General features: G+C 44.1%; 1 protein-coding gene and 1 long non-coding RNA gene across 2 annotated transcripts; both read left to right on the top strand.

Annotated features, from left to right (window-relative positions):
• The first annotated feature begins 10,050 nt into the window (after positions 1-10,050).
• Positions 10,051-38,629, top strand: LOC135570267 (CD5 antigen-like). Its single transcript, XM_065016385.1, has 6 exons — positions 10,051-10,381; positions 36,108-36,137; positions 36,373-36,684; positions 37,113-37,418; positions 37,544-37,816; positions 38,272-38,629. Exons 1-6 carry the CDS (start codon positions 10,114-10,116, stop codon positions 38,598-38,600), a joined length of 1,518 nt encoding a protein of 505 aa, XP_064872457.1. The 5' UTR covers positions 10,051-10,113; the 3' UTR covers positions 38,601-38,629.
• A 14,761-nt stretch (positions 38,630-53,390) lies between these two features.
• On the top strand, positions 53,391-57,563 carry LOC135570268 (uncharacterized). Its single transcript, XR_010463494.1, has 2 exons — positions 53,391-53,975; positions 54,779-57,563. It is a non-coding gene; the product is annotated as an uncharacterized LOC135570268 (long non-coding RNA).
• The last annotated feature ends 14,526 nt before the right edge of the window (positions 57,564-72,089 follow it).

The raw sequence follows: 72,089 nt of genomic DNA on the forward strand, positions 1-72,089 counted from the left end.
AATGCTTTTTGCTCATCCCCGTGATATCAGACATGTTCGTGGTAAGGACAACTTGGTTCATGATCGTCTTTCAAGGGTGGGCCGTCATGTGTTGGCCAGTGTGTGGCCCTGGCACACATTTTGTTTTAACTGCGTGTTTTTCCGTATTGAAGATGAGGTTTCTTTTTGTTGGGCTCGTCCCAAGAGGATGAGAGTTACAGAAATGTACAAAGATTTTTCAATTTACCTTGTTTTTTTCCAAAACTTCAGCGTTTTAGGTAACTATAAGAAAGAAAAGATAAGAAAACTTTTATTAAGAGAATACACATATATATATATATATAAACAAAAACAGTTGTTTTTCTTCTGAGAGACCGCAAGTCTCCCAACATTACTGGACCAAAAAGTGGAAGGGTTCAATTGAGTTCAACTCCATAACTGCCGGTAAACCTGTCATGGCTCTGATCCAACCAGTTCCCATCACCATGACTGTCTGGGTGCGTCCCCAATGGAGCCCTATTCCTTATATAAGTCACTGTTTCTAGAAGTAGTGGACTATGTAGGGAATAGAGTGCCATTTTGGACACTGCCTCGGTTTACTTAACTTGACCCTGTTCCTGCTCCCCACTCACTCCTCCCTCTCAGTTAAACAAATAGAGACGTTCACTATCAGTTCGTTGGCCAACACCACCATGAGTGTCCTCAGCTACGTGTCCAGAAATACATATTGAGGACATTTTAATTCCTCCTCCTCAGACTCCTCACCTTATTCTGGACCATCCTTGGTCTGAACTGGTTTTGATCATGTGTGTCGTCCCAGTGATTGAGAAGTGAACAGGAGTTTTTTTTACCCAAGGATTCTGATGAAATGTGGGATGATTCATTAAATGGGAAGCAACCAAGTGGTGAGGAGGAGGAGTCAGGATTGACTAGGTTAGTGTTGTAACATGACTAGGGGATGGGTGAGGAGGAGGAGTCAGGCTTTACTAGGTTAGTGTTGTAACACGACTAGGGGGATGGGTGAGGAGGAGGAGTCAGGCTTGACTAGGTTAGTGTTGTAACGTGACTAGGGGGATGGGTGAGGAGGAGGAGTCAGGCTTGACTAGGTTAGTGTTGTAACGTGACTAGGGGGATGGGTGAGGAGGAGGAGTCAGGAGGAGGAGTCAGGATTGACTAGGTTAGTGTTGTAACATGACTAGGGGGATGGGTGAGGAGGAGGAGTCAGGCTTGACTAGGTTAGTGTTGTAACGTGACTAGGGGTGGGTGAGGAGGAGGAGTCAGGAGGAGGAGTCAGGTTTGACTAGGTTAGTGTTGTAACATGACAAGGGGGATGGGTGAGGAGGAGGAGTCAGGCTTGACTAGGTTAGTGTTGTAACGTGACTAGGGGGATGGGTGAGGAGGAGGAGTCAGGCTTGACTAGGTTAGTGTTGTAACATGACTAGGGGGAGGAGTCAGGCTTGACCAGGTTAGTGTTGTAACATGACAAGGGGGATGGGTGAGGAGGAGGAGTCAGGCTTGACTAGGTTAGTGTTGTAACATGACAAGGGGGATGGGTGAGGAGGAGGAGTCAGGCTTGACTAGGTTAGTGTTGTACAATGACTAGGGGGATGGGTGAGGAGGAGGAGTCAGGCTTGACTAGGTTAGTGTTGTAACGTGACTAGGGGGAGGAGTCAGGCTTGACTAGGTTAGTGTTGTAACATGACTAGGGGGATGGGTGAGGAGGAGGAGTCAGGAGGAGGAGTCAGGCTAGAAAACGTAATGACTTGTTTTGAGTCAGTCTCACTTTCCCAGAAAACGTATTGACTTGTTTTTAGTTCATAGAACAACAATCTAAGATAACCCTTCTAGCCGACCATCTTTACAACCACAATCTTATATGACCTATGACCCTTCTAGCCATCTCTATATAGAACAACAATCTAATATGACCCATGACCATTCTAGATGTCTCTATATAGAACAACACTCTAATATGACCTATATCTGTTATAGCCCCACTACTGTTATAGCCCCACTACTGTTATAGCCCCACTACTGTTATTGCCCCACTACTGTATATAGCCCCACTACTGTATATAGCCCTACTACTGTTATAGCCGCACTACTGTTATAGCCCCACTACTGTATATAGCCCCGCTACTGTATATAGCCCCACTACTGTTATAGCCCCACTACTGTTATAGCCCCACTACTGTTATAGCCCCACTACTGTTACAGCCTCACTACTGTAATAGAATCACTGCTGTTTTTAGCCTCACTACTGTTATAGTCCCACTACTATTATAGCCTCACTACTATTATAGCCTCACTACTATTATAGCCTCACTACTGTTATATTCTCACTACTGTTATAGCCTCACATACCTTAAGGGAACATTTTGACACTCGCCATATGGTTAGTGAGAAAGTCCATATTGCAAATGTATGGTCCCTTACTAGACGTCCGAAAACGTTTCTAAAATTCGCGGACGGCGTCGGGCCGTGCGGCAGGGCCAGATCTTCCAGGAAGTCATCAAACGAACTCTCTCTGACATTCGGTTTCCGTTTTATTAAATTTTCCAATTTTGGTCATTTATCCGCTGTCCCGGTAAATCCCACAAGAGGGCGAATGGAATCATATTGCAAATGTACAAAACATCACCAATCACAGAGTGGCCTTATCTCCTAAATGGAAAATATTTTGAAGACGAAACTTGGTGAGCATAGGTTTGGCATAATGGGCAGTTGGCCCCGAACAAGATGGCGTCGAGGCCTCAACGGTTTTTGAGTTATGGCCATTTTTCTGGGATTAAAGGTCAAAAATGAAAATAGAAAAATAATTTGACCGCTTCAAGTCAAAGTAAGTGAACCTATGGTGTCAATAAAAAAAGAACCAGCCATTTATCTATCTAAGAGAAATTGTACAATGTCAAATTGGTGATGTTTTTTTTGTTGAAAAGTTACAGATCCAGTTGCAGAGTGTTCATACGAATCTTTTTAAATTGTGCTTCGGAGCTCTGCAAGATTTGTGATTTTCTGTGATTTTCTGAGATAACACACTCATTCAACCCTCTGCAAATAAGTCAGTTCTTAACATAAAGACTTAAAACTCAATATTCCATAAGTGCCTACCCCAAGGAGGATATGTGTTCACTTTCAGCTTCCTGTGTAAACTGGAAGTGCCTTAAAATGGTGTCATAGATGTTGTTTCGAAGGGTTAAAATGGTCAGATCTTTTTAAAACTTCATGTGTGTGATTAGGCAACCCTCATGATGTAACGGCGTTCTTCGTTTGTTGAAAGAGAGGACCGAAATGCAGCGTGGTGGTTACTCATGATCTTTAATGAAGGATCGCGATACATGAAATAACTGATACAAAATAACAAACGGAACGTGAAACCTAATTACAGCCTATCTGGTGAACACTACACAAAGACAGGAACAATCACCCACGAAATACAAAGTGAACTCAGGCTACCTAAATACGGTTCCCAATCCGAGACAACGAGAATCACCTGACTCTGATTGAGAACCGCCTCAGGCAGCCAAGCCTAACTAGACACACCCCTAATCATTCACAATCCCAATGCTATAAAACCCCAATACGAACACAACACATAACCCATGTCACACCCTGGCCTGACCAAAATATATAACGAAAAACACAAAACATTATGACCAAGGCGTGACACATGAACTGTAAATCAGTCATTTATCCCAACAGATGTCAAAGAAAAGCTCTCTCTCACACACACACACACACACACACACACACACACACACACACACACACACACACACACACACACACACACACACACCCGCAGCAAGGATGCCATGATTGGTGTCACAGGGGCTGTTTCGAAGGGTTAAAAAGGTCATATCTTTTCAAAACTTCATATTTGTGATTAAGCAACCCCCATGAACTGTAAATCAGTCATGTCTCCCATAAAATATCTAAGAAAAAAATCACACACAGCTAGGACAGAGGGACTCATTGAGGTACGTAGAGTCAGACAGTGCCTGCAATAATTACCTTTGTTCGAACTAAAAAATAACCGTCATACGAGAGTTCTGAAACATTAGAAACCTGTTCTAGAGCTCAGGTCGATGGTGCGTGGTGAGTTACATGGCTCTAGAAGGTTCTCGGACTGAGAAACAGCCTCATACATTTGCAATGACTTCAATTCATTTTGACCATTACGAAAATGCAGACATTTAGAAAAGTCCCAGAGTCACAAGACTAGGTGCATTGAAACCGGATCGGCCCATAGAGACGGCCCCCAACGTTTCTGTCCGATAGCTCATTCAAGGGCCCGTAGCAAGGCATGGAAAAAAGTGGATTTTCAGCACAAATTAGGGTCTTGCTCGGGCACCAAATGACCAACCGAGCCGAAACTTGGGATTCGGGGTCGCCTCAGCTAGGCCTACACATAATGTCAGAACTGGACCCACAGCTAGAACGTAACTACGTGTTTAATGGTTTTATTATGGTTTCAACAGAAGACGCTGTGAATTTTGGGCCAGCTCTGAAGTATGTGACAGTTGGCTTCTAAACGAGTTGGAAAAAGTGGGTGTGGTGTCAGTTTGTATCAGTTTGTGTCAGAATGATATCTAATTGACTGATGGACGGTGACTTGCTGGCTGACTTTTGTCCATTTGCAATATGTGAGGTACAGTGAGGTACCATCACCAAAATGTCATTCTGAAATCAACACCAACGAGCGATGGAGAGGAACCAGAAACACTGCCCGGCCATCCCGAGTTCATCAGGCCAGTCAATTTTGCATTTCTGCAGTATTTTTGAGCATGACAAATTCATGATGGTAAATGCCCATTGCAACATACTGCAAATGCACTGTCGTGCACCTGGTGATTGGAACGGGTTACCAGGAGCACATTTTTTAAATGTTTTTAAAAATTCCATTACAGGGTAGCAAGGGCTCCACAGTTTGGTAGGGAGCACCCCCACCCGTGCCCATCCAATAGGGGATCGTACATGGCAAATGGACATAACATCCTGATTTGGCACTTTCAAATCTTGCATATTGCATTTGGACATTTCTTATGGCATGTGGCCTAAAAAAAGTGACTTGACATTGACTTTTGACTTCCTATGAAATCATATTGCAAATGGACAAAACATATGCCTTATGCACAAGTTTAAAAATCATAATAATTATGATAATAAAATTTGACAAAAAAAGAACCATACCAGGCAGTAATGCAACCGGTCAGGATGCTCTCGATGGTGCAGCTGTATAACTTTTTGAGGATCTGGGGACCCATGCCAAATCCTGTCTCCTGAGGTGGGAAATGGGTTGTCGTGCCATCTTCAAAACTTTCTTGGTGTGTTTGGACCATGATAGTTTGTTGGTGATGGTGTTGGACTTGTACTTGGCTACGCAGTTGTGTGTGAACAGGGAATACAGGAGGGGACTAAACACGCACTCTTGAGGGGCCCCAGTGTTGAGGATCAGCGTGCGGATGTGTTTTCCTTTCGGAAAAGTTGACCACGACTCCATTTTGTTGATCCCTGCCTACAGACAGAAACTAAAACAAGAAGCTCCCCGCTGAGGTCTGTTCAATGACCAATCTGATTCCACACTCCAAGACTGCTTCCATCACGTGGACTGGGATATGTTTCGTATTGAGTCAGACAACAACATTGACCAATACGCTGATTCGGTGAGCGAGTTGATTAGAACGTGCGTTCCCATAGCAACGATTAAAACAACGATTAAAACATTCCCAAACCAGAAACCGTGGATTGATGGCAGCATTCGCGTGAAACTGAAAGCCCGAACCACTGCTTTTAATCAGGGCAAGGTGACCGAAACATGACCGAATAAAAACAGTGTAACTATTCCCTCCGCAAGGCAATCAAACAAGCTAAGCATCAGTATAGAGACAAAGTAGAATCTCAATTCAACGGCTCAGACACAAGAGGTATGTGGTAGGGTCTACAGTCAATCACGGATTACAAAAAGAAAACCAGCCCCGTCACGGACCAGGATGTCTTGCTCCCAGGCAGACTAAATAACTTTTTTGCCCGCTTTGAGGACAATACAGTGCCACTGACACGGCCCGCAACTAAAACATGCGGACTCTCCTTCACTGCAGCCGACGTGAGGAAAACATTTAAACGTGTCAACCCTCGCAAGGCTGCAGGCCCAGACGGCATCCCCAGCCGCGCCCTCAGAGCATGCGCAGACCAGCTGGCTGGTGTGTTTACAGACATATTCAATCAATCCCTATCCCAGTCTGTTGTTCCCACATGCTTCAAGAGGGCCACCATTGTTCCTGTTCCCAAGAAAGCTAAGGTAACTGAGCTAAACGACTGCCGCCCCGTAGCACTCACTTCCTTCATCATGAAGTGCTTTGAGAGACTAGTCAAGGACCATATCACCTCCACCCTACCTGACATCCTAGACCCACTCCAATTTGCTTACCGCCCAAATAGGTCCACAGACGATGCAATCTCAACCACACTGCACACTGCCCTAACCCATCTGGACAAGAGGAATACCTATGTGAGAATGCTGTTCATCGACTACAGCTCGGCATTTAACACCATAGTGCCCTCCAAGCTCGTCATCAAGCTCGAGACCCTGGGTCTCGACCCCGCCCCTGTGCAACTGGGTACTGGACTTCCTGACAGGCCGCCCCCAGGTGGTGAGGGTAGGCAACAACATTTCCACCCCGCTGATCCTCAACACTGGGGCCCCACAAGGGTGCGTTCTGAGCCATCTCCTGTACTCCTTGTTCACCCACGACTGCGTGGCCACGCACGCCTCCAGCTCAATCATCAAGTTTGCGGACGACACAACAGTGGTAGGCTTGATTACCAACAACGACGAGACAGCCTACAGGGAGGAGGTGAGGGCCCTCGGAGTGTGGTGTCAGGAAAATAACCTCACACTCAACGTCAACAAAACTAAGGAGATGATTGTGGACTTCAGGAAACAGCAGAGGGAACACCCCTATTCACATCGATGGAACAGTAGTGGAGAGGGTAGTAAGTTTTAAGTTCCTCGGCATACACATCACAGACAAACTGAATTGGTCCACCCACACAGACAGCATCGTGAAGAAGGCACAGCAGCGCCTCTTCAACCTCAGGAGGCTGAAGAAATTTGGCTTGTCACCAAAAGCACTTAAACTTCTACAGATGCACAATCGAGAGCATCCTGGCGGGCTGTATCACCGCCTGGTACGGCAACTGCTCCGCCCACAACCGTAAGGCTCTCCAGAGGGTAGTGAGGTCTGCACAACGCATCACTGGGGGCAAACTGCCTGCCCTCCAGGACACCTACACCACCCGATGTCACAGGAAGGCCATAAAGATCATCAAGGACAACAACCACCTGAGCCACTGCCTGTTCACCCCGCTATCATCCAGAAGGCGAAGTCAGTACAGGTGCATCAAAGCTGGGACCGAGAGACTGAATAACAGCTTCTATCTCAAGGCCATCAGACTGTTAAACAGCCACCACTAACATTGAGTGGCTGCTGCCAACACACTGTCATTGACACTGACCCAACTCCAGCCACTTTAATAATGGGAATTGATGGGAAATGATGTAAAATATATCACTAGCCACTTTAAACAATGCTACCTAATATAATGTTTACATACCCTACATTATTCATCTCATATGTATATGTATATACTGTACTCTATATCATCTACTGCATCTTTATGTAATACATGTATCACTAGCCACTTTAACTATGCCACTTTGTTTACGTACTCATCTCATATGTATATACTGCACTCAATACCATCTACTGTATCTTGCCTATGCTGCTCTGTACCATCACTCATTCATATATCTTTATGTACATATTCTTTATCCCCTTACACTTGTGTCTATAAGGTAGTGGTTTTGGAATTGTTAGCTAGAATACTTGTTGGTTATTACTGCATTGTCGGAACTAGAAGCACAAGCATTTCGCTACACTCGCATTAACATCTGCTAACCATGTGTATGTGACAAATAAAATTTGATTTGATTTGATACGTACCCTTACCACCTGGTAGCTGCCTGTCAGGAAGTCCAGGATCCAGTTGCAGAGGGGGGTGTTTAGTCTCAGGGTTCTTAGCTTAGTGACGAGCTTTGAGGGCACTATGGTGTTGAATGCTGAGCTGTTGTCAATGAACAGCATTCTCACATAGGTGTTAATTTTGTCCATGTGGGAAAGGGCTGTGTGGCGTGCGATTGAGATTGTGTCATCTTTAGATCTGTTGGGGCGGTATGTGATTTGGAGTATGTCTCGGATTTCTGGCATGATGGTGTTGATGTGAGACATGATCAGCCTTTCAAAGCACTTCATAGCTACCGACGTGAGTGCTACAGGGTGGTAATCACTTAGGCAGGTTACCTTTCCTTTCTTGGGCACAGGGACTATGGTGGTGTGTTTGAAACATGTAGGTATTACACACTCGGCCAGGGAGAGGTAAAAATGTCAGTGAAGACACTTGCCAGTTGGTCAGAGCGTGCTTTGAGTTCATGTCCTGTTAATCCCGATGCTTTGTGAATGTTGACATGTTTAAAGGTCTTGCTCACATCGACTATGGAGAGCGGGATCCCACAGTCGTCTGGAACAGCTGGTGACGTCATGCAGGCTTCGGTGTTGCCTGCCTCAAAGCGAGCATGAAAGGCCGTCATGTGGGTGCGCCGTCATGTGTTGGCCAGTGTGTGGCCCTGGCACACATTTTGTTTTAACTGCGTGTTTTTCCGTATTGAAGATGAGGTTTCTTTTTGTTGGGCTCGTCCCAAGAAGATGAGAGTTACAGAAATGTACAAAGATTTTTCAATTCACCTTGCTTTTTTCCAAAACTTCAGAGTTTTAGGTAACTATAAGAAAGAAAAGATAAGAAAACTTTTATTAAGAGAATACACATATATATAAACAAAAACAGTTGTTTTTTCTTCTGAGAGACCGCAAGTCTCCCAACATTACTGGACAAAAAAAAAGTGGAAGGGTTCAATTGAGTTCAACTCCATAACTGCCGGTAAACCTGTCATGGCTCTGATCCAACCAGTTCCCATCACCATGACTGTCTGGTAAACCTGTCATGGCCATGATCCAACCAGTTCACATCACCATGACTGTCTGGTAAACCTGTCATGGCCCTGATCCAACCAGTTTCCATCACCATGACTGTCTGGTAAACCTGTCATGGCCCTGATCCAACCAGTTCCCATCACCATGACTGTCTGGTAAACCTGTCATGGCCCTGATCCAACCAGTTCCCATCACCATGACTGTCTGATAAACCTGTCATGGCCCTGATCCAACCAGTTCCCATCACCATGACTGTCCCCAATGGAGCCCTATTCCTTATATAAGTCACTGTTTCTAGAAGTAGTGCACTATGTAGGGAATAGAGTTCCTTATATAAGTCACTGTTTCTAGAAGTAGTGCACTATGTAGAGAATAGAGTTCCTTATACAAGTCACTGTTTCTAGAAGTAGTGCACTATGTAGGGAATAGAGTGCAATTTTGGACACTGCCTCGGTTTACTTAACTTGACCCTGTTCCTGCTCCCCACTCACTCCTCCCTCTCAGTTAAACAAATAGACGTTCACTATCAGTTCATTGGTAAACACCACCATGAGTGTCCTTAGCTACGTGTCCAGATATACATATTCAGGACTTTGTACTTCCTCCTCCTCAGACTCCTCCCCTTATTCTGGACCAATCCTTGGTCTGAACTGGTTTTGATCATGTGTGTTGTCCCAGTGATTGAGAAGTGAACAGGAGTTTTTTTTACCCAAGGATTCTGATGAAATGTGGGATGATTCATTAAGTGGGAAGCAACCAAGTGGTGAGGAGGAGGAGTCAGGCTTGACTAGGTTAGTGTGGTACCATGACTAGGGGGATGGGTGAGGAGGAGGAGTCAGGTTTGACTAGGTTAGTGTTGTAACATGACTAGGGGATGGGTGAGGAGGAGGAGTCAGGTTTGACTAGGTTAGTGTTGTAACATGACTAGGGGATGGGTGAGGAGGAGGAGTCAGGAGGAGGAGTCAGGCTTGACTAGGTTAGTGTTGTAACATGACTAGGGGGATGGGTGAATTCTGAATCCGTGTGTATATAACGGTAAGCAATTTTCAGACCTCCAGTTCCATTAGCAAGCTGTGATTGTGATATGAAGATGCAGAAGTCTGTCTCTGTCGTTCCTCTACTGTTGCTCCTCTGCCTGTGTGGACTAGGAGTCACCAAAGGTCAAGGGGTAGAGGTCACTAAAGCTGTAGATTTCAAGACAGAATTCGAGGTCAAAACACCAGCAGACGGAAAGGCAGATGGACAGACTGACCTCTGGGCTGAGCTGAGAGACATGGTGGTGGAACAGAGAGTGGAAAAGAGAGAGGCTGTCACTCAAAGTCAACTGGAGGACTCAAAGACTCAGAATTCAGGTAAGAATCTTACCTGGAGTTACAATAAAGTTAAAAGGACTTGTTTTGAGTCAGTCTCACTTTCCCAGAAAATGTATTGACTTGTTTTTAGTTCATTTATCTTACCCAGAAAATCAAGTTGATTTGTTTTAAGATATTCTGACCTGTTTCAAGCCTGTTTTATGTTAAAGTCAGCAACATGATCTGCCATTATTTGCCAGTGCACTAGACAATGTCTTGGTTAGACATCTTACTATTTTATCTTACCTCACTTGTATCGAGAATTTAGGCTAAAATAAGCAAAATTATCTGCAAAATGATCACACATGAATCATATCATGTTTGCAGGTCAGGTGTTGTTTTGATCCAGCAGAAAAAACACACTGACAGGGTAGTTCCTCTTATGGCCACTAGGTGGTAAACTTGTGTCACAGACGCATGACCAGAACAAGGATTCCCAAACCTGGTCCTCGGGACCCCAAGGGGTGCACTAGCCTATGGCTCGACCAAGGGGAGCAACTTTGGTTTTTACATAACCTTAGAATGTTTTCGGGAATTGAAAGCTAATTTCCTACATTTCCAAACAATCTAATATGACCTATGACCCTTCTAGCCATCTCTATTTACAACAACAATCTAATATGACCCTTCTAGCCGTCTCTATTTACAACAATCTAATATGACCTATGACCCTTCTAGCCGTCTCTTTACAGGACAACAATCTAATGACCCATGACCCTTCTAGCCGTCTCTTTACAGAACAAAAAATAATCTAAAATGCCCCCAGTCATCAAGCTATGTAAGAGATCATTATTACATGCTGTATGTTTAAGTGATTGATAAGACTGAACTAGATCAAAGAGTAATTCAATTATCAATATTGTGTTGCATCTTCAACCAGTAGTCTAACAAATGAACAACTCTTACACATATAGGACAAAGACTTACAGGAATACTTATAGGACAAAGACTTACGGGAATACTTATAGGACAAAGACTTACAGGAATACTTATAGGACAAAGACTTACAGGAATGCTGATAGGACAAAGACTTACAGGAATACTGATAGGACAAAGACTTACAGGAATACTGATAGGACAAAGACTTACAGGAATACTGATAGGACAAAGACTTACAGGAATACTGATAGGACAAAGACTTACAGGAATACTGATAGTACAAAGACTTACAGGAATACTGATAGGACAAAGACTTACATGAATGCTGATAGGACAAAGACTTACAGGAATACTTATAGGACAAAGACTTACATGAATACTTATAGGACAAAGACTTACATGAATACTTATAGGACAAAGACTTACATGAATACTTATAGGACAAAGACTTACAGGAATACTGATAGGACAAAGACTTACAGGAATGCTGATAGGACAAAGACTTACAGGAATACTTCAGGATGTTGGCAATGAGGCCCTTTATGTGAACTACCTCTAAATGCCTTGATACTGGACACGGGGACATAAACATGATATCCACAAGCTGATCTGGGAAGTAGCTAAAGGGCCTTATCACCAAAATCCACAAGTCTCCCTTGAACTTCCGATTGTCTTTATTCAGACCTCCTCTGTATGAAGTTTAATCCAGAACGCCCAGCAGTGGCTTGTATTCCTGGATGCAGAGGAAAGATTTGTGTTTATTTTATATTTGGTCTCTCTGTGTTTCAAAAATGTCCTTCAATTCTCAAGATGCTGAATGTATCACACCAGAAAAATCATCTGAGCGAACAAAACAGTGCCAGTCAGTCTCAGTTTGTGTAGCGTATCTATCTGATGCTGTCTGGTCAGAAAGAGTTTGACATTGTTTTTGACCATAGCATTGAATGCAAGAGAAGCCAACGAGCATTTGGCCTACCTTGATAAAATGAAATGAATAAATTAATAGCCAATCAGCATTGAGCTAAACTGAGTGAGCTCAGCTGTGATTGGTCCTGGCTAAACCACAAAAAAAGTGTAAAGGGAAGCCAGTTTGGATTTGGCTTCAGACCAATCACATCACAAGCCAAAACGTCATCACACACACACACACACAGAGAAATCAATACCATGGACAGCCACATCATATTCAGAGGACGTTGATTGGACATAATCATTTTCAGACATGTTTAGTTGTCACTGTATTAGTCTAAGCAGAGGTGATTTGATGATGTTGAAATGTTGAAGTGGAAATGGTGCTGGAATAGTGGAGGCAGCTCCTGTTATCTCTGTGACTTGCTGTAACTCTGTGGTTCTAAATCAATAGTTGTTTAGTAGTCAGAAACATGACCTTGCTTGACCTGCTGTAGGTCATGTAACTGTTTGTTACAGGTAATATGTTTTGTGGACTTCACAGGACAGATGTTGCTCTCTGGTTTTGTGATGAAACAATGGTGACAAATTTATCCTGCTGCTGTGTCTTCTTATTGTCTCGCCATTTAGGCTTATAAATGAATAGGTTACAGAGCAAACAACGCAATTATCACAACCCATTTGTTTTCTAGGTTGGCTTCGCCAGTGATTTTACACACGCACCACTACTGCTAACAGGGCAGACTGGACGACAGACCCTCACCAGTCTAGTACATAACTCAACTCTCTCCCTGACCCCCACCAGTCTAGTACATAACTAAACTCTCTCTCCCTGACCCCCACCAGTCTAGTACATAACTCAACTCTCTCCCTGACCCCCACCAGTCTAGTACATAACTAAACTCTCTCCCTGACCCCCACCTGTATAGTCAATATTTCAAACTCTCCCTGACCCCCACCAGTCTGACCCCCACCAGTATAGTCAATAACTCAACTCTCTCCCTGACCCCCACCAGTATAGTCAATAACTCAACTCTCTCCCTGACCCCCACCAGTATAGTCAATAACTCAACTCTCTCCCCGGCGCTCAGACAACAAATCAAGCCAAACAGATAACTGCCATGTTGGAGTCAACAGAAATCAGAAATAGCATTATAAATATTCACTTACCTTTGATGATCTTCATCAGAATGCTCTCCCAGGAATCCCACAATAAATGTTTGATTTGTTCGATAAAGTTCATCCTTTATGTCCAAACACCTCCTTTTGATAGCCCGTTTAGCGCAGTATTCCAAATTCATGATGCGCAATCACTAGGAGCAGACAAAGTCAAAAAGTTCCATTACAGTCTTGCGAAACATGTCAAACAAAGTATAGAATCAATCTTTAGGATTATCTTCAATAATGTTCCAACCGGAGAATTCCTTTGTCTTCAGAAATGCAATGGAACTCAAGCTAACTCTCACATGGTCAGCTCGTGGCACTCTGGGAGAGACCTTACTCAATCCCCTCTCATTCGCCCCCACTTCACATGTATATACTACTGTCTATAGCCTCACTACTGTTATAGCCTCAATACTGTATATAGCCCCACTACTGTATATAGCCCCACTACTGTTATAGCCACACTACTGTATATAGCCTCACTACTGTATCTAGCCTCAATACTGTTATGGCTCCGTTACTGTTATAGCCTCACTACCGTTATAGCCTCACTACCGTATATATCCCCACTACTGTTATAGCCCCACTACTGTTATAGCCCCACTACCATTATAGCCCCACTACCATTATAGCCCCACTACTGTTATAGCCCCACTACCGTTATAGCCCCACTACCGTTATAGCCCCACTACTGTTATAGCCACACTACTGTTATAGCCACACTACTGTATATAGCCCCACTACTGTTATAGCCACACTACTGTATATAGCCTCACTACTGTTATAGCCCCACTACTGTATATAGCCTCACTACTGTATCTAGCCTCAATACTGTTATAGCTCCGTTACTGTTATAGCCTCACTACCGTATATAGCCCCACTACTGTTATAGCCTCACTACCGTATATAGCCCCACTACTGTTATAGCCCCACTACTGTTATAGCCCTACTACTGTTATAGCCCTACTACTGTTATAGCCCTACTACTGTTATAGCCTCACTACTGTATATAGCCCCACTACGGTTATAGCCCCACTACTGTTATAGCCCCTCTACTGTATATAGCCTCACTACTGTATATAGCCCTACTACTGTTATAGCCCTACTACTGTTATAGCCCTACTACTGTTGTAGCCCCACTACTGTTGTAGCCCAGGTAATGTTATAGCCCAGCTAATGTTATAGCCCAGCTAATGTTATAGCCCAGCTAATGTTATAGCCTCACTAATGTATATAGCCTCGCTACTGTATATAGCCTCACTACTGCATATAGCCTCACTACCGTATATAGCCCCACTACTGTTATAGCCCCGCTACCGTTATAGCCACACTAATCTTATAGCCTCAATACTGTTATAGCCTCTTTACTGTTATAGCCTCATTATTGCTACAGCCTCACCACTGTATATAGCCTTGCTAATGTTATATCCTCGCTACTGTATATAGCCTCACTACTGTAATATGTAGGTATGATTTTTAAGTAATTAATTAGCATCTTATTGCATGACATAATTATTTGATACATCAGAAAAGCAGAACTTAATATTTGGTAGAGAAACATTTGTTTGCAATTACAGAGATCATACATTTCCTGTAGTTCTTGACCAGGTTTGCAGCAGGGATTTTGGCCCACTCCTCCATACAGACCTTCAGATCGTTCAGGTTTCGGGGCTGTCGCCAGCCACGACCCATCTTCAATACTCTTACTGAGGGAAGGAGGTTGTTGGCCAAGATCTAGCGATACATGGCCCCATTCATCCTCACCTCAATACGGTGCAGTCGTCCTGTCCCCTTTGCAGAAAAGCATCCCCAAAGAATGATGTTTCCACCTCCATGCTTCACGGTTGGGATGGTGTTCTTGGGGTTGTACTTATCCTTCTTCTTCCTCCAAACACGGCGAATGGAGTTTAGACCAAAAGCTCTATTTTTGTCTCATCAGACCACATTACCTTCTCCCATTCCTCCTCTGGATCATCCAGATGGTCATTGGCAAACTTCAGATGGGCCTGGACATGCGCTGGCTTGAGCAGGGGGACCTTGCGTGCGCTGCAGGATTTTAATCCATGACGGCGTAGTGTGCTACTAATGGTTTTCTTTGAGACTGTGATCCCAGCTCTCTTCAGGTCATTAACCAGGTCCTGCCGTGTAGTTCTGGGCTGATTCCTCACCTTCCTCATGATCATTGATACCCCACGAGGTGAGACCTTGCATGGAGACCCAGACCGATGATGATTGACCGTCATCTTGAACTTCTTCCATTTTCTAATAATTGCGCCAACAGTTGTTGCCTTCTCACCAAGCTGCTTGACTATTGTCCTGTAGCCCATTCCAGCTTTGTACAGGTCTACAATGTTATCCCTGATGTCCTTACACAGCCTCCTGGTCTTGGCCATTGTGGAGAGGTTGGAGTCTGTTTGATTGAGTGTGTGGACAGGTGTCTTTTATACAGGTAACGAGTTCAAACAGGTGCAGTTAATACAGGTAATGAGTGGAGAACAGGAGGGCTTCTTAAAGAAAAACTAACAGGTCTGTGAGAGCTGGAATTCTTAATGGTTGGTAGGTGATCAAATACTTATGTCATGCAATAAAATGCAAATGAATAACTTAAAAATCATACAATGTGATTTCCTGGATTTTTGTTTTAGATTCCGTCTCTGACAGTTGAAGTGCACCTATGATAAAAAAAATACAGACCTCTACATGCTTTGTAAGTAGGGAAACCGGCAAAATCGGCAGTGTATCAAATACTTGTTCTCCCCACTGTATGTGAAGTCACCCTTGAGGAGCGGTTCGTATTGTGTACTATGACAGTGTCATTGTCTCATGTGCAAACAAAATGGTTGCTCTGCATTCAGAGATGTTCCTAATGATGTCTGCACCCAGCTCATTTTGTATTTGCCTGTCTGCATTATTCACCAGGGAAAGGAAACATTCTGTGAATACTGAAGCATTGCATCAACAAGGTGTATCTGATAATATTGAAACATTGTATAAACAAATGAGGCGGCTCAGAGAAACTGAAACATTTAGTATCAACAAGACAACTCTGAGAATATTCATATTGCAACATAGTAGTCAACACGGGCCAGCTGGTCTGTCTGATATTATTGTGTTGAATACGCAGCATCTGGGTGCTCATTATATACTATACTCTCTCCTCTGCCCTCCCCTCCTCTCTCTCTCCACTACTCTCTCCTCTGCCCTCCCCTCCTCTCTCTCTCCACTACTCTCTCCTCTGCCCTTCCCCCCTCACTCTCTCCACTACTCTCTCCTCTGCCCTTCCCCCTCTCTCTCCACTACTCTCTCCTCTGCCCTCCCCTCCTCTCTCTCTCCACTACTCTCTCCTCTGCCCTCCCCTCCTCTCTCTCTCCACTACTCTCTCCTCTGCCCTTCCCTCCTCTCTCTCTCCACTACTCTCTCCTCTGCCCTTCCCCCTCTCTCTCTCCTCTGCCCTCTCCTCCTCTCTCTCTCCACTACTCTCTACAATGCCCTTCCCTCCTCTCTCTCTCCACTACTCTCTCCTCTGCCCTTCCCTCTCTCTCTCTCCACTACTCTCTCCTCTGTCCCCTTCCCCACTCTCTCTCTCCACTACTCTCTCCTCTGCCCTTCCCCCTCTCTCTCTCCTCTGCCCTCTCCTCCTCTCTCTCTCCACTACTCTCTACAATGCCCTTCCCTCCTCTCTCTCTCCACTACTCTCTCCTCTGCCCTTCCCTCCTCTCTCTCTCCACTACTCTCTCCTCTGTCCCCTTCCCCACTCTCTCTCTCTCCACTACTCTCTCCTCTGCCCTTCCCACCCCCTCCTTTCTCTCTCATTCTCTCTCTCTTCCTGACGTGTAGCAACAGGCCTGTTGAGCTTGACTCAGGTCACAGACCTCTGGCATCTACACTCCCCCTTCTCCTACTCTAACATAATACCAATATTAAAAAGATACATCAAATATACTCTTATTCATTTACATAGAGACAGATACAATCAATCATTGGCACACTGAATATACAACAGTCAGATGCATGACGCCATCACAACTTAACTGACATTAGTGCCTGTCCCCAGATGGACAGTTAGACTACAGTAAAGTACATTTACAGGTGATCACATCATTGTCCTGCTTTGAGACAGATATTTACTGTCTGCTTCCAGTTGCATGTTATTTTACTAACCCTGAAAATGTCAATAACTTAATACCTTACATTACCTTAATACCTTACATTACCTAAATACCTTACATTACCTAAATACCTAAATACCTTAAATTACCTAAATACCTTACATTACCTTAATACCTTACATTACCTAAATACCTTACATTACCTAAATACCTAAATACCTTAAATTACCTAAATACCTTACATTACCTTAATACCTTATATTACCTAAATACCTTACATGACCTTAATACCTTACATTACCTAAATACCTTACATTACCTTAATACCTTATATTACCTTAATACCTTACATTACCTTAATACCTTACATTAGCTTAATACCTTACATTACCTTAATACCTTACATGACCTTAATACCTTATATTACCTAAATACCTTATATTACCTAAATACCTTACATTACCTTAATACCTTACATTACCTAAATACCTAAGCAGCATTGTAGAAACTTCACACTCAACGGTACGACTTGATTAGGGTAGTGTCAACAACGCAGCTAGCCTACCCCAGCAGTACTCTATCATTTTAATCATTTTAGTCAATTAGATTCTTGCTACGTAAGCTTAACTTTCTGAACATTCGAGACGTGTAGTCCACTTGTCATTCCAATCTCCTCTGCATTAGCGTAGCCTCTTCTCTAGCCTGTCAACTATGTGTCTGTCTATCCCTGTTCTCTCCTCTCTGCACAGACCATACAAACGCTCCACACCGCATGGCCGCAGCCACCCTAATCTGGTGGTCCCAGCGCGCACGACCCACGTGGAGTTCCAGGTCTCCGGTAGCCTCTGGAACTGCCGATCTGCGGCCAACAAGGCAGAGTTCATCTCAGCCTATGTCTCCCTCCAGTCCCTCGACTTCTTGGCTCTGACGGAAACATGGATCACCACAGACAACACCGCTACTCCTACTGCTCTCTCTTCGTCCGCCCACGTGCTCTCGCACACACCCCGAGAGCTTCTGGTCAGCGGGGTGGTGGCACCGGGATCCTCATCTCTCCCAAGTGGTCATTCTCTCTTTCTCCCCTTACCCATCTGTCTATCGCCTCCTTTGAATTCCATGCTGTCACAGTTACCAGCCCTTTCAAGCTTAACATCCTTATCATTTATCGCCCTCCAGGTTCCCTCGGAGAGTTCATCAATGAGCTTGATGCCTTGATAAGCTCCTTTCCTGAGGACGGCTCACCTCTCACAGTTCTGGGCGACTTTAACCTCCCCACGTCTACCTTTGACTCATTCCTCTCTGCCTCCTTCTTTCCACTCCTCTCCTCTTTTGACCTCACCCTCTCACCTTCCCCCTACTCACAAGGCAGGCAATACGCTCGACCTCATCTTTACTAGATGCTGTTCCTCCACTAACCTCATTGCAACTCCCCTCCAAGTCTCCGACCACTACCTTGTATCCTTTTCCCTCTCGCTCTCATCCAACACTTCCCACACTGCCCCTACTCGGATGGTATCGCGCCGTCCCAACCTTCGCTCTCTCTCCCCCGCTACTCTCTCCTCTTCCATCCTATCATCTCTTCCCTCTGCTCAAACCTTCTCCAACCTATCTCCTGATTCTGCCTCCTCAACCCTCCTCTCCTCCCTTTCTGCATCCTTTGACTCTCTATGTCCCCTATCCTCCAGGCTGGCTCGGTCCTCCCCTCCCGCTCCGTGGCTCGACGACTCATTGCGAGCTCACAGAACAGGGCTCCGGGCAGCCGAGCGGAAATGGAGGAAAACTCGCCTCCCTGCAGACCTGGCATCCTTTCACTCCCTCCTCTCTACATTTTCCTCCTCTGTCTCTGCTGCTAAAGCCACTTTCTACCACTCTAAATTCCAAGCATCTGCCTCTAACCCTAGGAAGCTCTTTGCCACCTTCTCCTCCCTCTTGAATCCTCCTCCCCCTCCCCCCCCTCCTCCCTCTCTGCAGATGACTTCGTCAACCATTTTGAAAAGAAGGTCGACGACATCCGATCCTCGTTGGCTAAGTCAAACGACACCGCTGGTTCTGCTCACACTGCCCTACCCTGTGCTCTGACCTCTTTCTCCCCTCTCTCTCCAGATGACATCTCGCGTCTTGTGACGGCCGGCCGCCCAACAACCTGCCCGCTTGACCCTATCCCTCCTCTCTTCTCCAGACCATCTCCGGTGACCTTCTCCCTTACCTCACCTCGCTCATCAACTCATCCCTGACCGCTGGCTACGTCCCTCCCGTCTTCAAGAGAGCGAGAGTTGCACCCCTTCTGAAAAAACCTACACTCGATCCCTCCGATGTCAACAACTACAGACCAGTATCCCTTCTTTCTTTTCTCTCCAAAACTCTTGAACGTGCCGTCCTTGGCCAGCTCTCCCGCTATCTCTCTCAGAATGACCTTCTTGATCCAAATCAGTCAGGTTTCAAGACTAGTCATTCAACTGAGACTGCTCTTCTCTGTATCACGGAGGCGCTCCGCACTGCTAAAGCTAACTCTCTCTCCTCTGCTCTCATCCTTCTAGACCTATCGGCTGCCTTCAATACTGTGAACCATCAGATCCTCCTCTCCACCCTCTCCGAGTTGGGCATCTCCGGCGCGGCCCACGCTTGGATTGCGTCCTACCTGACAGGTCGCTCCTACCAGGTGGCGTGGCGAGAATCCGTCTCCTCACCACGTGCTCTCACCACTGGTGTCCCCCAGGGCTCTGTTCTAGGCCCTCTCCTATTCTCGCTATACACCAAGTCACTTGGCTCTGTCATAACCTCACATGGTCTCTCCTATCATTGCTATGCAGACGACACACAATTAATCTTCTCCTTTCCCCCTTCTGACGACCAGGTGGCGAATCGCATCTCTGCATGTCTGGCAGACATGTCAGTGTGGATGACGGATCATCACCTCAAGCTGAACCTCGGCAAGACGGAGCTGCTCTTCCTCCCGGGGAAGGACTGCCCGTTCCATGATCTCGCCATCACGGTTGACAACTCCATTGTGTCCTCGTCCCAGAGCGCTAAGAACCTTGGCGTGATCCTGGACAACACCCTGTCGTTCTCAAATAACATCAAGGCGGTGGCCCGTTCCTGTAGGTTCATGCTCTACAACATCCGCAGAGTACGACCCTGCCTCACACAGGAAGCGGCGCAGGTCCTAATCCAGGCACTTGTCATCTCCCGTCTGGATTACTGCAACTCGCTGTTGGCTGGGCTCCCTGCCTGTGCCATTAAACCCCTACAACTCATCCAGAACGCCGCAGCCCGTCTGGTGTTCAACCTTCCCAAGTTCTCTCACGTCACCCCGCTCCTCCGCTCTCTCCACTGGCTTCCAGTTGAAGCTCGCATCCGCTACAAGACCATGGTGCTTGCCTCACGGAGCTGTGAGGGGAACGGCACCTCACTACCTCCAGGCTCTGATCAGGCCCTACACCCAAACAAGGGCACTGCGTTCATCCACCTCTGGCCTGCTCGCCTCCCTACCACTGAGGAAGTACAGTTCCCGCTCAGCCCAGTCAAAACTGTTCGCTGCTCTGGCCCCCCAATGGTGGAACAAACTCCCTCACGACGCCAGGACAGCGGAGTCAATCACCACCTTCCGGAGACACCTGAAACCCCACCTCTTTAAGGAATACCTAGGATAGGATAAAGTAATCCTTCTCCCCTCCCCCCTTAAAAGACCTAGATGCACTATTGTAAAGTGGCTGTTCCACTGGATGTCATAAGGTGAAAGCACCAATTTGTAAGTCGCTCTGGATAAGAGCGTCTGCTAAATGACTTAAATGTAAATGTAAATGTACCTTACATTACCTTGATACCTTACATTACCTTAATACCTTATATTACCTGAATACCTTACATTACCTTAATACCTTACATTACCTTAATACCTTACATTACCTTAATACCTTACATTACCTTAATACCTTATATTACCTAAATACCTTACATTACTTAATTTAATTACCTTAATACCTTATTACCTTAATACTTATATTACCTAAATACCTTATATTACCTAAATACCTTACATTACTTACATTACCTTAATACCTTACATTACCTTAATACCTTACATTACCTAAATACCTTACATTACCTAAATACCTTACATTAGCTTAATACCTTACACAAAAGCCCTGACGAAGGCCGTGAGGCCGATCCGTAAAGCTTATTTAAGATCAGTGATACTATCAAGAGCAGTGTGCGGTTTCCTTTCTCCCTCATCAATACCTTACATTATCAAAACAGATCTCAGAAACTGTCACAAGATGTCTGTGTGATCACGCTCTCGGCAGCCGATATGAACAAAACCTTTAAACAGGTCAACTTTCACAAAGCCGCTGGGCCAGACGGATTACCAGGACGTGTACTCAAAGCATGTGCGGACCAACTGTCAAGTGTCTTCAATTACATTTTCAACCTCTCCCTGACCGAGTCTGTAATACCTACATGTTTCAAGCAGACCACCATAGTCCCTGTGCACTAGGAAGCCGAAGGGGACCACCCGACCAGGTCTCTGACCTCCTCCCTATAGGCTGTCTCGTCATTGTCGGTGGTCAGGTCTACTGTTGTGTCATCTGCAAACATAATGATGGTGTTGGAGTCGTGCCTGGCCATGCAGTCGTGGGTGAACAGGGAGTACAGGAGGGGACTGAGCACGCACCCCTGAGGGGCTCCAGTGTTGAGGATCAGCATGACGGATGTGTTGTTACCTACCTTTACCACCTGGGGGCGGCCCGTCAGGAAGTCCAGGATCCGGTTGCAGAGGGAGGTGTTCAGTCCCAGGGTCCTTAGTGAGTGATGAGCTTTGAGGGCACTATGGTGTTGAACGTTGAGCTGTAATCAATGAATTGAATTGTCACATAGGTGTTCCTTTTGTCCATTATTATAATATTGTTTTTAGAGGTGGATCAGCTTAATATTGCGGAAATATTGTTGCTTCCATCAATGTAATTGTCTGCATCATTTCCAATCCCGCATATCTTTTTGGGGAAAATATATATATTCATATACATACACGTACATACACATATGCATACATACACACATATATAGATACACACACCTATATAGATATATACATACACACACCTATATAGATATACACATATATACATACACACCTATATAGACACACACATATATAGATACACACATATATATATACACACACCTATATAGATATACACACATATACATACACACCTATATAGATACACACATATATAGATACACACACCATATATACATACACACATATATAGATATACACACACACATATATACATACACATACCTATATAGATATACACATATATACATACACACACCTACAGTGGGGCAAAAAACTATTTAGTCAGCCACCAATTGTGCAAGTTCTCCCACTTAAAAAGATGAGAGGCCTGTCATTTTCATCATAGGTACACCTCGCCTTTGACAGACAAAATGATAAGAAAAAAAATCCAGAAAATCACATTGTATGATTTTTTATGAATTTATTTGCAAATTATGGTGGAAAATAAGTATTTGGTCAATAACAAAAGTTTATCTCAATACTTTGTTATATACCCTTTGTTGGCAATGACAGAGGTCAAATGTTTTCACACACTGTTGCTGGTATTTTGGCCCATTCCTCCATGCAGATCTCCTCTAGAGCAGTGATGTTTTGGGGCTGTTGCTGGGCAACACAGACTTTCAACTCCCTCTAAAGATTGTCTATGGGGTTGAGATCTGGAGACTGGCTTGGCCACTCCAGGAACTTGAAATGCTTCTTACGAAGCCACTCCTTCGTTGCCCGGGCGGTGTGTTTGGGATCATTGTCATGCTGAAAGACCCAGCCACGTTTCATCTTCAATGCCCTTCCTGATGGAAGGAGGTTTTCACTCAAAATCTCACGATACATGGCCCCATTCATTCTTTCCTTTACAGTCGTCCTGGTCCCTTTGCAGAAAAACAACCCCAAAGCATGATGTTTCCACCCCCATGCTTCACAGTAGGTATGGTGTTCTTTGGATGCAACTCAGCATTCTTTGTCCTCCAAACACGACGAGTTGAGTTTTTACCAAAAAACTCAACTGACCATATGACATTCTCCCAATCTTTTTCTGGATCATCCAAATGCTCTCTAGCAAACTTCAAACGGGCCTGGACATGTACTGGCTTAAGCAGGGGGACACGTCTGGCACTGCAGGATTTGAGTCCCTGGCGGCGTAGTGTGTTACTGATGGTAGGCTTTGTTACTTTGGTCCCAGCTCTCTGCAGGTCATTCACTAGGTCCCCCCGTGTGGTTCTGGGATTTTTGCTCACCGTTCTTGTGATCATTTTGACCCCACGGGGTGAGATCTTGCGTGGAGCCCCAGATCGAGGGAGATTATCAGTGGTCTTGTATGTCTTCCATTTCCTAATAATTGCTCCCACAGTTGATTTCTTCAAACCAAGCTGCTTACCTATTGTAGATTCAGTCTTCCCAGCCTGGTGCAGGTCTACAATTTTGTTTCTGGTGTCCTTTGACAGCTCTTTGGTCTTGGCCATAGTGGAGTTTGGAGTGTGACTGTTTGAGGTTGTGGACAGGTGTCTTTTATACTGATAACAAGTTCAAATAGGTGCCATTAATACAGGTAACGAGTGGAGGACAGAGAGTGCCTCTTAAAGAAGAAGTTACAGGTCTGTGAGAGCCAGAAATCTTGCTTGTTTGTAGGTGACCGAATACTTATTTTCCACCATAATTTGCAAATAAATTCATTAAAAATCCTACAATGTGATTTGCTGGATTTTTTTCCCTCATTTTGTCTGTCATAGTTGAAGTGGACCTATGATGAAAATTACAGGCCTCGCTCATCTTTTTAAGTGGGAGAACTTGCACAATTGGTGGCTGACTAAATACTTTTTTGCCCCACTGTATATATGGATATACATACACACATATATACATACACATACCTATATAGATATACATACACACACATATATATATATATATATATACCTATATAGATATACACATATATACATATACATACCTATATAGATATACATACACACACATATATTCATACCTATATAGATATACATACACACATATATATATATATATACATGTACATACCTATATAGATATATACATACACATATATACATACACATACCTATATATATACACATACACACACATACATATATATACACATATATACATACACACACCTGTATAGATATACACATATATACATACACACACCTGTATAGATATACACATATATACATACACACACCTGTATATATACACATATATACATACACACACCTGTATAGATATACACACATATATACATACCTGTATAGATATATATACATACACACACCTGTATATATACATACACACATATACATACATACCTGTATAGATATACACATATATACATACACATAGATATATATATACATATACATACCTATATAGTATAGATATACACACATACCTATATACATATACATACACACATATATACATATACATACCTATATAGATACACACATATATACATATACATACCTATATAGATATACATATTTTTTAGAATATACCTTTATTATTCCCCCCAAACCCTACCACCCTTCCCCCAATTGGAGTAAACTAATAAACAATCATACTTAGGCTTCTACCTTCAGTTTATACATCTTATACACATTTTACAGACACAATCTATTTTACAATTGTTTTAATTTGCTTGTTTTTAGTCCTTCCTCTATTTCTGATGTCCATCCAGTTTGATTTGTATTTGTAACTATGCTATTTCAAAAATGTCTGAACCTATATACATTTTACAGACCCCATATGTTTTACATTGGTTATCTTGTTATTAGTCCCACCCTTCAGCTCCATTCAACCCATCCCATATATCTCTTAAAACTTTTTGGGGATAGGGGGCAGCATTTTCACTTTTGGTTGAATAGCGTGCCCGAACTGAACTGCCTCCTACTCTGTCCCAGATGCTAATATATGCATATTATTAATAGTATTGGATAGAAAACACTCTGAAGTTTCTAAAACTGTTTGAATGATGTCTGTGAGTATAACAAAACTCATATGGCAGACAAAAACCTGAGAAGAAATCCAAACAGGAAGTGAGAAATCGATTTTCACAGCGCCGATTCAAATCCCTGATAGTTATGGATGTGGTTGCACTTCCCAGGGCTTCCACTAGATATCGCCGTCTTTAGATCCTAGTTTTAGGATTCTACTATAAAAGAGGGGCTCATAGGAGCTATTTTAGTGAGTGGTCTGGCAGAGAGCCTCGGTCTCATGACGCGCGGTCACAAGAGCATACTCTCTCGTTCCAATGCTTTTCTTCAGACAATGAAATTCTCCGGTTGGAACCTTATTGATGATTAATGTTAAAAACATCCTAAAGAAGGATTGCATTCATCATTTGATTTGTTTCTACGACCTGTAACGGAAATTTTTGAGTTTTTGTCTGGAGGAAGTGCTCGCTCCTCATGAAGATGGATTACTGGGCTGAACTCGCTAACAACAAGTGGCTAACTGATGGGCTTTGTGGAACTTTATGGAACAAATCAGTCATTTATTGTCGAACTGGGATTCCTGGGAGTTCCTTCTGATGAAGATCATCAAAGGTAGGTGAATATTTATAGTGTTTTTTTCTAGCTTCTGTTGACGCCAAAATAGCGGCTATTTCTTTGTCTGGATTGGGCTCTGAGCGCCGTTCTCAGATTATGCTTTTTCCGTAAAGTTTTTTTAAAATCTGACACAGTGGTAGCATAGAGGATAAAGTCTATCTTTAATTCTGTGAATAACACTTGCATCTTTTATCAATGCTTATTATGAGTATTTCTGCAAAATCACTGGATGTTTTTGAATCAAAACATTACTGCACATAACGCGCCAATGTAAACTGAGATTTTTGTATATAAATATGCACATCATCAAACAAAATAAACATGTATTGTGCAACATGATGTCCTATGAGTGTCGTCTGATGAAGATCATCAAAGGTTAGTGATTCATTTTATCTATATTACTGCTTTTTGTTACTCCTCTCTTTGGCTGGAAAATGGCTGTGTGTTTTTATGACTTGACTCTGACCTAACATAATCATATGTTGTGCTTTCACTGTAAATCATTTTTGAAATCGAACATGATGGGTAGATTAACAAGATGTTTGTCTTTAATTTGCTGTATTGGACTTGTTAATGTGTGAAAGTTACATTTCTAAAAAATACTTTTGAATTTTGTGCGCTGCCTTTTCAGCAGAATGTTGTTGTGGGGTTCCACTAGCGGAACGTCTTTCCTAGACAGGTTTTAATACCATCCATTTTGGTTTCCTATTTGCCATATATTTTCAACTGTGCTGTGATGCTTCACAAAAGTACTGAACCTTTCTATTCTCAAAAATATTTTTTTTTGCTAAAATAATTATTATATTATTGATTGATTGACTGTGGCTTTTCAAATTACCCAGTAAATTACCCAGCTATCTGCAGTGTTAGTTCTAGACAAATGTTACAATTCTTCAGTCGTTCCTGGACCTGTGACCAAAAACGAGCTACATATGGACAATAACAAAATAAATGATCTAATGACTGCCTCACAGCAGAGTCTGCAGAGCTGGGAATATTGTATCTGTTAATGGTGTATTGGAGGCGAAGTCAGGTGCAGGAGAGCAGAGTATAATGAACAGGCCCCAAAAACGAGAGCACTACATAAATCAAACACGCTCAAAACACGGAACATAAAAGTAAAGCGCGTAATCTAACACCACATGATACAATTACACACAAAACATGATGGGAAACAGAGGGTTAAATACAAGTAGATTGATTGGGGAAATTAAAACCAGGTGTCTATGGAAACAAGACCAGACAAATTGATATATGAAAACCAGGTGTGTATGGAACAAGACCAGACAAATTGATATATGAAAACCAGGTGTGTATGGAAACAAGACCAGACAAATTGATATATGAAAACCAGGTGTGTATGGAAACAAGACCAGACAAATTGATATATGAAAACCAGGTGTGTATGGAAACAAGACAGACAGACAAATTGACAAATTATATGAAAAATGGAGCGGCGATGGCAAGAAAGTTGGTGGTGCGCCGACACCGGCCTCGACGACGACCCGCAGGACAAGGCGCAGGGCGATCCGGGCGGAGATGGTGAAACTCCCGCAGCAGTTCAGGATCCAAAACATCTGCAACCGGAACCCAGCACCTCTCCTCCGGGCCGTACCCCTCCCACTCCACAAGGTACTGAAGGCCCCCCACCTGACGCCTCGAATCCAGGATAGAACGAACGATGTACGCCGGGGCCCCCTCAATGTCCAAAGGGGGCCGAGGAACCTCCCGCACCTCAGATTCCTGGAGCAGAACAGCCACCACCGGCCTGAGGAGAGACACATGGAACGAGGGGTTAATACGATAATCAGAGGGAAGCTGTAATCTATAACATACCTCGTTCACCCTCCTCAGGACTTTAAATGTCCCCACAAATCGCGGACCCAGCTTCTGGCAGGGCAGGTGGAGGGGCAGGTGGAGGGTTGAGAGCCAGACCCGGTCCACCGGTGCGAACACCGGGACTTCACTGCGGTGACGGTCTGCGCTGGTTTTCTGGATCAACACGGCCTTCTGGAGGTAAACATGGGCACCGTCCCATGTCTCCTCTGCGCATCTGAACCAGTCATCCACCGCAGGAGCCTCGGTCTGACACTGATGCCAAGGCGCCAGAACAGGCTGGTACCCCAGTACGCACTGGAAGGGGGAGAGGTTAGTGGAGGAGTGGAGGAGTGTTGGAGTGAGTTCTGAGCCATCTCGGCCCAGGGCACGAACGCCACCCACTCCCCCGGCCAGTCCTGGCAATAAGACTGCAGAAACCTACCCACATCCTGGTTCTCTCTCTCCACCTGCCCATTACTCTCGAGGTGAAACTGATCGAGACCCCCAGGGCCCTGTCGTTCCATCCCGAAGACCGGAGATGTCTGCCGCCGAACGCCGCCCGAACAAGGAGAGGGACGACCTCGGCGGAAGTCGTGACAGTTAGTTAGTTAGTTAGTTAGTTAGTTCGTTAGTTAGTTTATTGGTATACTACACGGTAATGTAAAATTTGCATTTTTTTGTGATCACTGCCCCACCCGGGAGGCCAACTTTAACCCATTTTATAAGAGATTCCCCAAAATTGAAATATTCTAGGCATTTATATATAAACTCCAGTCATACTTTATCAAAAGCCTTTTCAAAATCAGCTATGAAAACCAGGCCTGGTGTCCCCGATATTTCATAGTGTTCTATTGTTTCCAGGACTTGTCTTATATTATCTCCAATGTATCGTCCATGTAAAAAACCTGTCTGATTAGGATGAATAATATATGACAATACTTTTAAAATGTTATGCGTCAAGCATTTTCTGAGAATATCTAAAAGGCTTGTCCTCTGAGTATATCTAAAACCTCCACTGGCAGCTAGGATTTTTGCATCACAACACTGAAGTGTAAGATGCCTCCAATGTTTTAAATGGACTGGATCTTTATATTAACCACTTGGATCCTGTTTCAGTAATAATGAAATCAGACCTTCTTGTTGAGTATCTGATAATCTACCATTTATATAGGAGTGGTTATATCGTGCTGATGACGGTCCTCTGAGAATATCTAAAAGGTTTGGTCCTCTGAGAATATCTCATGCTGAAAGGTTTGGTATATAAAAGTATAACCTCCACTGGGCCCTCCAGGCCCTTTCCAGGTCCTCTGAGTATATCTAAAAGTATAACCTTTTCCAGGCCTGGAGTTTTCCTGGACTTAAAGGCTTTAATGCTGATAACGGTCCTCTGAGTATATCTAAAAGGTTTGGTATAACCTCCACTGGTAGGCCCTCCAGGCCTGGAGTTTTCCTGGACTTAAAGGCTTTAATGCTGATAACGGTCCTCTGAGTATATCTAAAAGGTTTGGTATAACCTCCCTCTGTTTTCCTGGACTTAAAGCTTTAATATAATCTAGTATATCTAAAAGGTTTGGTATTCCACTGGTATAAGTTTTCCACTTAAAGGCTTTAATGCTGATAGGCTGAGTATATCTAAAAGGTTTGGTATAACCTCCAGGCCTGGAGTTTTCCTGGACTTAAAGGCTTTAATGCTGATAACGGTCCTCTGAGTATATCTAAAAGGTTTGGTATAACCTCCACTGGTAGGCCCTCCAGGCCTGGAGTTTTCCTGGACTTCTTTAATGCTGATAAAGTATATCTTCCAGGCTGGAGTTTTTAAAGGCTTTAAATACTGATAATTTGGCCTTTTTCTGTACAGCTGTTAATTTTATATTATTATTCCTCTGAAACGAAAACATATTCTTAAAGTACTTCACTTCCTCTTTCTAAATATCATTCGGTGAATCATGTGTGACTCCATCATTTGTAACAAGGTTCAATACATTTGGGAGAAATTCTATCTTGAAGATTGAAAAATTATTTGTTAATTATTCCATCCAGTTCGCAAAATTTTTATAACATATTACACGGGCTCTTTCTTGAATACGTTTCTACATTTGTTTTTGCATTTGTTTTTTTTTCCTTAGCCTTTATGTTTTTATAACTATGGTGTTAATGTGAGCAAAATCAAGCCTTTCAAAGAACTTCATGGCTACGGATATGAGTCAGGCGTCATTTAGGCAGGTTACCTTTGTCTTCTTGGGCACAGGGACTATGGTGGTCTGCTTGAAACATGTCAATTACCTTGACACGGTGACCCGAAACATTGACTCTGACCGGTTCCCCCTGTATTTAGCCTCCACATTGACTCTAAAGTTCCCCCTGTATTTATTGCCTCCACATTGACTCTGTACCAGTACCCCCTGTATATAGCCTCCACATTGACTCTGTACCGGTTCCCCCTGTATATAGCCTCCACATCTGACTCTGGCATGGACTCTACCCCCTGTATATAGCCTCCACATGGACTCTGTGACTCCGGTACCCCCTGTATATAGCCTCCACATTGACTCTGTGTTCCCCCTGTATATAGCCTCCACATTGACTCTGTACCGGTACCCCCCCTGTATATAGCCTCCACATTGACTCTCTGTAGCCTCCACATTGACTCTGTACCCCCTGTATATAGCCTCCACATTGACTCTGTACTGGTACCCCCTGTATATAGCCTCCACATTGACTCCACCCCCTGTATATAGCCTCCACATTGACTCTGTACTGGTACCCCCTGTAGCCTCCACATTGACTCTGTACCCCCTGTATATAGCCTCCACATTGACTCTGTACCGGTACCCCCTGTATATAGCCTCCACATTGACTCTGTACTGGTACCCCCTGTATATAGCCTCCACATTGACTCTGTACTGGTACCCCCTGTATATAGCCTCCACATTGACTCTGTACTGGTACCCCCTGTATATAGCCTCCACATTGACTCTGTATAGCCTCCACATTGACTCTGTACTGGTACCCCCTGTATATAGCCTCCACATTGACTCTGTACTGGTACCCCCCCTGTATATAGCCTCCACATTGACTCTGTACTGGTACCCCCTGTATATAGCCTCCACATTGACTCTGTACCCCCTGTATATAGCCTCCACATTGACTCTGTACTGGTACCCCCTGTATATAGCCTCCACATTGACTCTGTACTGGTACCCCTGTATATAGCCTCCACATTGACTCTGTACTGGTACCCCCTGTATATAGCCTCCACATTGACTCTGTACCGGTACCCCCTGTATATAGCCTCCACATTGACTCCAGTACCCCCTGTATATAGCCTCCACATTGACTCTGTACTGGTACCCCCTGTATATAGCCTCCACATTGACTCTGTACTGGTACCCCCTGTATATAGCCTCCACATTGACTCTGTACTGGTACCCCCTGTATATAGCCTCCACATTGACTCTGTACTGGTACCCCCTGTATATAGCCTCCACATTGACTCTGTACTGGTACCCCCTGTATATAGCCTCCACATTGACTCTGTACTGGTACCCCCTGTATATAGCCTCCACATTGACTCTGTACTGGTACCCCCTGTATATAGCCTCCACATTGACTCTGTACCCCCTGTATATATATGACTCTGCCTCCACATTGACTCTGTACTGGTACCCCCTGTATATAGCCTCCACATTGACTCTGTACTGGTACCCCCTGTATATAGCCTCCACATTGACTCTGTATATAGCCTCCACATTGACTCTGTACTGGTACCCCCTGTATATAGCCTCCACATTGACTCTGTACTGGTACCCCCCCTGTATATAGCCTCCACATTGACTCTGTACTGGTACCCCCTGTATATAGCCTCCACATTGACTCTGTACTGGTACCCCCTGTATATAGCCTCCACATTGACTCTGTACCCCCGCCTCCACATTGACTCTGTACCCCCTGTATTTAGCCTCCACATTGACTCTGTACTGGTACCCCCTGTATATAGCCTCCACATTGACTCTGTACTGGTACCCCCTGTATATAGCCTCCACATTGACTCTGTACTGGTACCCCCTGTATATAGCCTCCACATTGACTCTGTACTGGTACCCCCTGTATATAGCCTCCCATTGACTCTTGACATTGACTCTGTGACTCTGGTACCCCCTGTATATAGCCTCCACATTGACTCTGTACCGGTACCCCCTGTATATAGCCTCCACATTGACTCTGTACTACTGGTACCCCTGTATATAGCCTCCACATTGACTCTGTACTGGTACCCCCTGTATATAGCCTCCACATTGACTCTGTACTGGTAGCCTCCACCCCTGTATATAGCCTCCACATTGACTCTGTACTGGTACCCCCTGTATATAGCCTCCCATTGACTCTGACTCTGTAGCCTCCACTGGTGACTCCCCTGTATATAGCCTCCACATTGACTCTGTACTGGTACCTCCACATTGACTCCTGGTACCCCCTGTATAGCCTCCACATTGACTCTGTACTGGTACCCCCTGTATATAGCCTCCTCCACATTGACTCTGTACTGGTACCCCCTGTATATAGCCTCCACATTGACTCTGTACTGGTACCCCCTGTATATAGCCTCCACATTGACTCTGTACTGGTACCCCCTGTATATAGCCTCCACATTGACTCTCTGTACTCTGGTACCCCCCCTGTTGATATAGCCTCCACATTGACTCTGTACATTGACTCTGTACCCCCTGTATATAGCCTCCACATTGACTCTGTACTGGTACCCCCTGTATATAGCCTCCACATTGACTCTGTACTGGTACCCCCTGTATATAGCCTCCACATTGACTCTGTACCTGGTACCCCTGTATATAGCCTCCACATTGATTGACTCTGTACTGGTACCCCCTGTATATAGCCTCCACATTGACTCTGTACTGGTACCCCTGTATATAGCCTCCACATTGACTCTGTACTGGTACCCCCTGTATATAGCCTCCACATTGACTCTGTACTGGTACCCCCTGTATATAGCCTCCACATTGACTCTGTACTGGTACCCCCTGTATATAGCCTCCACATTGACTCTGTACTGGTACCCCCTGTATATAGCCCACATTGACTCTGTAGCCTCCTGGTACCCCCTGTATATAGCCTCCACATTGACTCTGTACTGGTACCCCCTGTATATAGCCTCCACATTGACTCTGTACTGGTACCCCCTGTATATAGTCCCCCTCCACATTGACTCTGTACTGGTGGTACCCCCTGTATATAGCCTCCACATTGACTCCTGTATATACATTGACTCTGTACTGGTACCCCCTGTATATACTCCACATTGACTCTGTACTGGTACCCCTGTATTTAACCTCCACATTGACTCTGTACTGGTACCCCCTGTATATAACCTTCACATTGACTCTGTACCGGTACCCCTGTATATAGCCTCCACATTGACTCTGTACTGGTACCCCCTGTATATAGCCTCCACATTGACTCTGTACTGGTACCCCCTGTATTTAACCTCCACATTGACTCTGTACCGGTACCCCCTGTATATAACCTTCACATTGACTCTGTACTGGTACCCCCTGTATATAGCCTCCACATTGACTCTGTACTGGTACCCCCTGTATATAGCCTCCACATTGACTCTGTACTGGTACCCCCTGTATTTAACCTCCACATTGACTCTGTACCGGTACCCCCTGTATATAGCCTCCACATTGACTCTGTACTGGTACCCCCTGTATTTAACCTCCACATTGACTCTGTACTGGTACCCCCTGTATATAGCCTCCACATTGACTCTGTACTGGTACCCCCTGTATATAGCCTCCACATTGACTCTGTACTGGTACCCCCGGCCTCCACATTGACTCTGTACCCCCTGTATATAGCCTCCACATTGACTCTGTACTGGTACCCCCTGTATTTAACCTCCACATTGACTCTGTACCGGTACCCCCTGTATATAGCCTCCACATTGACTCTGTACCGGTACCCCCTGTATATAGCCTCCACATTGACTCTGTACCGGTACCCCCTAGCCTCCACATGATAGCCTCCACATTGACTCTGTACCGGTACCCCCTGTATATAGCCTCCACATTGACTCTGTACTGGTACCCCTGTATATAGCCTCCACATTGACTCTGTACTGGTACCCCTGTATATAGCCTCCACATTGACTCTGTACCAGTACCCCTGTATATAGCCTCCACATTGACTCTGTACTGGTACCCCCTGTATATAGCCTCCACATTGACTCTGTACTGGTACCCGCTGTATATAGCCTCTACGTTGACTCTGTACTGGTACCCCCTGTATATAGCCTCCACATTGACTCTGTACTGGTACCCCCTGTATATAGTCTCCACATTGACTCTGTACCAGTACCCCTGTATATAGCCTCCACATTGACTCTGTACCGGTACCCCCTGTATATAGCCTCCACATTGACTCTGTACTGGTACCCCCTGTATATAGCCTCCACATTGACTCTGTACTGGTACCCGCTGTATATAGCCTCCACATTGACTCTGTACTGGTACCCCCTGTATAAAGCCTCCACATTGACTCTGTACCGGTACCCCCTGTATATAGTCTCCACATTGACTCTGTACTGGTACCCCCTGTATATAGCCTCCACATTGACTCTGTACTGGTACCCGCTGTATATAGCCTCTACGTTGACTCTGTACTGGTACCCCCTGTATATACAGGCCGTACAGGTCAATACACTGTAAAATATACATGAAAAAAAGTACCTCAGACAAATTCAACTACATTTACTTGCACAACTAGCTAGCTCCACTAGGGGCCTCTCAGCCAGAACGCTCCACTAGGGCCCTCTCAGCCAGATGGCTCCACTAGGGGCCTCCCAGCCGCTGGCTCCACTAGGGACCTCTCTGCCAGCTAGTTTTGATGGCCCTCTCAGCCATGGCCCTCTCAGCCAGCCGGCTCCACTAGGGCCCTCTCAGCCAGCTCGGCCCTCTCAGCCAGACTATAGGGCCCTCTCATCCAGCCGGCTACTCATGGCCAGCCAGATGGCTCCTAGGGCCCTCTCATGGCCCTCTCAGCCAGATGGCTCCTATAGGGCCCTCTCATCCAGCCGGCTACACAAGGGCCCTCTCATGGCTACTCCCTCTCAGCCAGATGGCTCCTATAGGGCCCTCTCATCCAGCTACTCTATGGCCCTCTCAGCCAGACTCTCTCATCCAGCCGGCTACTCTATGGCCCTCTCAGCCAGATGGCTCCTATAGGGCCCTCTCAGCCAGCCGGCTATGTGTGTACAAAAAGTAGAAGTACAAATGTCAAGGGAATTGAACTAAAGTGATACATCTAAATCCCAACTTGTAACGAAGGTTTAAATAATAAATAATCAACAATGTATTGCACAGAACTATGAGGTCTAAAGGTCTGTCTTTCCAAGACATTCTGTTCATCCGCAAGCAGACCTGATGATTGTTGATGGTGGGAGAGCCTGTTATTTACAATGGAAGAATATAACTTCCTGTAGCCTATATAATGTAACAATGACAATCATCCCTTCATATATACTGTAGTTGAAGGTTAATTTAATGTCATAAAAAGTGTTCATTAAAACAAATCAGAATGTTTGGTGTGGAAGATGAGAGTGAGGGGGAGGCGAGGGGAAATGGAGAAGAGGGGAGAAGACGAGAAGGTTAGAAGAGGGGGTGAGGGAGGGGGAGAAGAGAGAGAGGAGGGGGAGAAGAGAAGAGAACAGGGGGCAAAGAGGGAGAGGAGGAGAGGGGGATAAGAGGAGAGGTTGGGGGATTATGAAATTTGACGATCTGACTTGGAAAGGTGGTATCCTATGATGTTGCCATGTTGAAAGTCACTGAGCTCTTAATTAAGAACATTCTACTGCAAATGTTTGTCTATGTAGATTACATAGCGGAGTGAATGATTTTATACATCTGCCAGGAAGGGGTGTGGCTGAAATAGAATCCACTAATTTGAAGGGGTGTCCACATACTTTTGTATATATAGTGTATGTACTAATGGGTGTTGTTGCCCCATACCAACGATAAGCCTGTCTTCCCCATCACATCATGAAAGGTCATGTTGATGTTCATTTAACCTCTGTCTCTCTCTTCCTCTGACTCCTCCCTTTCTCATTTATTTCTCTCTGTCTCTTTCTCTCTCTCTCACTCTCTTTCTCTCTCTTTGTCCTCTGTCTCTCTCTGTCTCCTCAGATCTCCAGAATCAAAGCGTCAGTCCACCAGGTAGGTAGATTATAAATCTACAGTGATTATAGCAGTTCAATATTAATTAGTCAACTTTATTATCCCACATGGAGAAATCAATGTGTCCATACAAACCATTCTAAAACCCAATAACAAGTAATGTTTTATGGAACTACTAATACTTGTCAACCACAAAGCATCACTGCTGTTAGAATAACAGAATCACTGTCATCATCTGTCCTCACCACTGTGTTTTCCTCTCTGCTGTTTACAGCTGAATACTCAGTCAGACTGGTGAATGGGACCACTTCCTGTTCTGGGACAGTGGAAGTCTTCTATGAAGGAGAGTGGTTAAGTAAATGTTATGGGTGGTGGAGCATGATGAAAGAGGTTAAGATGTTGTGTAAAGAGCTGAACTGTGGGAATGTTGTAGCTGAATCTAGAGGACCTCAGTTTGAAACGGGAAGAGGAATAGTCACAATATATAGTATGTGTAGTGGAGATGAGTCTTCTATTGGACAGTGTGTCATCACAGGAGCACGTACTGTCTGTAATCGTGGATATTATCATCATGTGACCTGTTCAGGTAAGAGACTGGTCATATTGACAGATTTCTTTATACATTATACAATATTACCATGTATCATGTTTTATGTGTTTTTATTTCATTTAAATAGAGGGAGAGATGTCAGATGTATTTAAACATTATATTTGTGTTTGTCATATTGGTTTATGGGAGATGTTCATGGGCAGATCATTGTAGTTCAGATGGTACTGAAGTGAAGCTGCCTGATGGATGTCCAGCTGTTTATTTTCTATAAAGTGAAGTGAACTTATTCCTGTCTCCTGCCTGCATTATTCCCAACCCGATCCTGAGTGACTAAGAACCCATTTCTACCTCTTACAGTATCAAACATAGCAAACTACAATCTTTTATCCAACATATTTGTGTTTAGTCATTGACAGTGTCATCAACAAAACTGATTGAATGTTCAACCAACTCTTTTTCTCCAGAGTCTGTGCGGCTTGTGGATGGATCTGGTCTCTGCTCTGGGAGAGTGGAGGTGAAGTCCAATCAGTCCTGGGCCTCAGTGTGTGAAGCTGACTTTGACCGGCAGGATGCAGAGGTAGTCTGTAGGGAGCTTGGCTGTGGGGCTCCTACAGCTCTACAGGGGGGGCTCTATGGAGAAGGTGAGGGTCAGACCTGGGATAAAGAGTTCCAGTGTAAAGGCAATGAGTCCCTTCTCCTGGACTGTGACACCTCAGACAGAAAAAACAACACCTGCCTACCTGGTTATGCTGTTGGACTCACCTGCTCAGGTAAGAAACAGTTTGCCACTCAGTCAACATTGTTTCTCACCTGGAGTGAAGAAGATGAGAGACAATATAGGTGTGTTTTAGTGAGAAAATAGTACGATTACTGTCTCTCTCTTTTCTTTTCTCAGAGCCTGATGATGTGAGGCTGGTGGGAGGAGGCAGTCGCTGTGCTGGTAGAGTGGAGTGGTACTACCAGGGAGAGTGGAGGACTGTGGGATCCTTTGGCGGGCGGTATACATCTGCAGTAGTGTGTAGACAGCTGGGTTGTGGCTCCACTGTTTCAGTACTACCTGGAAACACCACTAGAGGGTTTAGAGTTGACTGTGAAGGGGATGAATCTGCACTGAGGGGATGTATAAGAAGTCATCGTCTCCTTCCTGGATTCACAGTGATCTGCTCAGGTCATAACAAGATATTATCATTACATTCAACTGATTTCCTTCATTCATACAACTTCCTCTGCACCTCTCATGATGACTGTTTAACTTGTCAGTCTGCTTTACTAAATAGATCAATCAGTCAAGTAGGAATCAAATACAACTGAAATATCCCAGAATGCTTTTGTATGTGATTGTTCTCAGTGAACGTCTCTACTCACTACCACTGTCACATGTCATGTTATTGTCACATCTAAATGAGGAAAGTAGTTGAGGAGCTACATTTTCTTTTTCTCTCCTCTTGTTCCAGATGTCCTGCTTCAGCCTGATATCAACATATGTTGTCTCAGTGACTGTAGGCCCACTACTCATGTTGCCCTGTGAGGGAGGGTGGCTGGCACTGTTACATGCTGATGTTATTGTCATATCTATAGGAAACTAGTTGAAGAGGTTTTTCTTGTTCTCTTTTATTGTTACAGATCTCTTTGTCCAGCCTGATATCTTCCTGACTGACTCAATGGGAGGGGTCTCCAGGGGCCACCAGGGGCCCGGGGTGTTCAGGGGCTACAGCTTCAACATCACTTGCTCCACTCAGCCACAGTACCCAGGAGGCTCCTTCCTCCTCACGTTCACCGGCTCCAACAGAACCCAGATCCAGCCAGCTGTCAATCACTCTGCTGCCTTCCTCTTCCCTGCTGCAGATGACTCCCACCAAGGGAACTACAGCTGTGTTTATGAGAATGATGTTTTCTCTCATAACTTCTCCTCTGAGAGTGAGCTCCTCTCCCTCACCATCACAGGTAACTGAACATGAACCAGACTTATAACTTTGTCATTGACAGATTTCCCACAGATCTATGTGATGATGATCGGTCCCCTCATCAACATTCCAGCATTTATTGCATTTTGCTTTTTCCTTTTATTTTTCAAATAACCGAAAGTGAGAGGTTGTAATCTGAATATAGGGGAAAAGGCCATTCTTGAACACGGGGTGAGACATTCTTACTAATCTGCTAGAGAACCAGTTCAGATTTAAATGTACTTTTTGTATGACTGAAGCCTTTAGTGAGAGGTCTAATGCTTGATATTTAATCATTGCTGCCCTCCGAGTTCATATTCATTATGTAAATAGGCCTGTTGAAAATTGTCTGGTTTGCCGTTCAAAATCAAACAGAATGTCTTTTGGTGATATCATTTAAAAACAGGTCGCTAGGTGTAGACAAGACCATAAGCACATAGGTAAACTGGGATATGACTAAAGAGTTAAATCAGGGTAAACTGGGATATGACTAAAGAGTTAAATCAGTGTAAACTGGGATATGACTAAAGAGTTAAATCAGGGTAAACTGGGATATGACTAAAGAGTTAAATCAGGGTAAACTGGGATATGACTAAATAGTTAAATCAGGGTAAACTGGGATATGACTAAAGAGTTAAATCAGGGTAAACTGGGATATGACTAAAGAGTTAAATCAGGGTAAACTGGGATATGACTAAATAGTTAAATCAGGGTAAACTGGGATATGACTAAAGAGTTAAATCAGGGTAAACTGGGATATGACTGACTAAAATGAGTTAAATCAGGGTAAACTGGGATATGACTAAAGAGTTAAATCAGGGTAAACTGGGATATGACTAAAGAGTTAAATCAGGGTAAACTGGGATATGACTAAAGAGTTAAATCAGGGTAAACTGGGATATGACTAAAAAGTAAACTGGGTTACTAAAAGTTAAATCAGGGTAAACTGGGATATGACTAAAGAGTTAAATCAGGGTAAACTGGGATATGACTAAAACTCAGGGTAAACTGGGATATTAGTTAAAACTCAGGTTAAACTGGGATATGACTAAAGAGTTAAATCAGGGTAAACTGGGATATGACTAAAGAGTTAAATCAGGGTAAACTGGGATATGACTAAAGAGTTAAATCAGGGTAAACTGGGATATGACTAAAGAGTTAAATCAGGGTAAACTGGGATATGACTAAATAGTTAAATCAGGGTAAACTGGGATATGACTAAAGAGTTAAACTGGGATATGACTAAAGAGTTAAAACTGGGATATGAGTTAAATCAGGGTAAACTGGGATATGACTGTTAAATCAGGGTAAACTGGGATATGAGTTAAATCAGGGTAAACTGGGATATGACTAAAGAGTTAAATCAGGGTAAACTGGGATATGACTAAAGAGTTAAATCAGGGTAAACTGGGATATGACTAAAGAGTTAAATCAGGGTAAACTGGGATATGACTAAAGAGTTAAATCAGGGTAAACTGGGATATGACTAAAGAGTTAAATCAGGGTAAACTGGGATATGACTAAAGTGTTACTCAGGGTAAACTGGGATATGACTAAAGAGTTAAATCAGGGTAAACTGGGATATGACTAAAGTGTTACTCAGGGTAAACTGGGATATGACTAAAGTGTTAATGAGGGTGATTTTTCCACAAATAGACAGGTGGTTTCCTTTCCATGGTGGCAAGATATTATCTATTTTTGCTTTCTATAAAAATGTATTAGAGTGAGTTAATATCTTTCTTTCGGGATATGTATTCCAAGTGTGACCACATCACCCTCAGACCATTTCATTAGTAAACTACACAATAATGTAAAAGTTGTATTTTTTTGCAGACCAATACGTAATAGGCTACTCTAATTATTATCTGGTTGTAATCCAGAGAGGCTAGAACAATGATATAGATCCTCTGAGGCTGTGGAGGCATCCACATTGTGTACTTAAAATGAAACATAAACCATCAGGGTACAATGACACCTTTGGGATGGTAAATCGCTGCAGAATGCTGTGTTGGCCATGCTGGTTAAGTGTGTCTTGAATTCTAAATAAATCACAGACAGTGTCACCAGCAAAGCACCCCCACACGATCACACCTCCTCCTCCATGCTTCACGGAGGGAACCACTCTGCGTCTCACAAACCACGGCGGTTGGAAACAAAAATCTCAGCAGAACAAAGGACACATTTCGATTGGTCTAATGTCCATTGCTCATGTTTCTTGGCCCAAGCAAGTCTCTTCTTATTTTTGGTGTCTGTTAGAAGTGGTTTAGTTGTAGCAATTCAAACATGAAGGCCTGATTCACGCAGTCTCCTCTGAACAGTTGATGTTGAGATGTGTTTGTTACTTGAACACTGTGAAGCATTTATTTGGGCTGCAATCTGAGGCTGGTAAATCATTCTCTGCAGCAGAGATAACCCTGGGTCTTCCTTTCCTGTGGCGGTCCTCGTGAGAGACAGTTAACTCTAATGAACGTATCCTCTGCAGCAGAGATAACCCTGGGTCTTCCTTTCCTGTGGCGGTCCTCGTGAGAGACAGTTAACTCTAATGAACGTATCCTCTGCAGCAGAGATAACCCTGGGTCTTCCTTTCCTGTGGCGGTCCTCGTGAGAGCCAGCTTCATCATAGCACTTTTTGTTTATTTAACTAGGCAAGTTAGTTAAGAAACCATTCTTATTTACAATGACAGCCTACACCAGCCAAACTCAGACATTGTGTGCTGCCCTGTGCGACTCCCAATCACAGCTGGTTGTGATACAGTCTGGATTTGAACCAGGTTGTCTGTGTGATGCCTCTAGCACTGAGATGCAGTGTGTTAGACCTCTTTGCCACTTGTAAGCCCCAGTGTTTGCGACTGCACTTGAAGAAACTGTCAAAGTTCTTGAAGTGTTCCATATTGACTGACCTTCATGTCTTAAAGTAATGATGGACTGTCGTTTCTCTTTGCTTATTTAAGCTGTTCTTGCCATAATATGGACTTGGTCTTTTACCAAATAGGGTTATCTTCTGTATACCAACCCTACCTTGTCACAACACAACCGATTGGCTCAAATGCATTAAGAAGGAAAGAAATTCCACAAATTTACTTTTCACAAGGCACTACTGTTAATTGAAATGCATTCCTGGTGACCACCTCCTGAAGCTGGTTGAGAGAATGCCAAGAGTGTACAAAGTTGTCATCAAGTCAAAGGGTGGCTACTATGGGGTGTCTCAAATAGGAGACGGGAAGGAGACGATGACTTCTTAAACATCCCCTCACTCTTATTCTTCAATGTAGAAAATAGTAAAATATAGAAAAACCCTTGAAGTAGGTCTGTCCAAACTGTTGACAGGTTCTGTATAAATTACCTCCAGTCATACTTTATCAAAGGCCTTTTCAAAGTCAGCTATGAATACCAGGCTTACTTCCCAGATTGTCCATAGTGTTCTACTTGTCTTATATTCCAAAGACATAATGCTTGTGAAATGCTTGTGTTTCTAGCTCTGACAGTGCAGTAATATCTAACAAGTAATATCTAAGTATTTCACATCATAAACCCAATAAACACAAATCTCAGGAATGGAATTAAGAATATATAAATATATGGACAAGAAATGTCAGCGCGGCACAAACTAAATAGATAGCATGTAGACTACATAGATAGCACGTAGACTACATAGATAGACTACATAGACGCAGACTACATAGATAGCACGTAGACTACATAGATAGCACGTAGACTACATAGATAGCACGTAGACTACATAGATAGCACGTAGACTACATAGATAGCACGTAGACTACATAGATAGCACGTAGACTACATAGATAGCACGTAGACTACATAGATAGCACGTAGACTACAGTAGACTACATAGATAGCACGTAGACTACATAGATAGCACGTAGACTACATAGATAGCACGTAGACTACATAGATAGCACGTAGACTACATAGACACGTAGACTACATAGATAGACGTAGACTACATAGATAGCACGTAGACTACATAGATAGACACGTAGACTACATAGATAGCACGTAGACTACATAGATAGCACGTAGACTACATAGATAGCACGTAGACTACATAGATAGCACGTAGACTACATAGATAGCACGTAGACTACATAGATACGTAGACATAGTAGACTACATAGATAGCACGTAGACTACATAGATAGCACGTAGACTACATAGATAGCACGTAGACTACATAGATAGCACGTAGACTACATAGATAGCACGTAGACTACATAGATAGACACGTAGACTACATAGATAGCACGTAGACTACATAGATAGCACGTAGACTACATAGATAGCATAGACTACATAGATAGCATGTAGACTACATAGATAGCACGTAGACTACATAGATAGCACGTAGACTACATAGATAGCACGTAGACTACATAGATAGCACGTAGACTACATAGATAGCACGTAGACTACATAGATAGCACGTAGACTACATAGATAGCACGTAGACTACATAGATAGCACGTAGACTACATAGATAGCACGTAGACTACATAGATAGCACGTAGACTACATAGATAGCACGTAGACTACATAGATAGCACGTAGACTACATAGATAGCACGTAGACTACATAGATAGCACGTAGACTACATAGATAGCACGTAGACTACATAGATAGCACGTAGACTACATAGATAGCACGACTACATAGACTAGACTAAATAGATAGCACGTAGACTAATAGATAGCACGTAGACTACATAGACTAGACTACATAGATAGCAGCATAGATAGCGTAGACTACATAGATAGCACGTAGACTACATAGATAGCACGTAGACTACATAGATAGCACGTAGACTACATAGATAGCACGTAGCACGTAGACTAAATAGATAGCACGTAGACTACATAGATAGCACGTAGACTACTAAATAGATAGCACGTAGACTACATAGATAGCACGAGACTACATAGATAGCACGTAGACTACATAGATAGCACGTAGACTACATAGATAGCACGTAGACTACATAGATAGCACGTAGACTACATAGATAGCACGTAGACTAAATAGATAGCACGTAGACTACATAGATAGCACGTAGACTACATAGATAGCACGTAAACTACATAGATAGCACGTAGACTACATAGATAGCACGTAGACTAAATAGATAGCACGTAGACTAAATAGATAGCACGTAGACTAAATAGATAGCAGCACGTAGACTACATAGATAGCACGTAGACTACATAGATAGCACGTAGACTACATAGATAGCACGTAGACTACATAGATAGCACGTAAACTACATAGATAGCACGTAGACTAAATAGATAGCACGTAGACTACATAGATAGCACGACGAAAGACTACATAGATAGCATGTAGACTACATAGATAGCACGTAGACTACATAGATAGCACGTAGACTACATAGATAGCACGACTAAATAGATAGCACGTAGACTACATAGATAGCACGTAGACTACATAGATAGCACGTAGACGTAGACTAAATAAATAGCACGTAGACTAAATAGATAGCACGTAGACTAAATAGATAGCACGTAGACTAAATAGATAGCACGTAGACTAAATAGATAGCACGTAGACTAAATAGATAGCACGTATACTAAATAGATAGCACGTAGACTAAATAGATAGCACGTAGACTACAGAAACCTGAAAACACCATCCAACCTGGAACTGAGTGAGTAATGTTTAGTCTGAAACTATATCTTATTTCCAAAAGCCAAGAAGAAAAATACACAACATTACTTTATAAGGACTGAATTCTAACATAATTCTGCCAAGCTTGATACAGCTTCAACTAGCACTGACGTGTCAAGTGAGAGGTGTCAAAGCCCATTAGCCCAACAATGGCAGGAGAGTCACACAGTCTACCCCAACCAAATGGAGAGGCCTTAGAAGCTCCCTCCCGCTGTTCAGAGGCAATTAAAATACTGTACCCTTTGCATGTAAAGAATGAGAAGTCAAGAAAAGATTACAAAATGAAGCTCCTTATGGAAAATCAAGAGACACTTTTTGCTGACTATTACAAAAATGGGAACATCAGCAACCTTATCTTCCACACAAACCATCCCCTGGCATGGCACAGTGCTATATTAGCACACTACCCCTCTGTTAAGAGAACCGGGGTTAACGAGGGGTGGAAACTCAGAATACTTGATAACGAGGACTCTGAGTCAAGTAATATAAATATCTATAAGTCCGGAACAGTGATGGTACAGAGTAACCCCAAACAGTTTCAGCTGGACTTTCACCTAATCAAAGAATTAGCCCAACAGGAGAAGCTCTCCCTTGATAAAGATACCCCCACCCCGAGCGGGTCAAACCAGACCTCTTCATTATGTAACACCACAGACGAGCAACCCCCAGCGGAGAGTCAACCTCCCAGCACAGACTACCACTCCCTCATTGAAATGAAGGACAAATTCACCCAGCTGGAGGTAAGACAGGTGGAGCTGGAACAGCAGGTCATTACACTTCAGTCAGCACAGACCCAGACAACAGTCCAGCACAACAACACCCCCTTAACTAGTTGCTCCTACCCTCTACTTTTTTGAACATTTTGTTAAAAATCGCGCAACATTTCAGCGCCCTGCTACTCATGCCAGGAATATAGTACGTTCATATGGTTAGAATGTGTGTATAGGAAACCCTCAGACGTTTTTAAAACTGGTTAAATCACAACTGTGGCTATTACATAACGTGCGTTACATCGGAAAGCGCAGGAAAACCTGATCACAGAAAATGGAAATAAATATCCTTGCGCCACTTCCAGCAATTGTTAACAGTGAGCCGAATTAGATAAGACCGAGCATTCAACTCCCACAGCATCCCCATGCAGTCGAGTATCTTGTGAATTTAATCCTCTTTGATTCTTGGTTGAACCGAAAGAGGGGCACGACGTACCTCCGGTCTCCGCCCAGATCATTCCGGAAGAGCTCTCTCCTGAAATTTTTTCCAAGACGACAGCTACTGATATGTACACGCCACGGATGATTTTTTATCGCTATTAACGTTTACTAATACCCAAAGTAGCATTACAAACGTATTTCAAGTGTTTTGTGAAAGTTTATCGTCTACTTTTTGAATTTTAAAAAATGACGTTACGTTGTGAAATCGCTGTTTTTTTCGTTTATCACACAGTCTACATATAACGATATCTTGGCTTTATATGGCCCGATTTAATCAAAATAAAGACCCAATAGTGTTTTTATGGGACATCTAGGAGTGCCAACAAAGAAGATGGTGAAAGGTAATGACTGTTTTCTATTTTATTGTGCGGTTTGTGTAACGCCAAAATGCTAATTATTTTGTTTACGTCCCCTGCTGTGCTTTTCTGTTGTAGTGTATTGGTGCATGCTATCAGATAATAGCTTCTCATGCTGTCGCCGAAAAGCATTTTAAAAATCTGACTTGTTGCCTGGATTCACAACGAGTGTAGCTTTAATTTGATACCCTGCATGTGTATTTTAATGAACTTTTGAGTTTTAACTAATACTATTAGCATTTAGCGTAGCGCATTTGCATTTCCAGAGCTCTAGTTGGGACGCAAGCGTCCCAGGTAGAGGTAAGAGGTTAACCAGACCCGGAGAGCTGGAGGTGGACAGAGACATATCTGCACTCTGGACTGTGGTGAGACAACTTCAACAGGAGAAAGAGCAGAATCAGGAGAAGAACAGAGCATTAGAGGAGAGGATCAGACTGCTGGTGGAGGAGAGGTTGAGGGGGATGGAGGAGAGGGTGAGGGGGACGGAGGAGAGGTTGAGGGGACGGCGTGTGACAGAGAACAACCCACTAGAGAGGTGGCCACCCCCACAGAGAAGCCAGCAGAACAGCCCACCCCAGCACCTGACAAAAGTTTCGACACCACAGCAGAACAGTCCACACCAGACCCTGACCATAGAGTCGACACCACAGCAGAACAGACAAATGAAGAACCACAAGCCCAGCGGCTCTCACCCCCTCTGAGCACCCCCTGTCAGCCACCCTGATAGCCCTTCTGACAACCCCTCACACCCACTGAGGACAAACACAAGACACAGATTGTACTACTTATGGACTCAAATGGGAAATATATAGAAGAAAAAACTTTTTCCCAAACATAGTGTGTCTAAACTCTGGTGTCCAAACACCCAGCGTGCCCTCGACCTTCTGTCTGAGGACCAACTAGGTTCACCCAGCCACATAATAATACACACAGGCACAAATGACCTGAGAGCACAGCAGGAAAGGGTGGCCACAGCACTGAAGGGAGTGATTGAAAAGGCTTCTTCTACTTTCCCAACGCACAAGTGGTTATCTCCACCCTGCTACCACGAAAAGACTTCCACCCTGCCACAATACAGCAGGTAAACGCAAGTATTTCCCGTGACTGTGCCTCAAAACCAAATGTTTTCCTGGCCCACCACTCCACCCTGGACTTGAACATCCTCTATGACCAGGTCCACCTCTACAAGGCAGCAGTGCCCACCTTTGCCAGGACTCTAAAGGACATCGCTCTCAAACGTATCCCCAACACTTCACACAGGAGCAACAGATCAATAGACTCCCCACCCAGACCAGCGAGACACCCTCCCAGATCTGCAGGACCCCCCCCTGGACCTACACATAGAGGACCCACGCCAAGAGGAATTACATCCAGACCACAGTACACCCAGACACATCCACACCCCCACCCCAACCAATCAACACCCCCCCACGTCAACCATGCCCACACCCCATTTAGGCCCCCTCAGATCAGACCTATACCACTCCTGCCCACCCCATGCACCCCACCCCCGCAAAGAGGGCCTCAACATGGAAGCCACACATACGCCCAGGTAGTGAGCGGGCAAACAGTCCCAACCCCACTCTCACACTCGCCCAAGCCAATGGCATGTACCAGATGCTCAGCAGGCTCTGCTCACACCACTGGCCTGAGGCCAAAACACGACCAACAACATTGGACACTCTATGGAACAAAAAGCCTTCACTATATTATCCTGGAATATCCAAGGCCTGAGGTCATCTGCCTTTGGCCTAAAAGAGCAAAACCCGGACTTCACCAAAGAAATCGGTAATACAGACATTGTCATCCTGCAAGAAACCTGGTATAGAGGAGATGGACCCACTGGTTGCCCTCTAGGTTACAGAGAGCTGGTAGTCCCATCCACCAAACTACCAGTGTGAAACAGGGAAGGGACTCAGGGGTATGCTAATTTGGTATAGAGCAGACCTAACTCACTCCATTAAATTAATCAAAACAGGAACATTCTACATTTGGCTAGAAATTCAAAAGGAAATTATCCTAACAGAGAAAAATGTCCTCCTGTGTGCTACCTATATCCCCCACTAGAATCCCCATATTTTAATGAAGACAGCTTCTCCATCCTGGAGGGCGAAATCAATCATTTCCAGGCCCAGGGACATGTATTAGTCTGTGGCGACCTAAATGCCAGAACCGGACAAGAACCTGACACCCTCAGCACACAGGGGGACAAACATCTGCCTGGAGGTGACAGCATCCTCCTCCCACATATGCCCCCTAGGCACAACTATGACAACATAACCAACAAAAACGGGTCACAACTCCTGCAGCTTTGTCGCACGCTGGGTATGTACATAGTCAACGGTAGGCTTCGAGGGGACTCCTATGGTAGGTACACCTATAGCTCATCTCTTGGCAGTAGTACTGTAGACTACTTTATCACTGACCTCAACCCAGAATCTCTCAGAGCGTTCACAGTCAGTCCACTAACACCCCTATCAGACCACAGCAAAATCACAGTCTACTTAAACAGAGCAATACTCAATCATGAGGCATCAAAGCCAAAGGAACTGAGTAACATTAAGAAATGCTATAGATGGAAGGAATGCAGTTTGAAACCTACCAAAAACTATTAGGCAACAACAAATTCAATCCCTTTTAGACAATTTCCTGGGTAAAACGTTCCACTGTAATAGTGAAGGTGTAAACTTGGCAGTAGAAAATCTTAACAGTATATTTGACCTCTCAGCTTCCCTATCAAATCTAAAAATCTCAAATAGAAAACCGAAGAAAATTAACAATAATGACAAATGGTTTGATGAAGAATGCCAAAATCTAAGAAAGAAATTGAGAAACCTGTCCAACCAAAAACATAGAGACCCGGAAAACCTGAGTCTACGCCTTCACTATGGTGAATCACTAAAACAATACAGAAATACACTACGGAAAAAGAAGGAACAGCATGTCAGAAATCAGCTCAATGCAATTGAAGAATCCATAGACTCTAACGACTTCTGGGAAAATTGGAAAACACTAAACAAACAACAACACGAAGAATTATCTATCCAAAATGGAGATGTATGGGTAAACCACTTCTCCAATCTTTTGGTTCTATAACAAAGAATAAAGAGCAAAAACATATACATGATCAAATACAGATCTTAGAATCAACTATTAAAGACTACCAGAACCCACTGGATTCTCCAATTACATTGAATGAGTTACAGGACAAAATAAAAACCCTCCAACCCAAAAAGGCCTGTGGTGTCGATGGTATCCTCAATGAAATGATCAAATATACAGACAACAAATTCCAATTGGCTATACTAAAACTCTTTAACATCATACTTAGCTCTGGCATCTTCCCCAATATTTGGAACCAAGGACTGATCACCCCAATCCACAAAAGTGGAGACAAATTTGACCCCAATAACTACCGTGGAATATGTGTCAACAGTAACCTTGGGAAAATCCTCTGCATTATTATTAACAGCAGACTCGCATACATTTCCTCAATGAAAACAATGTACTGAGCAAAATGTCAAATTGGCTTTTACCAAATTACCGTACAACAGACCATGTATTCACCCTGCACACCTAATTGACAACCAAACAAACCAAAACAGGCAAAGTCTTCTCATGCTTTGTTGATTTCAAAAAAGCCTTCGACTCAATCTGGCATGAGGGTCTGCTATACAAACTGATGGAAAGTGGTGTTGGGGTAAAACATACGACATTATAAAATCCATGTACACAAACAACAAGTACAAGGTTAAAATTGGCAAAAACACACATTTCTTCACACAGGGTCATGGGGTTAGACAGGGATGCAGCTAAGCCCCACCTCTTCAACATATCAACGAATTGGCGCGGGCACTAGAAAAGTCTGCAGCACCCGGCCTCCCCCTGCTAGAATCCAAGTCAAATGTCTGCTGTTTGCTGATGATCTGGTGCTTCTGTCACCAACCAAGGAGGGCCTACAGCAGCACCTAGATCTTATGCACAGATTCTGTCAGACCTGGGCCCTGACAGTAAATCTCAGTAAGACCAAAATTATGGTGTTCCAAAAAAGGTCCAGTCACCAGGACCACAAATTCAAATTCCATCTAGACACTGTTGCCCTAGAGCACACAAAAAACTATACATACCTTGGCCTAAACATCAGTGCCACAGGTAACTTCCACAAAGCTGTGAACGATCTGAGAGACAAGGCAAGAAGGGCATTCTATGCCATCAAAAGAAACATAAATTTCAACATACCAATTAGGATTTGGCTAAAAATACTTGAATCAGTCATTGAGCCCATTGCCTCTTTATGGTTGTGAGGTCTGGGGTCCGCTCACCAACCAAGACTTCACAAAAATGGGACAAACACCAAATTGAGACTCTGCACGCAGAATTCTGCAAAAATATCCTCCGTGTACAACGTAAAACACCAAATAATGCATGCAGAGCAGAATTAGGCCGATACCCACTAATTATCAAAATCCAGAAAAGAGCCATTAAATTCTACAACCACCTAAAAGGAAGCGATTCACAAACCTTCCATAACAAAGCCATCACCTACAGAGAGATGAACCTGGAGAAGAGTCCCTAAGCAAGCTGGTCCTGGGGCTCTGTTCACAAACACAAACACACCCTACAGAGCCCCAGGACAACAGCACAATTAGACCCAACCAAATCATGAGAAAACAAAAAGATAATTACTTAACACATTGGAAAGAATTAACAAAAAAACAGAGCAAACTAGAATGCTATTTGGCCCTACACAGAGAGTACACAGCGGCAGAATACCTGACCACTGTGACTGACCCAAAATTAAGGAAAGCTTTGACTATGTACAGACTCAGTGAGCATAGCCTTGCTATTGAGAAAGGCCGTAGGCAGACATGGCTCTCAAGAGAAGACAGGCTATGTGCTCACTGTCCACAAAATGAGGTGGAAACTGAGCTGCACTTCCTAACCTCCTGCCCAATGTATGACCATATTAGATATACATATTTCCCCCAGATCACAAAGAATTCGAAAACAAATCCAATTTTGAAAAACTCCCATATCTACTGGGTGAAATTCCACAGTGTGCCATCACAGCAGCAAGATTTGTGACCTGTTGCCACGAGAAAAGGGCAACCAGTGAAGAACAAACACCATTGTAAATACAACCCATATTTATGCTTATTTATTTTATCTTGTGTCCTTTAACTATTTGTACATTGTATATATATATATATATATATATAATATGACATTTGTAATGTCTTTACTGTTTTGAAACTTCTGTATGTGTAATGTTTACTGTTCATTTTTGTTGTTTTTCACCTTATATATTCACTTTGTATGTTGTCTACCTCACTTGCTTTGGCAATGTTAACACATGTTTCCCATGCCAATAAAGCCATTGAATTGAATTGAATTGGAGAGAGAGAGAGAGAGAGAGAGAGAGAGAGAGAGAGAGAGAGAGAGAGAGAGAGAGAGAGAGAGAGAGAGAGAGAGAGAGAGAGAGAGAGAGAGAGAGACAAGAGAGAGAGACAGAGAGACAGAGAGACAAAGAGAGAGAGAGAGAGAGAGAGAGAGAGAGAGATAGAGACAGAGAGAGATAGAGACAGAGACAGAGAGACAGAGAGACAGAGAGACAGAGAGAGAGAGAGAGACAGAGAGAAATACAGACAGAGACAGAGAGACACAGAGAGAGAGAGAGAGACAGAGAGAGAGAGAGACAGAGAGACAGAGAGAGACAGAGACAGAGAGACAGATGTATGAGAGATTTGCTGTACATACCATCCTCAGACACACTGTTCCCTATTTAGTGTACTAATTTTGACCAAGTCTCCGGCCAAAGTAGTGAACAATGTAGGGAATATTGGCCAAAGTAGTGAACAATGTAGGGTATACTGGCCAAAGTAGTGAACAATGTAGGGAATACTGGCCAAAGTAGTGCACAATGTAGGGAATACTGGCCAAAGTAGTGTACAATGTAGGGAATACTGGCCAAAGTAGTGTACAATGTAGGGAATACTGGCCAAAGTAGTGTACAATGTAGGGAATACTGGCCAAAGTAGTGAACAATGTAGGGAATACTGGCCAAAGTAGTGTACAATGTAGGGAATACTGGCACAAAGTAGTGAACAATGTAGGGAATACTGGGAAAAGTAGTGAACAATGTAGGGAATACTGGCCAAAGTAGTGAACAATGTAGGGAATACTGGCCAAAGTAGTGAACAATGTAGGGAATACTGGCCAAAGTAGTGAACAATGTAGGGAATACTGGCCAAAGTAGTGAACAATGTAGGGAATACTGGCCAAAGTAGTGAACAATGTAGGGAATACTGGCCAAAGTAGTGCAGAGGAGGAGTATCTACCTCTGGTACCAAACATCTTCATGTATCAGTTAGTGTAGTAGTGTTTCTCACAGTATCTACCTCTGGTACCAAACATCTTCATGTATCAGTTAGTGTAGTAGTGTTTCTCACAGTATCTACCTCTGGTACCAAACATCTACATGTATCAGTTAGTGCAGTAGGGTTTCTCACAGTATCTACCTCTGGTACCAAACATCTACATGTATCAGTTAGTGTAGTAGGGTTTCTGATCATGCTGAAACACAAAGCACAGAAAACATCTTAGTTCATGAGATACGTAGATACACACAGACATGTAGACAGACCTTCTGCACTCCACTTCCCTCCTCCACACCTCCCTCACTCACTCCCTCCTCCCCACCTCCCTCCCTCCCTCCCCACCTCCCTCGCTCCCCTCCCCACCTCCTCCCTCCCTCCCTCCCTCCTCCTCACTCCCTCCCTCCCCCTGTCATCGTACCTCAGCATGTTGTCCTGGGGTCAGCTGTCTCTGACACTGTCTTTCCCTCCACTTCTCCATCTCTCCCCTCACTCCCCTTCCCCTTCCCTCTCTCCCCCTTCCCTTCCCTCTCCCCTCTCTCCTCTCCCTGACTCACTCTCACCCCCTTCCCCTTCCCTCCTCTCCCCTCCCCTTCTCTCCCTGACTCACTCTCACTCCCCCTTCCTTCCCTCTCTCCCCTCCCCTTCTCTCCCCTGACTCACTCTCACTCCCCCTTCCCTTCCCTCTCTCCCCTCCTCTCTCTCTCCCTGACTTACGCTCACCCCCTTCCCTTCCCTCTCTCCCCTCCCCTTCTCTCCCTGACTCACTCTCACTCCCCTTCCCTTCCCTCTCCCCTCCCCTTCTCTCCCTGACTCACTCTCACTCCCCTTCCTTCCCCTCTCCCCTCCTCTCTCTCCCTGACTCACTCTCACTCCCCTTCCCTTCCCTCTCCCCTCCCCTTCTCTCCCTGACTCACTCTCATAATATTCACTGTAGTAGAAACATCTGTTGGGTTGGTAGAATGTGGAAAGACCCACCTCTTTGGTTAATATTCACTGTAGTAGAAACATCTGTTGGGTTGGTAGAATGTATAAGTAGGGTTTAAATTCATACTTATTACAAATCTGCAGTTGTCTGACTATTATATTATTATTTAATGAAAGAAATGTAAAAATGCACTTTTTGTCTGGAAATAAAATAAACATGTATCTGCGTTAACCACTCCAGTCAACAGATGGCGATATGCGTTTTTCAGGCGATGCTATCAGAGTGACGTATAATGTAGTGGACGGGACGCTTCTTCAACAACATCTCGTCAGCCACCTCGGTAGCTTCCTAGCGGAAACGTTCAAGCTGTTCAGACTGATTCGGTCTATATTTACTTCTGTATTTGGAACATAATTCTGTCTTTTAACTAGTTTCCCCATTTCATGTCATATTTCCGTTTAGTCAGGTAACGGTAGCTGGCTTGATAAATGAGCCTATCACTAGGCTAGTCGCTAACTAGCTAGGTTAGCTGGCTAACATCCCCGACCATGAGCTCAGCAAGCTGCTGCCCTCCTGCTAAAAAAAGAGGTCTGCTGGAAGGAGAAAGAAGGTATTTGGCTGAACGTTGTCGTGAAAGAGGAGAATGAAGAGGAGGATGTCACAGTAAACGAAGAAGTAGAGGGTGAGGCTGTTACACAGAAAGAAGAGGAAGAACACGATTATACTTTTTTTGGAGTGAATGAAGGAGAGATAACTGTCATATTGAAGGAGGAGGAGAGGGAAGAAGAGGAGGAGACAGAAGATCTGAGTAACACCAGTAAGTCCTGTCTTGAAAATAGTTGTTGAACTGATACGTGGTTTTAAAACGGCATTCTACTCTAGTTCTGAGCTTAAATGCCGTTTTTTAATGTAGGAATTGATAAAGCTACACTGTAAGATGTGAATACCATCAAGAAGCTGGCCAACAACAAAACTTTAACAATGGATTTGCACCCAAAATCACAACTTAAATGTCTCACGGAATGGACTTGCCTTCATTCAATACTGCAATTCCACTGTACTAAACTGGAGGCGATTTCCAGCCCACCGTTGACTGCGGTCAAGTGAGCCGACAGTCGCAAAACGCGGTCAGGCCATCTGCTCTTCAGTTTCTTCCTGAATTTGCGTGCGTGAAAACACTTTACGGAATGGCGTTTTTTCAGGTAGGGAAACTTAGTTGAATGGACTCTCATGCACAGGTAGTCGAGACGATGGCTACAAATCATTCCAAGCAAACCGTTTGAAGCACACCTATTCAATCTTCCATAATAAAGATGATACCAAATCGTTTATTTAATTTTCGTGTTATCATAAAGTACTTTATCATTGCTAGAGTGTCAAGCGTAGGCTGGACTGGTGTAAACGCTACAACTTACAATGACATTCTAGACCATTCTATAGGCCTCTCTGACTAAGAACCACACAGAGACCTGCATTTTGTAGTGGCTTTAATAACACTTGTGAAAAGTGACTTCAGGTGATTGAGGGATCTAGTCTAGATTATACATCATAGGAAGTTTTATCATGTGGAGGTTTCATTCAGGTCTCTGTTTAATTAAATCATCTGTTTGTCTTTGACAGGAGAGAGACCAGACTCTCCTTCTGACAGCAGGAAGAGTCCTTCAGGGAAACCAGACCCCGAGACGTCCAAACCACCAGGACGACATCACTGCTCCCAGTGTGGAAAGAGTTTTACTCAGTTAGGGAGCCTGAGAACACATAAGAGAATACACACTGGAGAGAAGCCTTACCACTGTTCCCAATGTGGAATGTCATTTACCCAGTTAGGGAGCCTGCAAACGCATGAGAGGGGACACACGGGGGAAAAGCTTTTCCAATGTTCCCATTGTGGAAAGAGTTTTGGCCAGGTAGGAAACCTGAACAAGCATGAGAGGACACACACAGGTAAGAAGATGTACCGCTGCTCCCAGTGTGGAGAGAGATTTACCCGGTTAAGGTACCTGAAAGAGCATGAAGGAATACATACAAATACACAGGAGGAGAAGACATACCACTGCTCTCATTGTGGAAAGACATTTTCCCAGTCAGAGAACCTGAAAACACATGAGAGAATCGAGAGGCTGTGTTCTGACTTGTGTTTTTGACTGAGAATGTGTGTGTTTGTTTGGGCTGTCAGACTTGAGTTCACTTTGTGTAATGTTAGTGCACTATTTTTAATTGTGATTAATCCATTGTCTGAAAGGGTTAAAAACACACTGAAAACATCCCAAAGACATACTACATACAGCTAGAATCTACAATGCCATGTAAACACAAGATGACATTGAGGTTAAATAAAGTGTGATTTATCAATGGAACATATTTTGACACGTCCACTGTGTGTCTCTGTAGAGTCATAATATCCATAACAACTAGAGGTCAAACAGGGAGATGGTTCCATTCATTTTCCCCACAGGGCTGTGTTTTGTTTAGACTCACCCTGGTGTGATGTTTTGATAACCATGTAAACCTCTCTGGGACAAGGTGACTGAGGACACAGTGTGTTGTCAATTTATTGTCATGTTTTTAAAATGGTATAACTGCCTTTATTTTAGATGGACCCCAGGAAGAGTAGCTGCTGCCTTGGCAGGAACTAATGGGGATCCATAATAAACCCCAGGAAGAGTAGCTGCTGCCTTGGCAGGAACTAATGGGGATCCATAATAAACCCCAGGAAGAGTAGCTGCTGCCTTGGCAGGAACTAATGGGGATCCATAATAAACCCCAGGAAGAGTAGCTGCTGCCTTGGCAGGAACTAATGGGGATCCATAATAAACCCCCAGGAAGAGTAGCTGCTGCCTTGGCAGGAACTAATAGGGATCCATAATAAACCCCTGGAAGAGTAGCTGCTGCCTTGGCAGGAACTAATGGGGATCCATAATAAATACAAATACTCTTATCAATATATTTGTCTTTACTCTCGGATTCGAAAATGCTAATTAGCATCAAAGTAGACAACATGCAAGACTACAAATCTCTGCAAGCTCCTGCAAGTCATCTCTAGCCAACACATTTCACAGAACAGTTCACAGAATTGTCCATTGAAATAAATGTTGACAATTGAATCACTGCTACATTAAGGCCTGATTGGTGGAGTGCTGCAGAGATGGTTGTCCTTCTGGAAGGTTCTCCCGTCTCCACAGAGGAAATCTGGATCTCTGTCAGAGTGAACATCGGGTTCTTGTTCACCTCCTTGACCAAGGCCCTTTCCCCCGATGTCTCAGTTTGGCCGGGTTGCCAGCTCTAGAAAGAGTATTGGTGGTTCCAAACTTCTTCCATTTAAGAATGATGGCGGCCATTGTGTTCATGGGGAACGTCAATGCTGCAGACATTTTTTGTACCTTTCCCCAGATCTGTGCCTCGACACAATCCTGTCTCAGAGCTCTACGGACAATTCCTTTGACCTCATGGCTTGGTTTTTGCTCTGACATGCACTGTAAACTGTGGGACCTTATATAGACAGGTGTGCCTTTCCAAACCATGTCTAATTGATAGAATTTACCACAGGTGGACTCCAATCAAGTTGTAGAAACATCTCAAGGATGATCAATGGAATCAGGATGCATCTGACCTCAATTTCGAGTCTCATAGCAAAGGGTCTGAATACTTAAATAAATACATTTGCGAAAATGTCTAAAAACCTGTTTTTGGTTTGTTATTATGAGGTATTGTGTGTAGATTGATGAGGGGAAAAACATATTACATTTTATAATGAAGCTGTAACGTAACTAAATGTGGAATAAGTGAAGGGGTCTGAATACTTAATGAATACACTGTATACCACTGGAAGAGGTTTCTATCATTGGCAGTTTTGTACACAGTCAGGTGATACGTGGTATAGAAAGTCCAATCTTAGGAGAGAACATGGGAGGCACTATACTGTGTGTCTGCAGGTGTCTATCTGGTCAAAACCACTGATACAGGTGCCCCTCCACCCTCTGGTGGGATGGATCATGTCTACAGAGAAACCTACATTCAAATACTTAGATTTGTGTGTGTTGGGTATATGTTGTGAAATTATTAGATATTACTTGTTAGATATTACTGCACTGTCGGAGCTAGAAACACAAGCATTTTGCTACACCTGCAATAACATTTGCTAAACACGTGTATGTGACCAATAAAATGTGATTTTGATTTGAAATAAACGTCCTATTTATCAAAGGTGCTTTTGGCTGGAGTCAAAATGACTCCAAAGGATTTGAATGTGTTATGTTGGATGAATTGAATGAACCACATTTTGGCTGTGATAAAAGATATGTCTCTGGGGTCAAAATGATCCATGTCAGAACTATGGATCAATGTAAATATGTAGTGAGTCTAGAGTTTGTTTTAAATTGTCACTCATTAAAAACGAATCAATCAACACATGCTTTTCTTTGAACGACTTAATATAATAATCAACTTTAATGAAATAAATGAAAAATAAACTTTTGGTTCCTCAACTGCGTTGCCCCTCCAGTCAGCAGATGGCGATGTGCGTCTTTTACGTTCAGGCGACGCTGCCAGTGTGACGTATAATCTAGTGGACGGGACGCTCCTTCAACAACAACAGTTAGACACCTCGGTAGCTTTCTAGCAAACATAGCTACAACATTCACTCTCTTTTGGTGTATGTTAGTCCCTGTGTATTAAACACACTTCTGACGTATGTACGTGTTGGCCCATTTGATTATATATTTACGTGGTTTGTCAGCTAGCTGGTTTGCTAAATTATCTTAGAACTAGGCTAGTTGCTAATGCTAGCTAGCGAACATCTCCGACCATGAGTTCACTAAGCTGCTCTCCTCCTGATAAAGAAGAGGAGGTCTTCTGGACGGAGAAAGAACTCCTGAAAGAGGAGGAGGAAGAGAAGGATGTTACAATACAAAAACAAGTAGAGGGTGAGGCTGTTACCGTGAAAGAAGAAGAGAAAGACGTTTCAGTGAAAGAAAAGGAAGACTCGTTCAGAGTGAAAGAGGAGGAGGATGTTACAGTAAAAGAAGAGGAAGCGGAGAGAGAGGAGGATGCAGTTTATGGAGTGAAAGAGGAGGAGGGGGAGATGACTGTCACATCGAAAAAGGAGGAGGAGGACGAAGAGGAGGAAACTGGATATCTGGGCCCGGTTTCCCCAACGCTTCTTAAGGCATCCTATGGTTCTGATGGTGAACTCAGCCATAAGATGGTTTAGAGAAACCGGGCCGTGATTAACACTAGTAAGTACTGTCTTAAAAACAGAGACACAAACTCTGCAGTTGTTGAACTGATGTATAGTGTTAAAGGGGAAATATGTAATTGCTAAATTTATATTATTTATAGCCATTGATTCTTGAAGTATATAACACATACCTCATGAGCTTAGTTCAACTGTTGTACCCCATCAGAACCCCAAATAAGATTTTTTTTACGCCAATGTTTAGAAACAATGTAGATCAACACTGTAGAGCCTCAACATGGTTAACACTATCATGTTGATTTCATGGATGGTCAGTCCTTGCATCCGTAGGTCTGTCTATGAATTTGAGAGTAGTTACATTTCTCCAGACCCATCCATCATCTTATTACCAAAACAGGTGGAATGACATCTTTGTTATTGTTTGAACTGCAGGTTGGTTGATCGATTGATTTGGCTTTTTTAAAGGGACAACCTAGGATTTAAACAGCAACAAAATGGCTGCCCTGAGACTTGGTTTGGTAAACAGCTGAAGGATGGGGGCTGGAGAAATGTAACTACTCTCACATTCATAGAGAAAGCTATTGTAGCAACCTCAACCCAACACCTAGCGACCTCATCAAGAAGTTCAGACATCTTGGCGTAACATTTCTAAAGTGTTGGCTTGACAGTCGCTGGACCAGGTTTGAGTTCAGGTCAGGACTTCCCCCTGAATTCACTACACTATGAATACGTTTATAATGTTACTGTCTGCTTGATTTACAGTAGCGTCTCGTTACTCTGTTTGGACACGGAGATACTTAGCTCATGTGTAGAGAACTGTTACTTAATGGATAGGCTATTGTACAACACAGAGCTATTTTCCTTCATTCAGGACATTTAGAATGACAACACATTACAGAGGAGCCTAGTGGGATTATTCACACAATTATCTGGTGATCAGGTTATGAAATGTCATGACAAAGACATTTTAGTTTCCATGTTTCACCTGGAATATTAAATGATTTATAATCCTAGGTTTATGTTATTGTTAGGTGACGTTATGGGTCCTACAGTAGGTCTATGTTATTGTTAGGTGAAGTTATGGGTCCTACAGTAGGTCTATGTTATTGTTAGGTGAAGTTATGGGTCCTACAGTAGGTCTATGTTATTGTTAGGTGAAGTTATTGGTCCTACAGTAGGTCTATGTTGTTGTTAGGTGAAGTTATGGGTCCTACAGTAGGTCTATGTTATTGTTAGGTGAAGTTATGGGTCCTACAGTAGGTCTATGTTATTGTTAGGTGAAGTTATGGGTCCTACAGTAGGTCTATGTTGTTGTTAGGTGAAGTTATGGGTCCTACAGTAGGTCTATGTTATTGTTAGGTGATGTTATGGGTCCTACAGTAGGTCTATGTTATTGTTAGTTGAAGTTATGGGTCCTACAGTAGGTCTATGTTGTTGTTAGGTGAAGTTATGGGTCCTACAGTAGGTCTATGTTGTTGTTAGGTGAAGTTATGGGTCCTACAGTAGGTCTATGTTGTTGTTAGGTGAAGTTATGGGTCCTACAGTAGGTCTATGTTATTGTTAGGTGAAGTTATGGTTCCTACAGTAGGTCTATGTTATTGTTAGGGGAAGTTATGGGTCCTACAGTAGGTCTATGTTGTTGTTAGGTGAAGTTATGGGTCCTACAGTAGGTCTATGGTATTGGTATGACTAGCGGTTTCCACATTAGGCTGGAGGAGTTTCTGCAACCAAATTGCGTGTGCATTGCCCTCGAGCGCCTATTTTAGCAAACACAGAAAGGGGCCTATATTGGTGACCAATGGTTGTCTGGCACACTGCTTAGGGGTTCAGCAACTGTAATAACTTATTTCTAGCCTACAATCATCGATGTTACTACTAATGTGAAAACAAGACAAAATATGACTATTGTTGCTCACTTGACTGTCTTAAGACAATTATCAAATCATTTTAATATTCATTACAGACATCAATTGTTGTACAACATCATGGCTACGCTGTTGGCATCACCTTTTACAGTGGATTTCTGCTGTTGTGGGCCTTTAACCATCTGTCTGACTTGTTGTTCACACAGGAGAGAGACGTGGCTATCGTGGATCCTCTGGGGAGCCTCAACAACATCATGAAGCTGACGAGGCAGAGAAGAGTCCCTCCCGATCAGAACACCTCAAGAAACACCAGTGGAGACCAACAGGGAAGAAATCTCACTGCTGCTCTGACTGTGGGAAGAGTTACTTAAGATCAAAATCACTAAAAGTACACATGAGAATTCACACTGGAGAGAAACCTTATGGCTGTGATCAATGTGGAAAGAGTTTTACTACATCTAGTCATCGGATTGTACACCAGAGAACACACACAGGAGACAAATCTTATAGCTGTGATCAATGTGGGAAGAGTTTTACTCAGTCAAGCAGCCTGTTATCTCACCAGAGAACACACACAGGAGAGAAATCTTACAGCTGTTATCAATGTGGGAAGAATTTTACTACATCTAGTCATCTGATTATACACCAGAGAACACACACAGGAGAGAAACCTTATAGCTGTGAACAATGTGGGAAGAGATACTCTGATAAAAGATCTCTGATCAAACATCAGAAAATACATTAATGATGGAGTTGTTTCATGATATCAATGAATTAATGTCACAATGTAGAATGTTTTAACATTGTAGAAGGAGTATGTTTTAACATTTAATGATGTCACAATGTAGAATGTTTTAACATTGTAGAAGGAGTATTTTAATGATGTCACAATGTAGAATGTTTAAACATTGTAGTAGGAGTATTTTAATGATGTCACAATGTAGAATGTTTAAACATTGTAGTAGGAGTATTTTAATGATGTCACAATGTAGAATGTTTAAACATTGTAGAAGGAGTATTTTAATGATGTCACAATGTAGAATGTTTAAACATTGTAGAAGGAGTATTTTAATGATGTCACAATGTAGAATGTTTAAACATTGTAGTAGGAGTATTTTAATGATGTCACAGTGTAGAATGTTTTAACATTGTAGTAGGTGTAACGGCGTTCGTCTGTTGAATGAAGAGAGTCGGACCGAAATGCAGCGTGTAGGTTAGTCATGTTACTTTAATGAAGAAAAACGTGATACATGAAATAACTATACAATACAAAACAACAAACGGAACGTGACACTATTACAGCCTATCTGGTGAATACACAAAGACAGGGACAATCACCCACGAAATACAAAGCGAAACTAAGGCTGCCTAAATACGGTTCCCAATCCAAGACAACAAGAATCACCTGACTGATTGGGAATCGCCTCAGGCAGCCAATCCTATACCACACCCCTAAACAGCCGCGATCCCAAATAATACAAACCCCAATACGACAACAACATATAAACCCATGTCACACCCTGGCCTACCCAAACAATAAACAAAACACAAAATACAATGACCAAGGCGTGACAGAAACCCCCCCTAAGGTGCGTGACAGAAACCCCCCCTAAGGTGCGTGACAGAAACCCCCCCTAAGGTGCGTGACAGAAACCCCCCCTAAGGTGCGTGACAGAAACCCCCTAAGGTGCGTGACAGAAACCCCCTAAGGTGCGTGACAGAAACCCCCTAAGGTGCGTGACAGAAACCCCCTAAGGGTGCGTGACAGAAACCCCCCTAAGGTGCGTGACAGAAACCCCCTAAGGTGCGTGACAGAAACCCCCTAAGGTGCGTGACAGAAACCCCCTAAGGTGCGTGACAGAAACCCCCTAAGGTGCGTGACAGAAACCCCCTAAGGTGCGTGACAGAAAACCCCCTAAGGGGCGTGACAGAAACCCCTAAGGTGCGTGACAGAAACCCCCTAAGGTGCGTGACAGAAACCCCCTAAGGTGCGTGACAGAAACCCCCTAAGGTGCGTGACAGAAACCCCCTAAGGTGCGTGACAGAAACCCCCTAAGGTGCGTGACAGAAACCCCCTAAGGTGCGTGACAGAAACCCCCCCTAAGGTGCGTGACAGAAACCCCCCCTAAGGTGCGTGACAGTAGGAGTTGTCGTGGAAATTTCCTCTATTTACCAAATCATGAGAGCAAACCACACACAAGTCAGAGTTATCATAAAGTCCATCTTTAATTATATGAGATCTATCACAACCCTGTGACTCTCAGATCAATTCAGTGTCTATCAATGAATTCTCTGAGAGTCCCTTACACATTGCAACTGAGATCCTTTATAGCAAAGACACACATAGCCAGACAGCATTGGCATAATTTATCGTTCAGCTTTGTCTCCTAAACTATGTACTTTTCTCAAACTCAGAACCATAAACCAATCCTCCATATCAACAGCCATATATCAAATCCATCCTATCTTGACAAGATCACAGAGACACACTGACTGGCACACAGACATTGTGGAGCCAAGAGATACACGCTTGACCTCTCCCCTCTCTGTGGCCCAAGCAACTTAGTCCTGACAGAGAACAGATACTACAACCCCACCACAGTATTATACAAAAATAACATTCTGATGAGAAGTAACTTACAAACATATGATGAATATAAAACATCTTACCTATGTTACCAACTAATTCTGATTATTCCCCAACAGAGTATTTTAATGATGTTATTGAAACCTTGTAGTAGGAGTATTTTAGTGATGTCACAAGGTAGAATGTTGAAACCTTGTAGTAGAGTATTTTAATGATGTCACAATGTAGAATGTTTAAACATTGTAGTAGGAGTATTTTAATGATGTCACAATGTAGAGTGTTTAAACATTGTAGTAGGAGTATTTTAATGATGTCACATGTGATGATGTGATGAGTAAAAGACTCTTCATTCTTAGCTTTTATACAGTCTGATTACATAACATTCTAACCACTACCCTGCTGCCCCAATAATACACTAAATACATGTAATATAGCCTATACAGTCTGATCCTTACATAACATTCTAACCACTACCCTGCTGCCCCAATAATACACTAACTACATGTAATATAGCCTATACAGTCTGTTCCTCTTATGGCCACTAGGTGGTAATCTGGTGTCGCAAATGCAGAACTGTTGACTTGAAAGATGCATTGTCCCAAATATCTCTCCTTTCTCCTGAAGTGTGCACTTGTTCACTTCACTGAAATGACTGGTAAACTAAATATGGTGGAAACGCCCACTTGATAACAAAAAGTAGAGTCCTCTGAGTGGAATGGTGCCTCAGTAACTCCTCCCCCCTCTCCTCTTCTCCCCCTCTCCTCTTCTCTCCCTCTCCTCTCTTTCCCCCTCTCCTCTTCTCCCCCTCTCCTCTTATCACCCATCTCCTCTTCTCCCACCTCTCCCCTCTCCTCTTCTCTCCCATCTCCTCTTCTCCCCATCTCCTCTTCTCTCCCCTCTCCTCTTCTCTCTCTCCTATTCTCCCCCTCTCCTCTGCTCCCCATCTTGTTTTCTCCCAACTCTCCTCTTCTCCCCTCACTTCTTATCCCCTCTCCTCACTCATCTTCTCCCACCTCCTCTTCTCTCTCTCCTCTTCTCCCCATCTCCCTTTTCCCACCTCTCCTCTCCCCTTCTCCCCCTCTCTTCTTCTCTCCCCTCACCCTCCTCTTCCTCTCCTCCTCTCTCCCCTCTCCTCTTCTCCCACCCACCTCTCCCCTCTCCTCTCTCTCTCCCTCTCCTCTTCTCTCCCCTCTCCTCTTCTCTCCTCTCCTCATCTCTCCTCTCCTCTTCTCCCCCTCCTCTCCTCCCCCCTCTCTCTTCTCTCCTCTTATCCCCCATATCCTCTTCTCCCACCTCTCCTCTCCTCTCCTCTTCTTCTCTCCCCTCTCCTCTTCTCCCCCTCTCCTCTTCTCTCCCCCATCTCCTCTCCTCTCTCCTCTTCATCTTTTTATCACTGACTTCTCACCAGTGATGTCATCATTATGTGAAATGTTGCCGCTCTGTCAGCAGTTTCCTGTGGAGTTTTTCAGTTTGCTGTAGTGTGTCCAACCACTGATCCAAGATAAGTTGCTAAGAAGTTTATCTCACATCAAAGACGTAATGAACTAATGACATAGAAGTCATATAGCCGAGCAGCACATTCCAGTCTTCAGTCCTCTCTACATGACAGTGACTTGTGTATGTCAGTGGAGTCCCAGTTAGAGACAGACATGATACCTGCAATGGTACTGATGACCCTGTTGTGGAGCAGAGGTAAGATGCTGTTATAGTGATATACACGTGTGACAGTTACTGAGATATGTTTTGATATTGTAAGATATATTATAATTTGCAGGGTTAGTAAAATAACATGCAACTGGAAGCAGACAGTAAAAATGTGTCTCAAAGCAGGACAATGATGTGATCACCTGTAAATGTACTTTACTGTAGTCTAACTGTCCATCTGGGGACAGGCACTAATGTCAGTTAAGTTGTGATGGTGTCATGCATCTGACTGTTGTATATTCAGTGTGTCAATGATTGATTGTATCTGTCTCTATGTAAATGAATGAGAGTATATATGATGTATTATATATTAGGTTGGTGTTATGTTAGAGTAGGAGAAGGGAGGGGTGTAGATGCTAGCGGTCTATGAGCTGAGTCAAGATCAACAGGTCCAACACTATACGTCACGAAGAGAGAGAAGAGGAGGGTTGGGGAGAGAGATTTGAGGAGGAGGAGAGAGAGAGAGGGTAGGGAGAGAGGAGGGTTGGGGAGAGAGATTTGAGGAGGAGGAGAGAGAGGGTAGGGAGAGAGAAAGGGAGGGGCGATGGGAAAGGAGGGCATAGAGCAAGATAGGTGAGAGAGGAGGGTAGGGGAGAGAGATTTGAGAAGGAGAAAAGAGGGGTGGGGAGAGGAGGGTAGGAGAGAGGGAAGGTTAGAGGAGAGAGGAGGGTAGATACGAGAGAAGGGTAGAGGAGAGAGGGGGTAGGGGATATAGAGTAGGGTAGAGAGAAGGGGAGGGGAGAAAGGAGGGAAGGGGAGAGTGGAGGATAGGAGAGAGAAGGGTAGAGTAGAGATGATGGGAGGGAAGGGATAGAGAGATGGGGATGGAGTAGAGAAGAGGGTAGGGGAGGAGGAGGGTAGGGGAGAGAGGAGGGTGGAGGAGAGATGGGGAATGTGTTTACACATGGGTGTTGTTGCACCATACCACTGTCATCCACATCATATCATGAAAGGTCATGTTATGTTGATTTAACCTCTGCCTCTCTCTTCCTCTGACTCCTCCCTTTCTCCTCTGTCTCTCTCTTTCTCCTCAGATCTCCAGGCTCAAAGCGTCAGTCCACCAGGTAGGTAGAGTATAAATCTACAGTGATTATAGCAGTTCAATATTAGTCAACTTTATTATCCCACATGGAGAAATTCATGTGTCCATACAAACCATTCTAAACCCCAATAACAAGTAGTGTTTTATGGAACTACTTATACTTGACATATTATATATTATATTGGTCTGATGTTAGAGTAGGAGAAGGGGGGTGTAGATGATAGAGGTCTGTTACTAAGGCAACAGGTCTGATGCTATCTGTCAGGAAGAGAGAGAGAGGAACAGAGAGAGAGAGAGAAGGCGTGGAGAGAAAGTGAGATGTCAACAGAGATAGGGCTGACAGTCTAACATGCAGCCAACTGAATATCTGTGTTCTCACCAGTGATGTCATCATAACCAGCAACCTTTTCCACTCTTGGTCCGGCTCAGCCCCTGACCCCTGACCTCTGAAATTAATGATTAAAAAAATTATATATATATATTTTTTAAAATTAGATTTAATCTCATCTGCAAAGAGTTACACATTTGCATGGAAGGGGAATGTACACTACATGACCAAAAGTATGTGGACACCTGCTCATCTAACATCTCATTCCAAAATCATGGGCATTAATATGGAGTTGGTCCCCCCCTTTGCTGCTATAACAGCCTCCACTGTTCTGTGAAGACTTTCCACTAGATGATGGAACATTGCTGCAGGGACTTGCTTCCATTCAGCCACAACAGCATTAGTGAGGTTGGGCGATTAGGCCTGGCTCAGTCAACGTTTCAATTCATCCCTAAAGGTATTCAATGGGGTTTAGGTCAGGGCTCTGTGAAGGCCAGTAAAGTTCTTCCACATCGAACTCAACAAACTATTTCTGTATGGACCTCGCTTTGTGTACAGGGGCATTGTCATGCTGAAACAGGAAAGGGCCATCCCCAAACTGTTGCCACAAAGTTAGAAACACAGAATAGTCTAGAATGTCATTGTATGCTGTAGAGATTAGATTTCCCTTCAATGAAACTAAGGGGCCTAACATGATCCATTAAAAACAACCCCAGACCATTATTCCTCCTCCACCAAACTTTACAGTTGGCACTATGCTTTGGGGCAGGTAGTGTTCTCCTGGCATCTGCCAAACCCAGGTTTGTGGTACGGACTGCCAGATGGTGAAACGTGATTCAACACTCCAGAGAAAGTGTTTCCACTCCAGCAGACGCTGGCATTGCACATGGTGATCTTAGGCTTGTGTGCTGCTGCTCTGCTGTAGAAACCCATTTCATGAAGCTCCAGACGAACAGTTCTTGTGCTGAAGTTTCTTCCAGAGGAAGTTTGGAACTCGGAAGTGAGTGTTGCAACCGAGGACAGATGATTTTTACACGCGACGAACTTCAGCACTCGCGGTCCCGTTCTGTGAGCTTGTGTGAGCTACCACTTCGAGGCTAAGCCACTGCTGCTCCTAGACGTTTCCACGTCACAATAACAGCACTTACAGTTGACCGGGGCAGCTAAAGCAGGGTAGAAATTAGACCAACAGACTTGTTGGAAAGGTAGCATACTATGATGGTGACGTGTTGATTGTCACTGAGTTCTTCAGTAAGGCCATTCTACTGCCATTGTTTGTCTATGGAGATTGCATGGCAGTGTGCTCGATTTTATTCACAGGTCAGGAAGGGGTGTGGCTGAAATAGCCAAATCCACTAATTTGAAGGGGCGTCCACATACTTTTGTACATACTGTAAGGTGTATCTGGGTCGGCCCGTCCTCCACCACCCCAACCCAACACATCCCACTCAGCTTTAGGATCTTAGTGAAACATTCACTATTGGTTTCAGGTGTGTTAGGTCAAGGCCAGAGTCACAACACACAGGACAGCAGACCCCCAGGGCAGGACTGAACAACCCAACAGCTGTTGAAAACAGGAAGTGGTCATGTTTTTTATACAGAATCCTTTTGTCCTACAGTTTTCCATATAAGGCATCCTGACCTCATGAACGTTGACCAGTAAATCAAATCTAGTGATACATAACGAGACATTTCTGCCGTCCATTGTGACATTGTTGGAGGATAACCAACCCTCCAATTCATTATAATGCATTTCTCAGCCTCTATAAATGCTTAGTTACACAGTTTCTTCTGATAACTGTCTCCGGTATCAACATTTCCAAGCCAACAAATACAGGGAGAAAAGAGAATCTGTAGACATGCTGAGATAAAAGAGCATCCTCTTTACCAGAATTCAGTCAGAATTCACAAGACCACAACATACGCAGATATGTCCCCTTTTGTGGATGGGGGGGGGTCTTTAATCAACCACAAGGCTGGGAGAGAGAGATAGTAATTACTCACTGACAAACTGAGGAGGAGACAGGGGAAGAGGGAGAGAGAGATCTTACTCACTGACAGACTGAGGAGGAGACAGGGGAGGAGGGAGAGAGAGAGAGATAGGAGAGAGATAGTTCTTACTCACTGACAGACTGAGGAGGAGACAGGGGAGGAGGGAGAGAGAGAGATAGGAGAGAGAGATAGTTCTTACTCACTGACAGACTGAGGAGGAGACAGGGGAGGAGGGAGAGAGAGAGAGATAGGAGAGAGATAGTTCTTACTCACTGACAGACTGAGGAGGAGACAGGGGAGGAGGGAGAGAGAGAGATAGGAGAGAGATAGTTCTTACTCACTGACAGACTGAGGAGGAGACAGGGGAGGAGGGAGAGAGAGATAGGAGAGAGATAGTTCTTACTCATTGACAGACTGAGGAGGAGACAGGGGAGGAGGGAGAGAGAGATAGTTCTTACTCACTGACAGACTGAGGAGGAGACAGGGGAGGAGGGAGAGAGAGAGATAGGAGAGAGAGATAGTTCTTACTCACTGACAGACTGAGGAGGAGACAGGGGAGGAGGGAGAGAGAGATAGGAGAGAGAGATAGTTCTTACTCACTGACAGACTGAGGAGGAGACAGGGGAGGAGGGAGAGAGAGAGAGAGATAAGAGAGAGAGAACTTACTCACTGACAGCCTGAGGAGGAGACAGGGGAGGAGGGAGAGAGAGATAGTTCTTACTCACTGACAGACTGAGGAGGAGACAGGGGAGGAGGGAGAGAGAGATAGGAGAGAGAGATAGTTCTTACTCACTGACAGACTGAGGAGGAGACAGGGGAGGAGAGAGAGAGAGAGAGATAGGAGAGACAGATAGTTCTTACTCACTGACAGACTGAGGAGGAGACAGGGGAGGAAGGAGAGAGATAGGAGAGAGATAGTTCTTACACACTGACAGACTGAGGAGGAGACAGGGGAGGAGGGAGAGAGAGAGAGAGATAGTTCTTACTCACTGACAGACTGAGGAGGAGACGGGGAGGAAGGAGAGAGAGATAGGAGAGAGATAGGAGAGAGATAGTTCTTACACACTGACAGACTGAGGAGGAGACAGGGGAGGAGGGAGAGAGAGAGATAGAGAGAGAGATAGTTCTTACTCACTGACAGACTGAGGAGGAGACAGGGGAGGAGGGAGAGAGAGAGATAGGAGAGAGAGACAGTTCTTACTCACTGACAGACTGAGGAGGAGACAGGGGAGGAGGGAGAGAGAGAGAGATAGGAGAGAGAGATAGTTCTTACTCACTGACAGACTGAGGAGGAGACAGGGGAGGAGGAGAGAGAGAGAGAGAGAGATAGTTCTTACTCACTGACAGACTGAGGAGGAGACAGGGGAGGAGGGAGAGAGAGAGTGATAGGAGAGAGATAGTTCTTACTCACTGACAGACTGAGGAGGAGACAGGGGAGGAGGGAGAGAGAGATAGGAGAGAGAGATAGTTCTTACTCACTGACAGACTGAGGAGGAGACAGGGAGGAGGGAGAGAGAGAGAGGAGATAGTTCTTACTAACTGACAGACTGAGGAGGAGACAGGGGGGAGGAGAGAGAGAGATAGTTCTTACTCACTGACAGACTGAGGAGGAGACAGGGGGAGGAGGGAGAGAGAGATAGTTCTTACTCACTGACAGACTGAGGAGGAGACAGGGGAGGAGGGAGAGAGAGAGAGAGATAGGAGAGAGAGAGATAGTTCTTACTCACTGACAGACTGAGGAGGAGACAGGGGAGGGAGAGAGAGAGATAGAGAGAGAGAGATAGTTCTTACTCACTGACAGACTGAGGAGGAGACAGGAGGAGGAGAGAGAGAGAGATAGGAGAGAGAGATAGTTCTTACTCACTGACAGACTGAGGAGGAGACAGGGGAGAAGGAGAGAGAGATAGTTCTTACTCACTGACAGACTGAGGAGGAGACAGGGAGGAGGGAGAGAGAGAGATAGGAGAGATATATAGTTCTTATTCACTGACAGACTGAGGAGGAGACAGGGGAGGAGGGAGAGAGAGATAGAGAGAGAGATAGTTCTTACTCACTGACAGACTGAGGAGGAGACAGGGAGGAGGGGGAGAGAGAGAGAGAGAGAGATAGTTCTTACTCACTGACAGACTGAGGAGGAGACAGGGGAGGAGGGAGAGAGAGAGATAGTTCTTACTCACTGACAGACTGAGGAGGAGACAGGGGAGGAGGGAGAGAGAGAGATAGGAGAGAGATAGTTCTTACTCACTGACAGACTGAGGAGGAGACAGGGGAGGAGGGAGAGAGAGAGAGATAGGAGAGAGAGATAGTTCTTACTCACTGACAGACTGAGGAGGAGACAGGGGAGGAGGGAGAGAGAGAGAGAGAGAGAGATAGTTCTTACTCACTGACAGACTGAGGAGGAGACAGGGAGGAGGGAGAGAGAGAGATAGGAGAGAGAGATAGTTCTTACTCACTGACAGACTGAGGAGGAGACAGGGGAGGAGGAGAGAGAGAGATAGAGAGAGAGATAGTTCTTACTCACTGACAGACTGAGGAGGAGACAGGGAGGAGGGAGAGAGAGAGAGATAGGAGAGAGAGATAGTTCTTACTCACTGACAGACTGAGGAGGAGACAGGGGAGGAGGGAGAGAGAGAGAGTTCTTACTCACTGACAGACTGAGGAGGAGACAGGGGAGGAGGGAGAGACAGATAGGAGAGAGATAGTTCTTACTCACTGACAGCCTGAGGAGGAGACAGGGGAGGAGGGAGAGAGAGAGAGATAGGAGAGAGAGATAGTTCTTACTCACTGACAGACTGAGGAGGAGACAGGGAGAGGGAGAGAGAGAGAGAGAGATAGTTCTTACTCACTGACAGACTGAGGAGGAGACAGGGGAGGAGGGAGAGAGAGAGAGATAGAGAGAGATAGTTCTTACTCACTGACAGACTGAGGAGGAGACAGGGGAGGAGGGAGAGAGAGATAGTTCTTACTCACTGACAGACTGAGGAGGAGACAGGGAGGAGGGGAGAGAGATAGGAGAGAGATAGTTCTTACTCACTGACAGACTGAGGAGGAGACAGGGAGGAGGGAGAGAGAGAGAGATAGGAGAGAGAGATAGTTCTTACTCACTGACAGACTGAGGAGGAGACAGGGGAGAGGGAGGAGGAGAGATAGTTCTTACTCACTGACAGACTGAGGAGGAGACAGGGGAGGAGGGAGAGAGAGAGATAGTTCTTACTCACTGACAGACTGAGGAGGAGACAGGGGAGGAGGAGAGAGAGAGATAGAGAGATATATAGTTCTTATTCACTGACAGACTGAGGAGGAGACAGGGGAGGAGGGAGAGAGAGAGATAGGAGAGAGAGATAGTTCTTACTCACTGACAGACTGAGGAGGAGACAGGGGAGGAGGGAGAGAGAGAGAGTTCTTACTCACTGACAGACTGAGGAGGAGACAGGGGAGGAGGGAGAGAGAGAGTGATAGGAGAGAGATAGTTCTTACTCACTGACAGACTGAGGAGGAGACAGGAGGAGAGAGAGAGAGATAGGACTGTCAGCCTGAGGAGGAGACAGGGAGGAGGGAGAGAGAGAGATAGGAGAGAGAGATAGTTCTTACTCACTGACAGACTGAGGAGGAGACAGGGGAGGAGGGAGAGAGAGAGAGATAGAGAGAGAGATAGTTCTTACTCACTGACAGGCTGAGGAGGAGACAGGGAGGGAGGGAGGAGAGAGAGAGAGATAGTTCTTACTCACTGACAGACTGAGGAGGAGACAGGGGAGGAGGAGAGAGAGAGAGATAGGAGAGAGAGATAGTTCTTACTCACTGACAGACTGAGGAGGAGACAGGGGAGGAGGGAGAGAGAGATAGGAGAGAGAGATAGTTCTTACTCACTGACAGACTGAGGAGGAGACAGGGGAGGAGGGAGAGAGATTGGTCTTACTAACTGACAGACTGAGAGGAGAGGGGAGAGGGAGAGAGAGATAGTTCTTACTCACTGACAGACTGAGGAGGAGACAGGGGAGGAGAGGAGAGAGAGAGAGAGAGAGATAGTTCTTACTCACTGACAGACTGAGGAGGAGACAGGGGAGGAGGGAGAGAGAGAGAGATAGGAGAGAGATAGTTCTTACTCACTGACAGACTGAGGAGGAGACAGGGGGGAGGAGGGGAGAGAGAGAGATAGTTCTTACTCACTGACAGACTGAGGAGGAGACAGGGAGGAGGAGAGAGAGAGATAGGAGAGAGA

Source organism: Oncorhynchus nerka, unplaced genomic scaffold (genome assembly GCF_034236695.1).
Source record: "Oncorhynchus nerka isolate Pitt River unplaced genomic scaffold, Oner_Uvic_2.0 unplaced_scaffold_1002, whole genome shotgun sequence".
Lineage (NCBI taxonomy): Eukaryota > Metazoa > Chordata > Actinopteri > Salmoniformes > Salmonidae > Oncorhynchus > Oncorhynchus nerka.

Excerpts from the sequence above, each read along its gene's own strand:
- LOC135570267 (XM_065016385.1), top strand. The coding sequence starts at position 10,114 with ATGAAGATGCAGAAGTCTGTCTCTGTCGTTCCTCTACTGTTGCTCCTC. Across the intron at positions 10,382-36,107 it reads CTCAAAGACTCAGAATTCAG|ATCTCCAGAATCAAAGCGTC; the intron begins GTAAGAATCTTA and ends CTGTCTCCTCAG. Across the intron at positions 37,419-37,543 it reads TGTTGGACTCACCTGCTCAG|AGCCTGATGATGTGAGGCTG; the intron begins GTAAGAAACAGT and ends TTCTTTTCTCAG.